The 72,089-nt window shown below is 39.2% G+C and overlaps 2 protein-coding genes and 1 long non-coding RNA gene across 5 annotated transcripts; 2 read left to right on the top strand and 1 right to left on the bottom strand.

Moving 5' to 3' along the window:
- The first annotated feature begins 2,083 nt into the window (after window positions 1-2,083).
- Window positions 2,084-6,585, top strand: LOC134333531 (uncharacterized). Its single transcript, XR_010015391.1, has 5 exons — window positions 2,084-2,215; window positions 2,560-2,709; window positions 5,037-5,105; window positions 5,323-5,395; window positions 6,502-6,585. It is a non-coding gene; the product is annotated as an uncharacterized LOC134333531 (long non-coding RNA).
- Window positions 6,586-38,365: 31,780 nt separating this feature from the next.
- On the top strand, window positions 38,366-53,641 carry LOC134333513 (adhesion G protein-coupled receptor E2). 3 transcript variants are annotated; one of them, XM_063015526.1, is made up of 7 exons: window positions 38,366-38,431; window positions 45,534-45,617; window positions 46,700-46,840; window positions 46,931-47,083; window positions 48,397-48,546; window positions 49,934-50,083; window positions 53,508-53,641. In XM_063015526.1, the coding sequence occupies exons 1-7, from the start codon at window positions 38,404-38,406 to the stop codon at window positions 53,546-53,548; spliced, it is 747 nt and encodes a 248-aa protein (XP_062871596.1). In that variant the 5' UTR covers window positions 38,366-38,403; the 3' UTR covers window positions 53,549-53,641. The 3 variants fall into 3 exon arrangements, with proteins under 3 accessions (XP_062871596.1, XP_062871604.1, XP_062871587.1); XM_063015534.1 differs by lacking the exon at window positions 53,508-53,641 and having other exon boundaries at window positions 46,931-47,079; window positions 49,934-50,306; XM_063015517.1 differs by lacking the exon at window positions 53,508-53,641 and having other exon boundaries at window positions 49,934-50,306.
- Window positions 53,642-57,740: 4,099 nt separating this feature from the next.
- Window positions 57,741-71,858, bottom strand: LOC134301589 (uncharacterized). Its single transcript, XM_062986373.1, has 12 exons — window positions 71,747-71,858; window positions 71,323-71,473; window positions 70,989-71,187; window positions 70,809-70,877; window positions 69,742-69,810; window positions 69,145-69,213; window positions 66,830-66,898; window positions 66,215-66,320; window positions 66,012-66,082; window positions 60,164-60,229; window positions 59,775-59,852; window positions 57,741-59,141 (listed from the first exon to the last, which is right to left on the bottom strand). The coding sequence occupies exons 1-11, from the start codon at window positions 71,856-71,858 to the stop codon at window positions 59,778-59,780; spliced, it is 1,056 nt and encodes a 351-aa protein (XP_062842443.1). The 3' UTR covers window positions 57,741-59,141; window positions 59,775-59,777.
- Between the last annotated feature and the right edge of the window lie 231 nt (window positions 71,859-72,089).

Raw genomic sequence — 72,089 nt, 5'->3', positions numbered from 1 at the left:
CATAAGTGAGTACACCCCACAGTGAACATGTCCAAATTGTGCCCAAAGTGTCAATATTTTGTGTGACCACCATTATTATCCAGCACTGCCTTAACCCTCCTGGGCATGGAATTCACCAGAGCTGCACAGGTTGCTACTGGAATCCTCTTCCACTCCTCCATGATGACATCACGGAGCTGGTGGATGTTAGACACCTTGAACTGCTCCACCTTCCACTTGAGGATGTGCCACAGGTGCTCAATTGAGTTTAGTCCATCACCTTTACCTTCAGCTTCCTCAGCAAGGCAGTTGTCATCTTGGAGGTTGTGTTTGGGGTCGTTATCCTGTTGGAAAACTGCCATGAGGCCCAATTTTTCGAAGGGAGGTGATCATGCTCTGTTTCAGAATGTCACAGTACATGTTGGAATTCATGTTTCCTTCAATGAACTGCAGCTCCCCAGTGCCAGCAACACTCATGCAGCCCAAGACCATGATGCTACCACCACCATGCTTGACTGTAGGCAAGATACAGTTGTCTTGGTACTTCTCACCAGGGCAGTAAATCTACACTGCTATACAAGCTGTACACTGACTACTCTAAGTTATATCCAAGTTTCATGTCTATAGTGTTGTCCCATGAAAAGATATAATGAAATATTTGCAGAAATGTGAGGGGTGTACTCACTTTTGTGATACACTGTACATGCACAGGTGAGGAGTGAATTACATGTGGGAAAGAAACAAAGTTTAGTTCAGTGTTTGCTGTCACACTTAAAGCCAAAATATTGATTTTAATGTACAGTCCAAAATTATTGACTCTCCTGGTAAAGATAAGTATAGGAAAATCACGTCTCTTTTATCAAAACCACATATTCCACAATTTTTGTCAGCCTTTTTTTAAGTTCATCAGTGTCTTCAAGCACTAAGCCATAAGTTCTTGTTTGTGGTCTATACATGAGAAAAAGACAGAGATGTTTAATTTTCTCACTAATTCTCCAACATGGGAAAGATGAGAACACAATAAACAATAAATAGAGAAAACGTGTGTTCACCTTCATAAGTGAGGGAATAAATATAATGAAAATTAAACACATGAAAATGCCCATATCTACAATTTGGACATTATTAAAAAAAATTTAGTTAACTTGAACTGTGACAAACTTGCCCAGACAAGGACCCAAGTCTCCAAAACTACTCTCAGATACCACCTTCATGCCAACAGATTATCTGGTATGCTTTTCTGTGATCTAACCACAAATGTAAGTGTGTGGAGTTTGCTAAACCCTACTAGAACTTTGACTGATATCAGGTTCTATGTTGGATAAGATGGCCTGGCTCAGAATTAAGTTTTAGCTTATCCCAAAGCTGTTCAGTAGGGTTAAGGTCAGGGCTCTGTTCTGGCCACTGGAGTTCCTTCAATCCAAACTGGTCAAGCCATGTCTTTATGACTTTGCTTTGGGTGCAGGGACACAGTCATGCTGGAACTGAAAATGACATTTCCCAAACTGTTGACACAAAGTATATAAATTATTGTATTGTATTTTATTCACCTGTTAGCAATGTTGGTGGCATGGTGGCTTGGTGGATAGCACTGTCACCACACAGCAAGAAGGTCCTAGGTTTGATTCCCAGGTGGAATGTTCTGGGTCCTTTCTGCATGGGTTTTCTCCAAGAGCTCTAGTTTCCTCCCACAGTTCAAAGACATGCAGTTAGGTTAATTGAAGCTATAAAATTGCCCCTAGATTTGTGTGTATGTGTGTTTGGACTGGTAACCTGCCCAAGGTGTTTCCTACCTCTCGCCCAGTGAATTGTACCCACCAAGACCTTGAATTGGATAAAGCAGTCACAAAACAGACAATGAATGAATGTTAACAGTGTGTGTGACTAAAACAGCTAGACTTACGTTTACCCATAACGTAAATATTCAGAATGCTTTTTAATAGAAATTCTGGGGTTATTTTTGTGACATTACATTAAGTGCACTGCCATGACCTTGAAGCTAATCATTTTACACAGCCACTTCAATAGTTAATGCATGCTTCAATATCTCATATGTCTTCTATCTTGTCTTCTTCTTTTATGGCAGACATCGATGAGTGTTTGGAAGATAATATCTGTGGTCATAATGCTAAGTGCCATAACACCCCTGGTTCCAGTTACTGCACTTGTAATTTGGGTTTTAGGCCAAGCAATGGACAGAAGCAGTTTGATGTATTTGAAAGTGTTACATGTGAAGGTGAGGTGTGTGTAAGCTTTTACACATTTAAAACTGATGTTATAGAGTTTGTTTTTAGTGTTAATTATAACTATAACTATACAGCATATACACTATATTGCCACCTGAATGTGGACACCCCTCCCAACTGTTGAGTTCTGTTTTGTTTTTTTGCCTTACCCATTGCTAAAAGGCATTTAATATTAATTATATAAATACATTTTATGCTTTCCTTTACATTATTGGCATTGAAAATATGCTGTTATCAAAGAATTTCCACAAATAGAAGGGTAAATGAGATGTATGTAGTATTCATAAGGAGAAAATGAACATATAATTTTACTGGTGTTTTTATTTTATTGTAGACATCAATGAGTGTAAGAACCAAAGCCTCTGTGGAAACAATTCTGAGTGTAATAACACCCCTGGTTCTTATTTCTGCATGTGCACTTCTGGTTTTGTGCCCAGCAACAAAGAGGACATTTTAAATGCAAGACAAGGAGTTACATGCACAGGTGAGGAGTGAATTACAGTAATTTAGGACAAAAACAAAGTTTAGACCATGTGTTTACTGTCACACTTGTGTCTGTTTAGGTCAAAACATTTATTTTAAGGGACATGTACAGTCCACAATTATTGACACCCCTGGTAAAGATGAGTATAAGAAAATCACTTCTCTTTTATCAAAACCACATGTTCCACAATTATTGTCAGCCCTTCTTTAATTTCATCAGTGTCTTCAAGCACTAAGTCATAAGTTCCTGTTTGTGGTCTATAAATAAGAAGACACAGATGTTTAATTTTCTCACTAATTCTTTAGCATGGGAAAGACTAGAACACAATATAAATATGAAAACATGTTTCATTTCCCCAAGTGACATAGTGCACGGAAGGTCACTGAAAAGAAGAACCAAGAAAACACAGTTTGCCATGGTGAATATATGATTAAATACAACTAGTCCAGGTCTAAATTCATATATATGAATAAATAAAATGTGTCCTAGTGACGGTTCTAGTGCACTAGATCTCTAATAGTATACTGTGAGATTCACAATGATTGGCTTGGCCACGGGTTGGATTGCCATCAGGGATTCCTCATAACTGCTCAAATGACGATCTCTGCTGGCTGTTCGATGGCGCCTGCACAGAGATGAGGAATAATGGAGATCAGTGTATGAGTACATGACACTGATGCCCATAGGAACTTGCTGTGTGCAGGTGAAAAAAGAAGCTACTGCACATGTATTGGAGGTGTGTGTTAGTCACGGCTCTCCTAAGTCAGGAATGGAGATCGGCAGCAGTGGTGAAAGCAAAATGCCATAAGGTGATTGGATATAACTAACTTGTAAGGAAAAATGGGAGGAACATGCTTTAAAAAAACGTATTTACAAAGTACAAAACAGCAGCCTAAAGTAAGCATCGTACCAAGCATTCTATATAGATATATACCTTTATAATAGGGGATGAAAAGTAAATTGTTAATGCATACCGGAAGGACAGTTTCACTGCAGTTTTGTTTTTGCTTAAATGTATAAATTAACAGGCATGTCCCACTGACACAGCTGTGCTTTTTGCTAAGGGAAGAACAGGTTGCTTAAACAGCTTGCAATAATGTTGAATAGGCTAGGTATTATAAAAGACCTAAAAAACAGTTCAAGCAGAAATTTGGAGTTAAACACTAAATCTTGTTATGTTCAATGGGTAAATTAAAGCTTAAATAATGAACATCTTAACATCAGTCAGTTTGCCCTCACAAATAACTTTAAACATGGAGAGAGATCAGCTTTACCATTAATAATAAAATTAAGTATAGCCTTCACAGTAACAATTTAATTCAGTCTTCATCAGATAGCATTTTACTGCGTTGCTTTGGGGAGCAGTGAGAAAATCTTTCGCCCTAAGCCGGATTCGAACCTAGGGTGGAAAAATACTCACGATATGCTCTGCCCACCCATTTTTTTGTATTTTTTATCATTAATACATTTAGTATAGCTATGTTTGGCTCGTTAAATTAACTTAATAAACGGATAGTTCTGGTCTTAAAATCTGATTGGCTGAGCCGCGTTCGAAGCCGTTGTAAAATTCCCGATATAAGCGCACCTATGACCACCTCACATCATTCCATATTAATACGCCACTGTAAAGAAAAAGTACAAACTTGGTTGAACACTATTTTAACTCATGTACTATACATGGAAATGTCCAGATTAATATAAACAGTAATCCTAACCATTAGTCCAAGAAATAGTTTAAAAGTGTTTGTGGAGGAATGTTTATTGCGAATGTTATGTTCGCCCTCATGTTGCCGCTTTGTGTCGTGCCGAAACATCCTTCCCTGTAATAAAATCGCAGTAACGCACAGTCTCGCACAGTAACGCAGTCTCTCGTGGCGTATTGCTTTAATCTAGCCAGCTATATATAAATATGGTAGCAAAAAGCTATCAAAAATAATTTTAAATATACATCTAAAGGTAACTTACACTGATATTATGAATACGATATAAACCATCGAACAATATAGCCAAGTTATATTACAAACATAATATTTTAGAACGATTACATGTAGTTACCTATGCCTACAGCTGTATGGAGCTAGTGGTCCATCTTGTTTGAGTAAGGGGAGTGATGTATCTAAAAGGTTACATTTAGTGCCCTCTTCCTGGCAGTTGACAATATTATAAAAAATGTTTACAGTCATTGGCCGGCATAAATTAATCCTGAAAACATGTTTACAAAGACAAAGCACATTATCATGCCTAAAGCACATATTTACATATTTACAAGTCTTTATGGATTTCCTTGATTGAATGATTGAACTAATTAAGTATTTACATTTCTGCAGTGACTTTTTGTGCACTCACGAGTCCAGCTAACTCAGCCACCCTCTGTTATTTGGCCTACACTGATCTTGGTAAGATTTGGTTTGCAAAAGCTGCTTTTATCAACATACAGTTTGAAAGACATTTTCAAGATTTTCAAGATTAATTAGGGATAATGTATGCAAGCACTGTACACTCACTGTAAAATGTTATCATCGAAAAAAGCACATTATCATGTCTAAAGCACACATTTCCAAGTATGTGCTTATGTTCTTTAGCCTACTAAAGGCACTGTTTCTTCTGCTCTAGCACTGTTCTGGATTGTGCTTGTAGTGATGCCACTCCTGCTGCCAGAGTAAACCAATGAGCCATTAATCACCAGGTAAACATATTTAAACCAAAGTTCCTTTTTTTCTTATTCACAGACATCCCAAGTTGCAAAAACTCATTTCAGGGAGGTACCCCCAGACCCGGACCTCGAGCCCGACCCCCCAAGCACAAAAAAAAAAAAAAAGCTAAAAAACCTCTCGCACACACCAAAGGATATGGGTGATAACAGAACTTTTAGGAGCTGCTAACTGAGCTACTAAGCTAACTGTTTGCGTCACAAACACATTAATGTGTACTACATAGTGCACTAGATAATGTGAAAGATAATAGATTTATGTTCCTTACTTAGTGCACTAGATAGTGTACTAGATAATAGACTTATGTTTCTTACATAATGGTTTAGGTAGTGTATTAGTTAACGGATTTAGGTTCCCTCATAGTGCACTAAATTGTATATCAAATAATGGATTTATGTTCCCTGCACTAGATAGTATTTTAGATATGAATTTATGTTCACTACATAGTGCACTAGATAGTGAATTAGACAATTGGGTTATGTTCCCTACACAGTGCACTAGATTGTATATCAGATCACAGATTTATGTTCCCTACATAGTGCACTAGATAGTGTATTAGATAACGCATTCATGTTCACTGCATAGTGCACTAGAAAGTATACCTAGATGATGATTTGTGTTCCTTACATAGTGCACTAGATAGTGTATTACATAATTAATTATGTTCCCTAAATAGTGCACTAAATTGTATATCAGATAACAGATTTATGTTCCCTACATAGTGCACTAGACAGTATATTAGACAATTGATTTATGTTCCCTACACAGTGCGCTAGATTGTATATCAAATAACGGATTTAATACACGATTGGTAAAAAATGTCTGTGTCACCTGCGTGCACGCGTGTGTGTGCGCTCTTGGCCGCTCGTTCTAGATTCCGGGAGATTTTATCTGATTTGCGGGCATCAGGGAGCCGCTATGTATATGCGGGAGACTCCCGGAACTTCCGGGAGACTTGGGACGTCTATATTCAACATTTCTTTCCCATCATTAAGTGGAACTGAAAAAACTGAATAAAATGAATAAGATTCACATTGATAAGTAAAAATAGCGTTAAATTCGGTTTTTGTTTTCATTCCAGAATTACAGTCCAGTGTCAGGAGACAAGAGGCAGGAGATCAGCAGTAAATTATGGCAAGACAAAACATTTTTTTTTTGGCAAACTTATAATAAATAAAAATACTTGAAAAAATATTAAAAAATTTGTTTTGGTGTACATTTTTTTTCTGTTACTGTTTTAATTGTACAACTACTAATAATAATGTAGCAGGTGGTTAAGTGCTGGTTTATTGCTGGCAGTCATGGCTGGGATCCAGGTAGCCGTATACATTCATTTTGACACCAGGCCAGATCCAGCTGCCGGATGTGGGCCGACACAAAAAGTTCTGGCATGACGGATATGGCCCAGAACTGGGCCATACATTTTTTGCTAGCTGGGCAGTGACATTATGTTATTTTTTCTCAATATTATTCTCTACACAGTCAATACCTTACCCTCTTTTGTACAACGGTGTAGGCCACTGTAAAAAATATTTTCAAGTTTTGATTAAGAGAATAAAGTCGTATTAGTTTTGATTTCGAGATTAAAGTAAAAATATTATGAGAATAAATTCGAAATTATTTTGAGATTAAAGTCGAAATGATTATAAGGATATTATGGGAATAAAAATGAAATGATTATAAGAATAAAGTCGAAATATTATGGCCAAAGAGTGTGCAGCCATCACAGGCTTTTAAGTTCAGAGATGCACGGGTCTCAGTACCTGGATCGGCACCCAAGCACCGAGGGCAGCCTATAATGAGTGTTATTGTGATTATCCAATAACCCATGATTATATTTGGGTGGCTGTTTGTATTGTACGCTTCATTCCACATGACATGATGACTAAAGCCGTCAATGCAACAATTTATAGCAATGCCATATGGCTTTAGTTTATCGTACAAGTCCATAAGGCTCGGTTGAAGTACTGCTGACGACGCAGATGCTGAGCGCTCTGGTGGCGCACGTTCTTCTAAGTAAATCCAGTTTATTGCAAAGCCATTTCATTGTCTTTATACTAATAACAAACTGGTGTTGATGTGCAGGAGATTGGTGATTTCTTTATTTTTGAAACTGATAATAAAGTATAACAAATCATTTAACACAAAGAGGTTGCTATGGCCATAATATTTGGACTTTAATCTCGTAATTATTTTGACTTTAATCTCGTTATCATTTCGACTTTATTCTCAAAATCAAATCTCATACGACTTTACTCTTGTAATTATTTCAACTTTATTTTCAAAATCAAAACTTATATGACTTTATTCTCAAAATTCGAAACGTAAAAAAATATTTTTCTTCAGAGTGGCCCTAATATGCCGTTGTACTTTTGGGTGAACATGTTTTAACCGTATGCAGATTAATGCTGTCTGCTCAAAAAAAGGGAAGTTTTTTTTCTTTTTGAAAGGGTATTTACATAAATAAGATAAAATAATATATTTTAGATTCTGTGTGATAAATATGTGCTAACATTTGGAAGTAGCGGAATGTAACACTGCTTTGCCAATAATGTCTGTGTAGACACCTGACTGGCTGATTTGAGTTCTGTTTTGGGCTAGGGTAACACACCACTGCCACCGAGCACCTTAAAATGATTTACAATTACAACAGATGAAAAATACATTGGATACTTCATTTATGCTGTGTATGCTGAAAAGTATTTATTTTTATCTATAACAAAATAAGATAACACTTTATTGATCCCGAAGGAAATTGCAGTGTCACAGTACTTTACAAAGTACGCAAGGGAAGACAGACATTATTTCCTTCTGAAATACTGGGTAAAATGGGTTGTTCCAGACATTGTTCTGATAAACAGCGTACTTTAATTAAAAAGTTGATTGTAGAGGGAAAAAACATACAGAGAAGTGCAGCAAATTATTGGCTGCTCAGCTAAAATGATCTTAAATGCCTTGAAGTGACAACCAAAACCTGAAAGACGCAGAAGGAAGCGTGGAACTACTGTTCGAATGAATCGAAGAATAGCCAGAATGGCAAATACTCAGCCAATAATCACCTCCAGAAAGATCAAGGAACATCTAAAGTTACCAGTGAGTACAGAAGATGATTAAGTGAAGCCAGTTTACCAGTAAGAACTCCTTGCAAAATCCCGTTGTTAAGAAAAAGACGTGTCCTGAATGGGTTAACATTTACCAAGGAACACATTGACTGGTCCAAAGAGAAATGGCTCAACATTTTGTGGACTGGTGAAAGCAAAATTGTTCTTTTTGGGTCTAGTGGCCGTAGACAGTATGTCAGATGCCCCTGAGCACTAAATTTAAGCCAAAGTTCACTGTAAAGCATGGTGGTACAAAATGATGATATGGGGATGTTTTTTATACCATGGTGTTATGCCTATTTATCACATACGAGGGGTCATGGATCAGTTTGAATCAAAATGCTTTAGAAGATCATGTTGCCCTATGTTGAAGAAGAAATGTCCTTAAAATGGGTGTTTCAACATGACAATGACCCAAAACATCTTGATTACAGACAAACAAGATTAAGGTAATAGAGTGACCAGCCCAATCCCCTGACCTCAATCCCAGAGAGAACTGGTGGGCTGATATCTGAAATGTGTTTTTTTGAGGCAAAACCCAAAATTGCAGAAGAACTGTGGAATGTCGTCTAATCATCCTGGACTGGAATACCTGTTCAGAGGTGCCAGAAGTTGGTCGACTCCATGCAACACAGATCTCGGAAACAATTGTTATGCCACTAAATATTAGTTCAGTAATTTAAAGTAAAGTGAAACCTTAAACATTTTTTTTCAGTTTATAGATAATTTTTATGACTGCTATTTTTTTGAACAGCCTAATATTCATTTTTCTTAACTTTCTGTAAAGGATTAACACAAACTGGCTAAATGTTGTTAATGTTTTGAATTAGAATTGAAAGTGTAGTATTTTCATTGCATTTGCATTTATGGAAAAAAAAGTTATAATGATTTTGTGTTTCATTCACTTTTTGAAAATCACTGCTATTTTTTTTAACACTACTGTATATACAGTATATATATATATATATATATATATATATATATACAGTGTATCACGAAAGTGAGTACACCCCTCACATTTTTGCAAATATTTTATTATATCTTTTCATGGGACAACACTATAGACATGAAACTTGGATATAACTTAGAGTAGTCAGTGTACAGCTTGTATAGCAGTGTAGATTTACTGTCTTCTGAAAATAACTCAGCACACAGCCATTAATGTCTAAATGGCTGGCAACATAAGTGAGTACACCCCACAGTGAACATGTCCAAATTGTGCCCAAAGTGTCAATATTTTGTGTGACCACCATTATTATCCAGCACTGCCTTAACCCTCCTGGGCATGGAATTCACCAGAGCTGCACAGGTTGCTACTGGAATCCTCTTCCACTCCTCCATGATGACATCACGGAGCTGGTGGATGTTAGACACCTTGAACTCCTCCACCTTCCACTTGAGGATGCGCCACAGGTGCTCAATTGGGTTTAGTCCATCACCTTTACCTTCAGCTTCCTCAGCAAGGCAGTTGTCATCTTGGAGGTTGTGTTTGGGGTCGTTATCCTGTTGGAAAACTGCCATGAGGCCCAGTTTTCGAAGGGAGGGGATCATGCTCTATTTCAGAATGTCACAGTACGTGTTGGAATTCATGTTTCCCTCAATGAACTGCAGCTCCCCAGTGCCAGCAACACTCATGCAGCCCAAGACCATGATGCTACCACCACCATGCTTGACTGTAGGCAAGATACAGTTGTCTTGGTACTTCTCACCAGGGCGCCGCCACACATGCTGGACACCACCTGAGCCAAACAAGTTTATCTTGGTCTCGTCAGACCACAGGGCATTCCAGTAATCCATGTTCTTGGACTGCTTGTCTTCAGCAAACTGTTTGCGGGCTTTCTTGTGCGTCAGCTTCCTTCTGGGATGACGACCATGCAGACCGAGTTGATGCAGTGTGCGGCGTATGGTCTGAGCACTGACAGGCTGACCTCCCACGTCTTCAACCTCTGCAGCAATGCTGGCAGCACTCATATGTCTATTTTTTAAAGCCAACCTCTGGATATGACGCCGAACACGTGGACTCAACTTCTTTGGTCGACCCTGGTGAAGCCTGTTCCGAGTGGAACCTGTCCTGGAAAACCGCTGTATGACCTTGGCCACCATGCTGTAGCTCAGTTTCAGGGTGTTAGCAATCTTCTTATAGCCCAGGCCATCTTTGTGGAGAGCAACAATTCTATTTCTCACATCCTCAGAGAGTTCTTTGCCATGAGGTGCCATGTTGAATATCCAGTGGCCAGTATGAGAGAATTGTACCCAAAACACCAAATTTAACAGCCCTGCTCCCCATTTACACCTGGGACCTTGACACATGACACTAGGGAGGGACAACGACACATTTGGGCACAATTTGGACATGTTCACTGTGGGGTGTACTCACTTATGTTGCCAGCTATTTAGACATTAATGGCTGTGTGTTGAGTTATTTTCAGAAGACAGTAAATCTACACTGCTATACAAGCTGTACACTGACTACTCTAAGTTATATCCAAGTTTCATGTCTATAGTGTTGTCCCATGAAAAGATATAATGAAATATTTGCAAAAATGTGAGGGGTGTACTCACTTTTGTGATACACTGTATATATATATGTATATATATACCGTATATATATATGTTATTTCACAAAAGTATATTGCACTAAAAGAGAAAAAAATACATTGCACAGAAAAAAAGAAAAAAATCAATCAACACTGTTTGGCCGGCAGGAGATTCGTAGTGTTCCTGGAATAGGGAGAATCATTGTAAAGTCTTACTGCAGGGGTGATCATAAAGGCAAGAAGCTTATTGAGTGTCCGTTTTTTTGCCACTTCTTCCAGAGTATCCAATTTGACTCCTACAACAGAGCCAGCCTTCTTAATTAGTTTGTTTATTTTGTTCGTGCTGTTGCCCCAGCACACAACAGCATAGGATATGGCACTAGCAACAACAGACTGGTAGAATATCCATAGGAGTTTAGTAACTGTTAATATTAATATAAGTATTAATTTTGAGTATACAAATATGTAATTAAGCCTGGCCTGCAGGGTAGGGTAGGGTAGGGTAGGTCTCCCTTACATTTTTAGGGTATTTACTTCACACATGCAGTACCAAATTTGTACAAAAGATGTCAAACATTACTACAGAAAAGGTTAAAATAAGATATATACTGCACACATGCAGTACCAAATTTGTACAAAAGATGTCAAACATTACTACAGAAAAGATTAATAGAAGATATACAGGGGTTGGACAAAATAACTGAAACACCTGTCATTTTAGTGTGGGAGGTTTCATGGCTAAATTGGACCAGTCTGGTGGCCAATCTTCATTAATTGCACATTGCACCAGTAAGAGCAGAGTGTGAAGGTTCAATTAGCAGGGTAAGAGCACAGTTTTGCTCAAAATATTGCAATGCACACAACAGTATGGGTGACATACCAGAGTTCAAAAGAGGACAAATTGTTGGTGCACGTCTTGCTGGCGCATCTGTGACCAAGACAGCAAGTCTTTGTGATGTATCAAGAGCCACGGTATCCAGGGTAATGTCAGCATACCACCAAGAAGGACAAACCACATCCAACAGGATTAACTGTGAACGCAAGAGGAAGCTGTCTGAAAGGGATGTTCGGGTGCTAACCCGGATTGTATCCAAAAAACATAAAACCACGGCTGCCCAAATCACGGCAGAATTAAATGTGCACCTCAACTCTCCTGTTTCCACCAGAACTGTCCGTCGGGAGCTCCACAGGGTCAATATACACGGCCGGGCTGCTATAGCCAAACCTTTGGTCACTCGTGCCAATGCCAAACGTCGGTTTCAATGGTGCAAGGAGCGCAAATCTTGGGCTGTGGACAATGTGAAACATGTATTGTTCTCTGATGAGTCCACCTTTACTGTTTTCCCCACATCCGGGAGAGTTACGGTGTGGAGAAGCCCCAAAGAAGCGTACCACCCAGACTGTTGCATGCCCAGAGTGAAGCATGGGGGTGGATCAGTGATGGTTTGGGCTGCCATATCATGGCATTCCCTTGGCCCAATACTTGTGCTAGATGGGCGCGTCACTGCCATGGACTACCGAACCATTCTGGAGGACCATGTGCATCCAATGGCGGTGCCGTGTATCAGGATGACAATGCACCAATACACACAGCAAGACTGGTGAAAGATTGGTTTGATGAACATGAAAGTGAAGTTGAACATCTCCCATGGCCTGCACAGTCACCAGATCTAAATATTATTGAGCCACTTTGGGGTGTTTTGGAGAAGCGAGTCAGGAAACGTTTTCCTCCACCAGCATCACGTAGTGACCTGGCCACTATCCTGCAAGAAGAATGGCTTAAAATCCCTCTGACCACTGTGCAGGACTTGTATATGTCATTTCCAAGACGAATTGATGCTGTATTGGCCGCAAAAGGAGGCCCTACACCATACTAATAAATTATTGTGGTCTAAAACCAGGTGTTTCAGTTATTTTGTCCAACCCCTGTATATCATGGAATACCAGGAAGATTAGGCCATTTCTCTCCAGGGAAGCTACCCAGATTCTGGTCCAATCACTTGTAATCTCACGGTTGGACTACTGCAACTCCCTTCTGGCAGGAGCTCCCATGTCCACCATTAAACCCTTGCAGCTCATTCAAAATGCAGCTGCCCGTCTGGTTTTTAACCAGCCCAAACACTGCCACATCACCCCACTGCTGCGTTCTCTTCACTGGCTTCCTGTAGCTGCACGCATTCAGTTTAAAACACTGATGCTCGCCTACAAAGCCAAAAATGGACCAGCCCCAAGCTACCTTCGTGGTTTAATCAAACCCCGCTCTGTACCACGCAACCTCCGAGCCTCTAGTCTCGCTCGACTTGAGCCTCCACCCAGGACTAAAGGAAGACAAGCATCAAGGCTCTTCTCTGTTCTAGCACCCAAGTGGTGGAATGAACTTCCTCTGTCTGTCCGAACATCCGAGTCTCTTGCTGTCTTTAAAAAACGATTAAAAACCCACCTTTTTACTAAACACTTAAGCTGACTTGTACCTATTTACTAACATTCTTTTCCATTTCCAAAAAAAAACAAAAAAAAAAACACTCGTTCTAACAGGTTTCAGCAGATTTGTGTTCTTTGACTGTTGTTTACTAAAACTTGAGAAATGAAATGTTTACTATGGAAGCACTTCTGTAAGTCGCTCTGGATAAGAGTGTCTGCTAAATGCAGAAAATGAAAATGTAAATGTAAATATATACTGTACACATGCAGTACCAGATTTGTACAAAAGATGTCAAACATTACTACAGAAAACATTAATATAAGATATACAGTATATACTGCACACATGCAGTACCAGATTTGTACAAAAGATGTCAAACATTACTACAGAAAACATTAATATAAGATATATACTGTACACATGCAGTACCAGATTTGTACAAAAGATGTCAAACATTACCAAAGAAAAGATTAATATAAGATATATATACTGCACACATGCAGTACCAGATTTGTTCGTAAGATGTTAAACATTACTACAGAAAAGATTCATATAAGATATATACTGCACACATGCAGTACCAGATTTGTACAAAAGATGTCAAACATTACTACAGAAAAGATTAATATAAGATATATACTGCACACATGCAGTACCAGATTTGTACAAAAGATGTCAAACATTACCAAAGAAAAGATTAATATAAGATATATATATACTGCACACATGCAGTACCAGATTTGTACTGTACAAAAGATGTCAAACATTACTACAGAAAAGATTAATATAAGATAGATACTGCACACATGCAGTACCAGATTTGTACATAAGATGACGAACGCTACTACAGAAAGGATTTACATTTTCAGCATATGCTTTTATCTAAAGCGACTTACACAATTAGCTGAACATGATGAGCAATTGCTGGTTAAGGGCCTTGCTCAGGAACCCAACAGTGGCAACTTGGTGGTGGTGGGGCTTGAACCAGCAACCTTCTGTTTACTAGTCCAGTTTACCTTAACCACTGAGCTATCACTGAGCTATTAATAATGAGAAATCAAACGTATGTGGCCACCTTTTCTTATGAAAGTCTATTGAATACATTATGTGCTGCCTACTTTAGGGCAACAGTTTCAGAAAACCCCTGTTCCTGTTTCAGCATGACCTGTGCACAAAGCAACTAACCTTGTTGTTGACTGTTGGAGTAGCTGGACGTATCTTTATTTCCTTTCTTGCAGATATGTGGGGATTGCACTACGCATTTGTAGCAAGGCACATCCTGCCCTGTTACAAAAATAATAAAGAAGGAAAATAAAGTGTATGAATAAGTAATATACTGTAGAATAAGAATAAATGGGAGAATAAAGTGTCTGGTCCTGGGAGCAATGTCAGAGCGGTATCGGACAGAAGAGTTATTGGCCCTAACTGTGTGTAGGGGTGTGGGAATGAATAACAATGATATATGTTACAGAGTTACAGTCAGTAAAAAAATGTTATTGCACTGATATAAAACAGTCACAGTGTTGGAACGTTGCAGTCAAGTGCAAATCAATTGCATGTAAGATAGCACAGGCAGATGTCACGTGTAAATGAAATCTGTACAGAGTGAGTGAACCCTTTGTGTTCAGTAGTGAAACAGCCCCGGGGTAAAGTGTTTTTTTTTTCAGTCTTATCTTTTAAGTGTACAGGACTGTGTAGCTTTTCACATGGCAAAAGTGTGAAGATGTAGTGTCTGGGTTGGGTCAGACACCTCTCTGTGGATGTTTGTGGCTTTGCGGTTGCCTAATGTTCTATAAAATGACTTCCAAGTGTTGTGAGCTGGTCTGTGTGAACTGTGAGCTGGTCTGTGGAAGGAGTCTATATGCCCTTGTCAGGAACAGAGAAATGTGATCAGATCAGCCAATGTGGAGGAGAGGCCGATGTCAATAGACATGGTCAAACATGATGTTTCCTCTGGTTGGAAAATCAACAAACTGACAGAAATTAGGGAGTACAGCTTCAAAAATGGTATGATTAAAATCCCTAGCTCTAATAAACACACCATCTGAGTAGGAACTTCAATAGCAGGTCATTTGTAGCATTGTGCAGTGTACGAAAAAATATAGATGGCATTTTCAATTAACAATACCTGTAAAAGAAAGCTTTCCATTTTTATTTGCATTTTACCTGCTGTCCCAACTTCTTTGTAATTGTGTTCCATATTTAAAAGATGCTCTATGGTATTCCTATTTGATGATTCTAGCACACTGAAGTCACGGCTATGTTCAAGGACCTAGTTTTAGATTACTTTACCTTTGTGATATCTTGGGTCTTTTAAACAAGCTGGGATTTGCAGAGAAAAATAATTTTACTGTAATTTTATTACTGTACATGTGTGTATATATAAATGGCAAATAAAAGCATTCTATTTATTGTTGACAAAGTTTAATTCATTGTTTCATGCTGTTTCCATCCAGTCCTGGCCCTTCCATCTTTGTGTTGCAGAAAATGTCAAGATTAACCAAACCAGTCGGTGTTTTCCAGTCTTCATCTGCCCAGTTTAGTTTAAATTCTTGTTTCTGACTGACAAAAGTAAAAATTCTAACTATATAGGACAAGCAACAAGATTGTGGTGTAGCGGAGTACAAACAGCATATATATACGTATATACCACCTCCTTGTTTCCACACATATTGCCCATTTTATCAGCTCCACTTACCATATAGAAGCACTTTGTAGTTTTACAATTACGGACTGTAGTCCATCTGTTTCTCCACATGCTTTGTTAGCCCCCTTTCATGCTGTTCTTCAATGGTCAGGACCCCCACAGGACCACTACAGAGCAGGTATTATTTGGGTGGTGGATCATTCTCAGCACTGCAGTGACACTGACTAACTGACTGTGTTAGTGTGTGCTGGTATGAGTGGATCAGACACAGCAGCGCTGCTGGAGGTTTGAAATACCGTGTCCACTCACTGTTCACACTATTAGACACTCCTACCTAGTTGGTCCACCTTGTAGATGTAAAGTCAGAGATGATCGCTCATCGATTGCTGCTGTTTCAGTTGGTCATCTTCTAGACCTTCATCAGTGGTCACAGGACGCTGCCCACAGGGCGCTGTTGGCTGGATATTTATGGTTGGTGGACTATTCTCAGTCCAGCAGTGACAGTGAGGTGTTTAAAAACTCCAGTCGCGCTGCTGTGTCTGATCCACTCATACCAGCACAACACACACTAACACACCACTGTAATGTATTGTAATTACACAACGCGATTCGTTGTATGTCGCAGTAAGGCTTCGGTACAAAAACAGAGTAGCATGAGAAGTGTATGTAAAAACAGTACCAGAATAAAGCACGTTGATGTTCTATCATACTGTTTACCGTGTCTATGATTTTACATGGTGTCAGAAGTCTGTCAAGAACAGAACCCTAAGGAATTATGTCTTCTCCGCAATTCGAGCACCCAAAAATAGACTGGGATTCAGCCGATTTATTTCAGGAGTTCGAAAGGTTTCGAAGCCATGTGACGCTCGTATTTGACAGTCCGCTTTCTGAATTATCAGCTAAACAGCGAGCAGGTTGGCTTGGCACATGGATTGGTAAGCAAGGCAGAGAAATATATAAAACACTCAAATGTACGGTGGCCGAGAAGTGCAAAACAAATTTACATTTCAGAAAACAAAATTACAAAAAAACAAAAACAAATTTACAACAAAAGCAAAAACAAATTTACAAGTGCTCGGGTACCCAGTGTTTGTAAATTTGTTTTGGCATATGTAAAAGTGTTTCAGCACTTGTAAATTTATTTTCGGCATATGTAATTTTGTTTTCTAAAATGTATATTTGTTTTGCACTTCCCGGCCGCACATATTTGACGGAAAAGGCAGGGACAATAAACCGGAAGTGCGTGTTGCTTACCTGCTGTCAATCAAACTGTTTCTCAGCGATAAAGTGAACGGAGTTTGTGATGGTGACGATAAACAAGGTTTTGTCTAGTTTGTGGAAATCATTTTATCCAGTTGACCCGCTATTGTTTTTCTTGTGGAAAGTTTTGTGCAGATGTTTAGACGTGGCGTGTGCATCTCTATTTACCGTCCGCTCTTCTAAACATCTAAGGAATTCCCACAAGAACAACAAAAGCGAAATAATGAAAATAATTAACACAAAATGGACAAAACATTGTTTATTAGGGACGGAACATTTGATACCGAGGCTTTAAAACTTGTTTCACTTTTGTAACAGTGGACTCAGTGTATCGGAGCTTATATTAAAGCAGAATGTGCGGGACTGATGAAGCTTTGTGCTGAGTTTTATCTCACTCACTATATAAGAGACAATCAAACCAGGGTTACCCACCGTCCTGTAACATACACAATCCTTCTTTATCTGGAGACTAAACACCGCGTTCAGTACTGAACTGATACAGGACGCTTTGTTCCGTATTTTTATCAGTGGGAGACGGTGTGGTGTATGAAACAGAAGGAAACTGCTGCTTAATTCATTATATTAAATAGTGTTCACTTTTATTCTTAGTAACGTGACATAACCTGTTTAATAAACCGCTGTATGTGTAGCACAGTGGGCGGAGTGCGTTGTTTTGCCTAAAATATGGTTCTGACTTATTATTATAAAGAATGAAAATAATAAATGTTAAACACCATAAATAAAACCTTTGTTCTCATGACTGTGTAAGGTCCCCCCCTGCTGCTATAACCAGCACACACACACCGTTACTAAGAATAAAAGTGAACACTACTTAATATAATTCCCTCAGTCTCCCATTGATAAAAATACGGAACAAAGCGTCCTGTATCAGTTCAGTACTGAACGCGGTGTTTAGTCTCCAGATAAAGAAGGATTGTGTATGTTACAGGACGGTGGGAAACCCTGGTTTGATTGTCTCTTATATAGTGAGTGAGATAAAACACAGCACAAAGCTTCATCAGTCCCGCACATGCTGCTTTAATATAAGCTCCGATACACTGAGTCCACTGTTACAAAAGTGAAACAAGTTTTAAAGCCTCGGTATCAAATGTTCCGTCCCTAATAAACAATGTTTTGTCCATTTTGTGTTAATTATTTTCATTATTTCGCTTTTGTTGTTCTTGTGGGAATTCCTTAGATGTTTAGAAGAGCGGACGGTAAATAGAGATGCACACGCCACGTCTAAACATCTGCACAAAACTTTCCACAAGAAAAACAATAGCGGGTCAACTGGATAAAATGATTTCCACAAACTAGACAAAACCTTGTTTATCGTCACCATCACAAACTCCGTTCACTTTATCGCTGAGAAACAGTTTGATTGACAGCAGGTAAGCAACACGCACTTCCGGTTTATTGTCCCTGCCTTTTCCGTCAAATATGTGCGGCCGGGAAGTGCAAAACAAATATACATTTTAGAAAACAAAATTACATATGCCGAAAATAAATTTACAAGTGCTGAAACACTTTTACATATGCCAAAACAAATTTACAAACACTGGGTACCCGAGCACTTGTAAATTTGTTTTTGCTTTTGTTGTAAATTTGTTTTTGTTTTTTTGTAATTTTGTTTTCTGAAATGTAAATTTGTTTTGCACTTCTCGGCCACCGTACAAATGGGGAGACGGAGAAAAAGAAGACCCGTTTAAGGTGCTCGACAAGTTCGCAAACTACATAAGACCGCGAAAAAACAAGAGAATAGCCAGACATCGGTTCAAGCAGAGAAAAAAAAGTGCAAGTGAGAGTTTTGACCACTTCGTAAAGGATTTGCAGCTCCTACTCATGGATTGTGAGTATACTGACCCAGATGACATGTTTGTAGATGCCATTATAGCAGGAGTCAGGGAACAGCGTGTGCAAGAAAGGCTGTTAGATAAAGGTGAAGACCTAACATTAGCCAAAGCAGTAGAAATCCCTCAGCAGTTTGAAATGTCCCAAAAACAGATGAAGATTGTCAGGGAGGAAGATGCACAAGTATGCACAGTTACTACAAAAACGAAGCACATATTTAATAAACATGCATATGCGCAGAAACAGCCACAAACAACATTTAAGAGTGGGCTTTCAACAAATAAGCAAAAAAATTGCCAAAAGTGTGGAAAGCACCCACAACACAAGTGGAACCAAGGAAAATTTCCTGCTAAAGGCTCAGTATGTTCATACTGTCAAAAGCCAAATCACTGGGCAGCAGTTTGTTGTAAACGTTCAGTCAGCACGCTGGGTGTAGAAACAGTAGAATGTTCTCTAGCCAATGATGATATTCTGGACATAAATGTGACACAAACAGATGAAGTGGTAGCAGTAAAAGACAAACGGACAGTTAATGTTAAAATTCTATCAAAAGAAGTAAAATTCATGATAGATACTGGTGCAAAGTGTAATACACTAACTTTAAGCCATTACCAGCTTCTAATGCACACTGGTGAGTTAAAGCATTCGTCCAAAGTGCTCCGCACGTATTCTAATCACAGGCTCAAACCAGTGGGGGCAGTGGACCTCAAGGTTTGATACAAGGACCGCAAAACAGTTGCTGAATTTGAAGTTGTGAACATTGCACAAGAGATTGTGCTAAGTGGCAATACAGCAGAGGATTTAGGCCTAATCCTTCGTATTGATGCATTACAGAAATTCACAGAAAAAGGCAAGACAGTTTGTAATAATACAAGCTCATCAGCTCAAATGGTACCAGTAGGACTGGATGATTTTCCGGAGCTGGCGCAGACTGCTGGAACACTGCCAGGCAAGTACACAATTAAAATGGATCCAGATGCCAAAGGAGTAGTTCATCCTGTACGTCACCAACCAGCTGCACTTAAAGCAAAAATAGTTCAAAAACTTAACGAGATGGCAGAGAACGGCTACATCACCAAGGTGGATCAGCCAACTGAGTGGGTCAGTTCGATGGTAGCAGTCGTGCGCAATGGAAGTGTCAGGATTTGCATAGACCCAAGTGACTTAAATAAGGTCATCAAAAGGGAGCATTATCCCATGCGTACTATAGAAGAAGTGGTCTCCACTATCCCAGGTGCAAAAGTCTTTTCAGTCCTAGATGCTAAGTCAGGATTTCTCCAAATAGAACTAGATGAAGCATCATCTTATCTAACAACATTTATCACTCCTATTGGAAGATTTAGGTGGTTAAGACTACCATTTGGAGTGAAATGTGCCCCAGAAATTTTTCAACGCATCATGGACACAATGCTGGAAGGCATTGAGGGTGCAACAGGAATTATGGATGACATCCTAATAGCAGCACCTACGGTGGAGCAGCATGACAAAATTATTCGTCAAGTGGTTGAGAGAGCCACAAGCTACAATCTAAAGCTTAATTTTAGCAAGTGCCACATTCGTCTGTCATCAGTACCATATGTGGGACATCTCATAACAGCAGATGGTCTAAAATCAGACCCATCAAAAGTTGAAGCGGTGCAGTGCATGCGACCTCCAACTGATAAAGATGGAGTTCGTCGCTTTCTGGGCTTCGTGACTTACTTGTCAAAGTTCATTCCGAATCTCAGTGAGGTGAGCGACCCGCTGCGGCAGTTGCCAAGAAATGACGTCGAATTTACGTGGCAACCAGCACAACAAAAAGCTTTCGACATGCTAAAGACCCTGTGCTCTAGACCACCAGTGCTGAAGTTTTATAATCCATCACAGCCAGCGGAAATTTTCTGTGACGCAAGCAGTTTTGGTCTTGGTGCTGTGCTCTTGCAAAATGACCAGCCCATCGCGTTCTCGTCCAGGTCACTAACAGACACAGAGACTAGATACGCACAGATAGAGAAGGAAATGCTCTCTATTGTTCATGCTTGTACTAAGTTTCACCACTACATACTGGGTAAACATGTTACAGTCTGTAATGATCATAAGCCGCTTGAAGACATTTTCAAAAAAATGCTGCTTTCAACTCCTATGCGCATCCAGCGAATGCGTCTGCGACTGCAGTGGTATGACATTACAGTCAAGTACAGGAGAGGGAAGGACATGGAATTGCCTGACACTCTGTCGAGAGCACAACTCACACAGTGCACACCAGAACTGAATGACTTAGAGTGTGTTTCAATTCTCAGTTTTATTTCCATTAATGAACAAAAGTACACAGAGTTACAAAAGTGCACAAAGGAAGAGCTGAGTACTCTACAACAAACAATTCAGCAAGGTTGGCCAGACCACCGAATTCAGTTCAATCATATTGGGACTCCAGAAGTCAGTTAGCCGTGTCGGATGGCATAGTGTACAAAGGACTATGTATTGTAGTACCACCCTCAATGCGAAATCGCATGTTAGAGCTCATACATCAGACGCACCTAGGAATGGTAAAGAGCAAACAGTGTGCCCGTGAGGTGTTGTATTGGCCAGGTATGAGTGCTGATATCGAAACAATAATTCGAAATTGTTCCAAGTGTGCTGAATTTCAGAACAGGTTGCCCAAACTACCACTTAAGCCGACAATGACACCAGAGTTGCCATTTGAAAAAGTTGCTTCTGACCTATTTGAGTTTGAGGGCAAGAACTACATTTTGCTAGTGGACTACTACTCAAAGTTTGTAGAAGTAGACGAGCTTAAGGACATGCGCAGCCGCACCATTATAGAGGCTCTAAAGACTCAATTTGGTAGACACGGCATACCAAACACTTTGAGGACGGACAACGGTCCACAATATGCTTGTGAGGAATTTAAACAGTTCTGCAGTGCATATGAAATCGCGCATAATCACCACATACTCCGCACTCAAATGGTGAAGCAGAACGTGCTGTACAAACAGTCAAAAAGCTGTGGAGTAAATTACCGGACAAACATCTCGCACTGTTTAACTACCGGACAACTCCTCTTGAGCAGGTAGGTCTCTCACCAGCTCAACTGCTAATGGGCAGAAGGCCTCGCAATAAATTGCCAACAGCCAGAGCACTACTAATGCCTACAGCCTATAACCCATCCCAAGTCAAGCGTCTGCTGGACAAAAGCAAGTTTTAACAGAAGTTCTACTATGACCGTAGCAGACAGCAGGCCCAAGAGCTTCCCTACAGAGAGGAGATGAGGTCAGAATAGCTCCATATCCAGGCTGTCATAAATGGTCTCCAGGCGTCGTAGTGAAACCACACAGTGCCCCACGCTCATACATTGTTGAAACTGCTGGAAAGTTGCTCAGACGAAATATCTTTGATCGAGTAAAAGAGTCACAACCTACTCCAGAACTGTCTCAGACACACACAAGGACTCCAGATCCAGGCCAGACACAGTCAAAGACACTGTATACCACCAGGCATGGTAGAGTTATCAATTTTCCAGAGACTGAATCTGTGATGGTTACGTCTAAAGGACTTAGATGGTGTAGTTAGGGACAGGTGTGGTAAAGACACCTTGTGGAAGTGAAGTGCTGGCAACCTCTCCTTCCAAGTTAGTTTGCTGTTTGGAGTTTATTATTGTTAATATTGTTCTAATTGCCAAAAGTACACCTGGTAGATTTAATAAGAGTGGTAGTATTTGTTATTCACTCTGGGTTTGTTTTGCACATTGTGTATGTGTTCATTGAAATTACCAAGTGCTAAGAAATAGGCAAGTTACTCAGGTGTATTTCTGTAGCTTAAGAAGGGGAGATGTAATGTATTGTAATTACACAACGCGATTCGTTGTATGTCGCAGTAAGGCTTCCGTACAGAGTAGCATGAGAAGTGTATGTAAAAACAGTACCGGAATAAAGCACGTTGTTGTTCTATCACACTGTTTACCGTGTCTATGATTTTACAACCACCACCATCACTGCAGTGCTAAGAATGATCCACCACCTAAATAATACCTGCTCTGTAGTGGTCCTCTTGGGGTCCTGACCATTGAAGAACAGGGTGAAAGCAGGTTAAAAATTTATGTAGAGAAATAGACAGACTACAGTCAGTAATTGTAGAACTTTAAAGTGCTTCTATATGGTAAGTGGAGCTAATAAAATCGACAGTAAGTGTGGTTTTAATATTATGGCTGATCAGTGTATATTTGTGTGCTGTGTGTAACATATGTTATGATATAGTGTATATGTTACAATCAAAGCGGCAATCTTTCAGTCACAGAGGAAAAATAAAAGAAATAAAAGAAAAGAAAAAACAAGAGTGACCAAGATGGTTGCATATTTGAATTTTTCATAATCTTAAGAGCAGTTTAGAAACCTACAATTTGAGACATACTGGTAGAGAGAGGGAACGACCACCGAGCAGACAGTCAAGAGACACACCAGTCAATAATAGGCGCCTGGCAGGGGCACAGGAAATGAGGACCATTGTAGGAATGAAGTGTGAAGATGTAACTAGACAATGAAAATGATGTGTGATTAGATTACTACTTTTTTTTAAACAAGGTGAGAGACATGGTGGGTTTGTGCTGTTGAACTACTGTGACCTTTCTCTACATTTCAAGGCCCTAAGAGTGTCAAAAGGGGCTTTTTACTTTTGTTTAACATGTTTGTCATCATTCTGCAATTCAAGCAAACAGAATGAGGCGATAGACAATAGACCATTTAAATCCATCATCATGCCTTCCTGAGCTGGTGTGTGTGTGTGTGTGTGTGCATGTGCATGAGTGCATGTGGGGAGGAAGGCAAGAAGCAAAGAGGCCGTATAGTGTATATATAGTAGCCTCCATGTACGTGGCTTGCTTGCTTGACTTTGTATTGTCATTATGTTCCAGGAGATTATGATTCGATTTATAGCAGACCTGTTTTTGATGGTTCCTGCATTACATCTGAACATTCAAAAAAACACAAAAAAGTGACTGGAGACGACTGTTCTATGTACTTTTTAAATGGGTGTAGTCAAACTAGCCCAATTTATACAGACACAGAGAGGTCACCATATGAAATCAATCATTGACAACAAATTAGGAGGTCATGCCACAAAGTAAAATGAATATATATATATATATATTATGGCAAGCCAAACAGGAAATATATAGCAAACACTGATATATATGGAATGAAAACCGATATATATCAAATGAATCTGATATACAGTGTATCACAAAAGTGAGTACACCCCTCACATTTCTGCAAATATTTCATTATATCTTTTCATGGGACAACACTATAGAAATAAAACTTGGATATAACTTAGAGTAGTCAGTGTACAGCTTGTATAGCAGTGTAGATTTACTGTCTTCTGAAAATAACTCAACACACAGCCATTAATGTCTAAATGGCTGGCAACATAAGTGAGTACACCCCACAGTGAACATGTCCAAATTGTGCCCAAAGTGTCAATATTTTGTGTGACCACCATTATTATCCAGCACTGCCTTAACCCTCCTGGGCATGGAATTCACCAGAGCTGCACAGGTTGCTACTGGAATCCTCTTCCAGTTACATTTACATTTTCAGCATTTAGCAGACGCTTTTAACCAAAGCGACTTACACAATGAGCTGAACACAATGAGCAATTGAGGGTTAAGGGCCTTGCTCAAGGACCCAACAGTGGCGGGGCTTGAACCGGCAACCTTGTGTTTACTAGTCCAGTACCTTAACCACTGAGCTACCACTGGCCCTCTTCCACTCCTCCATGATGACATCACGGAGCTGGTGGATGTTAGACACCTTGAACTCCTCCACCTTCCACTTGAGGATGCGCCACAGGTGCTCAATTGGGTTTAGTCCATCACCTTTACCTTCAGCTTCCTCAGCAAGGCAGTTGTCATCTTGGAGGTTGTGTCTGGGGTCGTTATCCTGTTGGAAAACTGCCATGAGGTTTTCGAAGGGAGGGGATCATGCTCTGTTTCAGAATGTCACAGTACATGTTGGAATTCATGTTTCCCCTCAATGAACTGCAGCTCCCCAGTGCCAGCAACACTCATGCAGCCCAAGACCATGATGCTACCACCACCATGCTTGACTGTAGGCAAGATACAGTTGTCTTGGTACTTCTCACCAGGGCGCCGCCACACATGCTGGACACCATCTGAGCCAAACAAGTTTATCTTGATCTCGTCAGACCACAGGGCATTCCAGTAATCCATGTTCTTGGACTGCTTGTCTTCAGGAAACTGTTTGCGGGCTTTCTTGTGCGTCAGCTTCCTTCTGGGATGACGACCATGCAGACCGAGTTGATGCAGTGTGCGGCGTATGGTCTGAGCACTGACAGGCTGACCTCCCACGTCTTCAACCTCTGCAGCAATGCTGGCAGCACTCATGTGTCTATTTTTTAAAGCCAACCTCTGGATATGACGCCGAACACGTGGACTCAACTTCTTTGGTCGACCCTGGCGAAGCCTGTTCCGAGTGGAACCTATCCTGGAAAACCGCTGTATGACCTTGGCCACCATGCTGTAGCTCAGTTTCAGGGTGTTAGCAATCTTCTTATAGCCCAGGCAATCTTTGTGGAGAGCAACAATTCTATTTCTCACATCCTCAGAGAGTTTGCCATGAGGTGCCATGTTGAATATCCAGTGGCCAGTATGAGAGAATTGTACCCAAAACACCAAATTTAACAGCCCTGCTCCCCATTTACACCTGGGACCTTGACACATGACACCAGGGAGGGACAACGACACATTTGGGCACAATTTGGACATGTTCACTGTGGGGTGTACTCACTTATGTTGCCAGCTATTTAGACATTAATGGCTGTGTGTTGAGTTATTTTCAGAAGACAGTAAATCTACACTGCTATACAAGCTGTACACTGACTACTCTAAGTTATATCCAAGTTTCATGTCTATAGTGTTGTCCCATGAAAAGATATAATGAAATATTTGCAGAAATGTGAGGGGTGTACTCACTTTTGTGATACACTGTATATAGAAAGAAAACAGATATATATGGAATGAAAACAGTTTCATTATATATATATATATATATATATACTGTATATATATATATACTGTATATACTGTATATATGTATGTATATAAATGTGGCGGTCGCCCCTCTATATCACGATACAAACCCGACAACGCCACCCCTTGGTTTAGGCCTAGAGCAAAGGGGAGCTCTGACTTAATGAATGCACAGACACCGATTGAAAGTACATACAAAATTTCCTTTATTACAGTTTAGAATTTTACAAGTCACTGTCAGTTTATTCCTTTAAAAGAAATAGCTAAAACTTTCAAATGTCTGTGGGTTGGTCAGGCATCAACGAAGTTGGGGGACTAACCCAAAACACTGGGCTTAACACACGTGTATAAGAGCAAATCAAAGAAATAAAATCTATTTGGCACTTCCAAATCACTGCAAGCGTTACACAACAATATTAATCACTCTGTGAACACAGCACACAAATTAATAAGGTAGTTTCCCCACACTATAATCCTGACGAAGACCAATTATAATTAAATATTCTAATATTAAAATAACTAATTTGTTGGAGCAGAAAAGAAAACGAAAAAAAAGAAAAGAAACCCCAGAGAGAACAGCAGCTAGCACTCAATGTACTGCCACCTTCCAGTCCTCCGTGTTCCTGGTCGGCAACCGGCAGATGCGACCGTCCCCCTGGACTCGTCCGTAAACACGCACCCCAACGCCGTGCCGCGTGGCTCACAAACTGTGCCGTCTTCTCGAGCACGCTACTCCTAGCTGCCTTAGCTTAGCAGCCAGCCGGTACAAAACACTCCATGGACCCCAAAGGCGCCCGCCTAAATGCCTTCCCTGAATCATTAGGGTGGCTACCTAATTGCCTGTTCCGCCCCGCAATAATCGGAAATGCATTACACCTGCTACATATATATATATATATTATTATATTTATATCACTTTTTATTTTGTATATATATCGAGGTTCATTTCATATATATCAGTGTTTGCTATATATTTTCTGTTTAGCTTGCCATAATACAGTGGGGCCAAAAAGTATTTAGTCAGCCACTGATTGTGCAAGTTCTCCTACTTAGAAAGATGAGAGAGGTCTGTAATTTTCATCACAGGTACACTTCAACTATGAGAGACAAAATGAGAAATAAAAATCCAGGAAATCACATTGTAGGATTTTTAAAGAATTTATTTGTAAATTATGGTGGAAAATAAGTATTTGGTCACCCACAATCAAGCAAGATTTCTGGCTCTCACAGACCTGTAACTTCTTCTTTAAGAAGCTCTTCTGTCCTCCACACGTTACCTGTATTAATGGCACCTGTTTGACCTCGTTATCTGTATAAAAGACACCTGTCCACAGCCTCAAACAGTCAGACTCCAAACTCAACCATGGACAAGACCAAAGAGCTGTCGAAGGACACCAGGAAGAAAATTGTAGACCTGCACCAGGCTGGGAAGAGTGAATCTACAATAGGCAAGCAGGTTGGTGTGAATAAATCAACTGTGGGAGCAATTGTAAGAAAATGGAAGACATACAAGACCATTGATAATCTCCCTTGGGGTCAAGATCTCAACCCGTGGGGTCAAAATGATCATGAGAACGGTGAGCAAAAATCCCAGAACTACACGGAGGGACCTGATGAATGACCTGCAGAGAGCTGGGGCCAAAGTAACAAAGGCTACCATCAGTAACACACTACGCCGAGAGGGACTCAAATCCTGCAGTGCCAGGCGTGTCCCCCTGCTTAAGCCAGTACATGTCCAGGCCCGTCTGAAGTTTGCCAGAGAGCATATGGATGATCCAGAAGAGGATTGGGAGAATATCATGTGGTCAGATGAAACCAAAATGGAACTTTTTGGTAAAAACTCAACTCGTCGTGTTTGGAGGAAGAAGAATGCTGAGTTGCATCCCAAGAACACCATACCTACTGTGAAGCATGGGGGTGGAAACATCATGCTTTGGGGCTGTTTTTCTGCAAAGGGGACAGGACGATTGATCCGTGTTAAGGGAAGAATGAACGGGGCCATGTATCGTGAGATTTTAAGCCAAAACCTCCTTCCATCAGTGAGAGCATTGAAGATGGAACGTGGCTGGGTCTTCCAGCATGACAATGATCCCAAACACACCGCTCGGGCAACGAAGGAGTGGCTCCGTAAAAAGCATTTCAAGGTCCTGGAGTGGCCTAGCCAGTCTCCAGACCTCAACCCCATAGAAAATTTGTGGAGGGAGTTGAAAGTCCATGTTGCCCAGCGACAGCCCCAAAACATCACTGCTCTAGAGGAAATCTGCATGGAGGAATGGGCCAAAATACCAGCTACAGTGTGTGCAAACCTGGTGAAGACTTACAGGAAACGTTTGACCTCTGTCATTGCCAACAAAGGTTATGTTACAAAGTATTGAGTTGAACTTTTGTTATTGACCAAATACTTATTTTCCACCATAATTTACAAATAAATTCTTTAAAAATCCTACAATGTGATTTCCTGGATTTTTTTTTCTCATTTTGTCTCTCATAGTTGAAGTGCACCTATGATGAAAATTACAGACCTCTCTCATCTTTCTAAGTAGGAGAACTTGCACAATCAGTGGCTGACTAAATACTTTTTGACCCCACTGTATATATATATCTATGAACACTGACCACCCATAACACTAAAACCACCTCCATGTTTCTTACTGTCCATTTTATCAGCTCCACTTACCATAAAGAAACACTTTGTAGTTCTACAATTACTGACTGCAGTCCATCTGTTTCTCTGCATGCTTTGTTAGCCCCCTTTCATGCTGTTTTCAATGGTCAGAACCCCCACAGGACCACCACAGCATAGGTATTATATGGGTGGTGGATGATTCTCAGCACTGCAGTGACACTGACATGGTGGTGGTGTGTTAGTGTGTGTTGTACTGGTATGAGTGGATGAGACACAGCAATGCTTCTGGAGTTTTTAAATACCACTCCACTCACTGTCCACTCTATTAGACACTCCTACCTAGTTGGTCCACCTTGTAGATGTAAAGTCAGAGACAATCGGGGTACTGTTGGCTGGATATTTTTGGTTGTTGGACTCGGTCCAGCAATGACAGTGGGGTGTTTAAAAACTCCAGCAGTGCTGCTGTGTCTAATCCACTCATACCAGCACAACACACACTAACACACCACCACCATGTCAGTGTCACTGCAGTGCTGAGAATCATCACCTAAATAATACCTGCTCTGTGGTGGTCCTGACAATTGAAGAACAGGGTGAAAGCAGGTTAAAAAAGCTTGTAGAGCAAAAGATGGACTACAGTCAGTAATTGTAGAACTACAAAGTGCTTCTATATGGTAAGTGCAGCTGATAAAATATACAGTGAGTGTAGAAACAAGGAGGTGGTTTTAATGTTATGGCTGATCGGAGTATATGTTTAATGTCACTGTGCTTTTTTTTTAACCTTGATCAGCCACACTTCAGCCAATTTTACCTTGATCAGCCACACTCACTTAATGTGCCAATTCTTTTAGCTGAATGGTGAAAAACAACATTGTTCTCTAATGAGCCTAATCACATGGCTCTGAAAAACTTCAGAAAACCCTTGTCAGTAAACACAGTTCACTGATGCATCTACAAATGCAAGTCTAGGCTCTACTGTTTTATACACAAACCTTATGTCAACAACATCCAGAAAAGCCACCAGACATCTTAGATGGACTGATACAAAGTGTAAACATGATGTCTTGCGAGTCTACCTGTTTTTTTAAATAATGAACATCATGTTTGCTGAGCCATAGAGGAAAAGGGAATCAAAAGACATTGTGTTAATCTGAAGTGAATGCAAACAGTGTTATAACTAAAGACACAGACTTCAATGAAAAGGTTTAATATAAGTAGAATTTATGTTTAAAATCTGTAATTAACCTTGTTCAGTTAGATCAAATGGCTTACCAATGAGCAAACTGGCTGATGGAAAAGTTCCCATGAGAAAGTTCCTTTTTTGCAAGGGTTTTCAATTTTAATGACACATATGCAGATGCAACACATGCAATCAGAAACTTGACATAACAACCCTTTTACACCACTGTATTTGCGTCGTTGTCATGATCTTGTGGTTTGAGTTTGGGAGGAGGTGGCTGTGACGTGGTTCCTGGTTAAATTTAACTGCTTTATAAAGCCTGAAACCAAAGGGCGAGAGTCAGAAAAAAGAAGTAAAATTAGACGTTAGAATGACAGCAAGTTAAAGTAAGAAAATAAAATACACTTATCAGCCATAACATTAAAACCACCTCCTTGTTTCTACACTCACTGTCCATTTTATCAGCTCCACTTACCATAAAGAAGCATTTTATAATTCTACAATTACTGACTGTAGACTATCTGTTTCTCTGCATACTTTGTTAGCCCCCTTTCATGCTGTTCGTCAATGGTCAGGAGTCTCTCAGGACCACTACAGAGCAGGTATTATTTGGATGGTGAGTCATTCTCAGCACTGCAGTGACACAGTGGTGGTGTGTTAGTGTGTGTTGTGCTGGTATGAATGGATAAGACACAGCAATGCTGACGGAGTTTTTAAATACCTCACTGTCACTGCTGTGACAGCGCCCCATTGGGCAGCGTCCTGTGACCACTGATGAAGGTCACAAAGATGACCAACTCAAAGAGCAGCAATAGATGAGCGATCGTCTCTGACTTTATATCGACAAGGTGGACCAACTAGATAGGAGTGTCTAATACAGTGGACAGTGAGTGGACACGGAATTAAAAAACTCCAGCAGTGCTGCTGTGTCTGATCCACTCATACCAGCACAACACACACTAACACACCACCACCATGTCATTGTCACTGCAGTGCTGAGAATGATCCACCACCTAAATAATACCTGCTCTGTGGTGGTCCTGTGGGGGCCTGACCATTGTAGATGGTAAGTGGTAAGTGGAGCTGATAAAATAGACAGTGTGTGTAGAAACCAGGAGATGGTTTTAATGTTATGGCTGATCGATGTATATACTATTAAATAAACATCAGTTAGCATAAACGCATAAAGGGTTATAAAGGAGACATGAAATCAGTAGTGTTACTAATAATTACATTAGCACAACTAAGCAGATGCTTTTATCCATAACTGAATACAATTGAGCCAATTAAGGGCTAAGGGGACCCACAGTGGCAGCTTGGCAGTGAAAGGCCAGGAACTAGTAACCTTCAGATTACTAGTCCATTTTAACCACTGAGCTACCACTGCACTAATAAGGTGATTTAATCCCACACCTGGACAAACACATGTGTGTTCTTCATATGGAGCACTGTTAACTGTTGCTTGTACAGTGTGTCGAGTTATAGGAGTAAAACTTATGACACTGATGATCAATAATACACTCTAGAGGCTGGCATTACCACAGGACACAGCATATCATCTTGTGGCAGAAAATTCACCAGCCAGTACAGACAGGATCTGGATATAAAAACATGAACAAAAGTAAAAAAAAAATAAAAAAAAATAAAAAAAAAGATGATTTCATGGCATTGTTATCAGCTTCCTTTACGTCTTGCTATTCTTGAAATAGTAACAGTAATAGTATGACATTTTTAGAAAGTGGGCAGGCACAGGATTTGAAAAACAAAATCTTGCTTAAAAACACTATTTAGCCAAAAGAATGAAAACACATGGACATTAGAATACTTTATATCTCGTCCAAAAACCTTGGGCATTAATATGAAGCCAGCTTAACCTTTGTTTCTATAGTTTCAGTCCTCCTAGGAAGGTTTTCTACAAAACTTTAAAGCATGTCGATTTTTTTTGGCATATTTATTTGCAAGTTTTTTGTAAGTTCAGGCACTGATGTTGTCTGTCTCTGTGCATGCCACTTTTAAACTACCTTATATACAGTAACTGGTTTCATACACTAGCAGCAATGAATGTGGCTGAAACAACCTAGCTCTAATTAGAAACTAAGCCCAGATACTTTTAGCCACAAGTTGTGTATAGAGTAAAACACATCATGATCTTTTCTCCTGCAGTTGGTTGTCTTAATGTGGTAAACCAAAAGAGATTTTATCCATTGTACTGCAGCGCAGGTTAACATAAGGAAAAATAAAAGTGAATCTACATTTATATACACCGATCAGCCATAACATTAAAACCACCTCCTTGTTTCTACACTTACTGTCCATTTTATCAGCTCCACTTACCATATAGAAGCACTTTGTAGTTTTACAATTACTGACTATAGTCCATCTGTTTCTCTGCATGCTTTGTTAGTTCCCTTTCATGCTGTTTTTCAGTGGTCAGGACCCCCACAGGACCACCACAGAGCAGGTATTATTTAGGTGGTGGATCATTCTCAGCACTGCAGTAACAGTGACATGGTGGTGGTGTGTTAGTGTGTGTTGTGCTGGTATGAGTGGATCAGACACAGCAGCGCTGCTGGAGTTTTTAAACACCTCACTGTCACTGCTGGACTGAGAATAGTCCACCAACCAAAAATATCCAGCCAACAGTGCCCCATGGGCAGCTAATGAAGGTCTCGAAGATGACCAACTCAAACAGCAGCAATAGATGAGCGATCGTCTCTGACTTTACATCTACAAGGTGGACCAACTAGTTAGGAGTGTCTAATAGAGTGGACAGTGAGTGGACACAGTATTTAAAACCTCCAGCAGCGCTGCTGTGTCTGATCTACTCATACCAGCACAACACACACTAACACACCACCAACATGTCATTGTCACTGCAGTGCTGAGAATGATCCACCACCTAAATAATACCTACTCTGTAGTGGTCCTGGGAGAGTCTTGACCATTGAAGAACAGCATGAAAGGGAACTAACAAAGCATGCAGAGAAACAGATGGACTACAGTCAGTAATTGTAGAATTACAAAGTGCTCCTATATGGTAAGTTGTTTGTTTGTTTGTTTATTAGGATTTGAATGTCATGTTTTTACACTTTGGTTACATTCATGACAGGAACGGTAGTTATTCATTACACAAAGTTTATCAGTTCACAAGGTTATATCAAACACAGTCTTGGACAATTTAGTATCTTCAATTCACCTCACTTGCATGTCTTTGGACTGTGGGAGGAAACCGGAGCACCCGGAGTAAACCCACGCAGACACAGGGAGAACATGTAAACTCCACACAGAATGGACCCGGACCACCCTACCTGGGGTTCGAACCCAGGACCTTCTTGCTGTGAGGCGACAGTGCTACCCACTTAGCCACCGGCCCATATGGTAAGTGGAGCTGATAAAATGGACAGTGAGTGTAGAAAAAAGGAGGTGGTTTTAATGTTATGGCTGATGTATACTGTAGCTAGGCTATACACATACACAGCACAATGAAATTATTTGCTTTAAATAAACATTCTCTGGGTCAGCCTACATATAGAACCTTTGGAACAGAGACTGTCAAGGTTCTTGTTCAAGGGCAAAACAGTAGCTGCTTGCTGAACCCTCAACTTCTGTTTATGTAGGATTGGTTGACCACTAACCACTGAGCAACCACTACCCAACCCAATAAAAAAAAAAGTTGTTACAATAGAAAACTTGTAAATAAAAACTAGAAAGTGTTATCTACAGACTATTTTAAAATGCCAATTGAAAACAGGACAAAGACCAGATTATGTTTAACTAATTAACCTTCTTTTTGATATTTGAGAGAATTTGAGAAAAGACCATGTTTACAACGCTGTTGAAGTATCATGACCAATAACCCTGTTTTGTAATGAATTGGGAACTGATGTTTGATAATACTGAATAATACAGAGCAGAAAATCTGAAAACACATAATAATGAAATCTCTTCAGATACATGTGGTTGGTCCTCTCTTTTAAACCTTCCTCATCAGCATACCACACAACTTACCAACAGTGTGTAGGTTAGAGCACTGAGATGGTAATGGAAAACCATGATGCTGTTCTAATCAAACCATATAGTGGGGATTTGGATGTATGTATTCGATGTTTTTGGGCTGTGGGAGGAAACAGGGAGAACATGGACCACTTCACCTGGGAATCAAACCCAGGACATTCTTGCTGTGAGGCGACAGTGCTACCCACCATGCCTATAACAGTTCATTTCACACCAAACTCACAGTTAGTGGCAAAGGCTCTATGTCTTTCTTCTGTCATGTCTTCCATAAAATCTTTTGGCAATGAGGGGACATCTAGTTGATCATTTGAAAACTTGGTGACCCCAGAATACTACCATATTTTGCAGGCACTAGCTGTGATTCTTGTATTACTTATGTGTGGTGACAAAATACACTAATCTTTATTACAGCATGTTTATTTACACTAATCAGCCATAACATTAAAACCACCTCCTTGTTTCTACACTCACTTTTTTTAGCCGGTATCACCCTGTTTTTTAGTGGTCAGGGCCACTACAAAGCAGGTATTAATTAGGTGGTGGATCATTCTTAGCACTGCAGTGACACTGACATGGTGGTGTTTAATACCGTGTCCACTCACTGTCCACTCTATTAGACACTCCTACCTAGTTGGTCCACCTTGTAGATTTAAAGTCAGAGACGATTGCTCATCTATTGCTGCTGATTGAGTTAGTCATCTTCTAGACCTTCATCAGTGGTCACAGGACGCTGCCCACGTGGTGCAGTGCTGAGAATGATCCACCACCTAAATAATACCTACTCTGTAGTGGTCCTGTGGGGGTCCTGACCATTGAAGAACAGAGTAAAAGGAGATTAAAAAGTATGTAGAGAAACAGATTGACTACACTCAGTAAATGTAGAACTACAAAGTGCTTCTATATGGTAAGTGGAGCTGATAAAATAGAGAATGAGTGTAGAAACAAGGAGGTGGTTTTAATGTTATGGCTGATTAGTGTATACTAAACCTCTAAAAGAAGAATTTAGACAAAAAAGAAGGAAAGATGAACCATGTTAATGCCAAACATGGCTGAATTAAGAAACTTTATTTTCAGCCCTCTGGTTTTTACTGCAGTACAGACTATTGAGGAACTCGCACCATCCCACAGCTGTGCCCCCTCCTTTCAGAGTCCCCCCTCCTCTAGAGGGGCAGGTCTGGCTGTTTCTAAATCATAGTAGAGCATAGGACTGAAATCCAAGCTAGAATTTGTGACTCACACATCAGATAACTGCAGTGACAGTGAGGTGTTTAAAAACTCTATTAGCGCTGCTGTGTCTTATCCACTCATACCAGCACAACACACACTAACACACCACCACTATGTCGGTGTCATTGTGTTACATAAAATCACAAAACTATAAACTGTATTTAAAAAATCATATCCCACTTAGCTATTTTAATCTTTTAAAGAGAAAAGGAAGTTCCATTTTGTTTCATTTCTCTTCACATGTACTGTTCGAAACAACACTGACATTTCTTTTCATTTACAGCATTGAAAAATGATTTGAACAATTTACGTGTTATTCTTGGCACCCACAGGCATTCACATGAGTGGTGTTGAATAGCATTACCTATAATGAACTTTGTGTCCTCGGTGGAAGCAGGATTTATTAATGGTCACACCATTGTTTCAGTGTAAAAGGAATTATTTTTTGTTGCACAACTTCAGTATAATAGTCAGTTACCAATCAACAGGACAGTATATCAAGCCACACTACGTACCCATTTCCCATATGGGCTTTATACCCCTATTGTTTAACGGTCTGTGTCCTTTCTCTTATTTTTAGGCTTAAAAACTGTATTACAACATTTATTCTAAAATGAATTGCAGTAATCAAGTAAGTATTTAGATTTTTTCCTGTACATATACAGTCTATTCACTTATTTTTTTCTGATACTAGTTTTGCATCTTTACCTACACTCTTGTCAACACCAATCAACCACAGTTGCACATTCTAGAAGAACAAAGAACATTCTGTCCCCACGGCAATGTGTGACACTAAAAAAAGTTTAAGATTGCAATAAGTCATACTTCCTCTGTTCTGTGCATTTAGTTAAGCAGGGTAAAGTACAAGGTGGTTTTTCTGCTTTGGTAGACAAATAACTGAGACAATCATTTTATCTTGTGGGGGGAATTTGGATTTAATTAAAGTATTAAAATAAAGTGTTAAAATATTCAATTCAACATCTGTATAATCTGTTTAATAAAAAAGTATCTCCTCTATTTCTTCATCTTATTTAGCTGCTTAAATGCACGTTTGTATAAAGAAGCTTTATTACTCTTTGCTGAAAGTGCTTCTTTGTGGGCGGCACGGTGGCTAAGTGGGTAGCACAGTCGCCTCACAGCAAGAAGGGCCTGGATTCGATCCCCAGGTGGGGTGGTCTGGGTCCTTTCGGTGTGGAGTTTGTATGGTGTCCGCGTGGGTTTCCTTTGGGTGCTCCGGTTTCCTCCCACAGTCCAAAGACATGCAAGTGAGGTGAATTGGAGACACTAAATTGTCCATGACTGTGTTTGATATAACCTTGTGTAACCTGATGAACCTTGTGTAATGAGTAACTACCGTTCCTGTCATGAATGTAACCAAAGTGTAAAACATGAAGTTAAAATCTTAATAAACAAACAAACAGCTCCTTTGTTTATATCCGTCCACCATTTGAATGTAAAAATCCACTGCACCAGATGGGTGTTGAGACTTGGTTGACATATTGTTGGAAACACTTACCCTATCAGTCAGTTTGGTTTCATCATGAAATCATTGTGTATATTTACTTTATTTAATTGTGTAGTTTATTGTCTCTTATTTTGTATTGTTGTTGTTAACTTTTCCTTTAAATTACCTTAACATGTCAGACAAAATTAAGAATTAATATTGTATGGAGAATTATTATTACATAAATTTGGTTGATGTTAAGGTAACAATTTAAAGTAAGGAACAGTAAAATAAAATCTTTATGGAGTTTTAATTATGGTAAATAGATTTAAATATCTACAGTTAGATTTTAATTGCTGCTTCATTTTGACTCAAATACTCTTCTACACGATCAAAATCAACCATCATAGAGGACATAACAATTAAAATCTTATTTACAAAGTACAAAATGGTTTGTTAATGAAGTACTAAATATCAAATTACAAAATGTTCAGATCAGCCATAACATTAAAACCACCTCCTTGTTTCTACACTCACTGTCCATTTTATCAGCTCCACTTACCATACAGAAGCACTTTGTAGTTCTACAATTACTGACTGTAGTCCATCTGTTTCTCTACATACTTTTTAACACCTTTCACCCTGTTCTTCAATGGTCAGGACCACCACAGAGCAGGTATTATTTAGGTGGTGGATAATTCTCAGCACTGCAGTGACATTGACATGGTGGAGGTGTGTTAGTGTGTGTTGTGCTGGTATGAGTGGATCAGACACAGCAGTGCTGCTGGAGTTTTTAAATTCCATGTCCACTCACTGTCCACTCTATTAGACACTCCTACCTAGTTGATCCACCTTGTAGATGTAAAGTCAGAGACGATTGCTCAACTATTGCTGCTGTTTGAGTTGGTCATCTTCTAGACCTTCATCAGTGGTCACTGGACACTGCCCACTGGGCGCAGTGCTGAGAATGATCCACCACCTAAATAATACCTGCTCTGTAGTGACCATTGAAGAACAGAGCAAAAGGAGGTTAAAAAGGTATGTAGAGACACAGATGGACTACAGTCAGTAATTGTAGAACTACAAAGTGTTTCTATATGGTAAGTGGAGCTGATTAAATGGACAGTGAGTGTAGAAACAAGGAGGTAGTTTTATTGTTATGGCTGATTAGTGTATACTAAACCTCTAAAAGAAGAATTTAGACAAAAAAAGAAGGAAAGATGAACCATGGTAATGCCAAACATGGCTGAATTAAGAAACTTTCTTTTCGGCCCTCTGGTTTTTATTGCAGTACAGGCTATTGAGGAACTCGCACCATCCCACAGCTGTGCCCCCTCCTTTCAGAGTCCCCCCTCCTCTAGAGGGGCAGGTCTGGCTGTTTCTAAATCATAGTAGAGCATAGGACTGAAATCCAAGCTAGAGTTTGTGACTCACACATCAGATAGTGCAAGATTAGAGAGAATTAGGGAGTCTTGTGCTGAATGAACACCCACTTTTCTTTTATGAGACTGTGACACTGGTAGAGCATTAGTAGATAGATACACTGGTTCCAAAACCCTCTTTATTTAATGATTGTAGTAAATTAGGTTTGGGAATAGAGCTTAATCTGTGGTCAGTATTTCCATTGTGGATCTGTTTTTTTCTCTGCTCACCATGAGACGCTTGTATCCCCTGATTCTAGGTGAGTCACATCCTTTTAAATTCTGTCCTGTTTTGCCATTATGTATGAAGCTCACATATACAAGTTTAACATTTAATATCAGATTGATAAAAAATGTGATCTGATTGACTTTGACCATAGACTGATTGTTGCTGTAATACAGGCTTGTTTTATTTTGTTAGAAACTGATTATCTCCTGGGACTCACACACAGATGTTTCACAGAATAGTGCAAAAATTGCGAGCAGCATTTCCACAGAGGAAGAGATCTTGTAAAAAAACAGAAAGTTCAGGGGTACGATTGGGTACAACTTTTAAACTGCACATCATCTTTTACTCATGTCAGTTTTACTCAAGATCAGAAATCTGAGGCTACAATGAGCATAGACTTACAGAAACAGACATTACCTGGTCTGATAAATCATATTTTCTTGTTACATACAGCTGTTGGGATCAGCATTCAGCATTTTTGACATCAGTGCTCTTGTCTGACAGGAGTAGAACCTGAAGTCTTCTGCTCTTGTAGCCTATCTGTCTCATTGCTCAATATGTTGTCAGGTCTGAAATGCTTTTCTGCGTATCACAGAGTAAATATTTAAGTAGCTTACCCTATAACTCAAACCAGACCAATCTTCTCTGTCCTTTCTCATTAATGAGGTGTTTCCACTTGCAGAACTAACTGTTGCTCACCGGATGTTCTGGATTGTCTGCGTTCTGTGTAAACTTAAGTTCTTGATGCGTGTTTGTATTATTTCATGCATGGCGCTTCTGCCACATGAGTGACTGATTGGATAATTACATAAATAAGCAGTTGTACAGGGGTTCCTAATAAATTGACCACTGAGTTGTATATTATCACATTGTTTCTTTATCAGCTTCATTTACCATATTGAAGCACTTTGTAGTTCTGCAATTACTGACTGTAGTCTATCTGTTACTCTGCATACTTTTTTTTTGCCTGCTTTCACCCTGTTCTTCAATGGTCAGGACCCCCAGTTAGTAATTGTAGAACTACAAAGTGCTTCTATATGGTAAGTGGAGCTGATAAAATAGAAACAAGTGTAGAGTGTAGAAACAAGAAGTTGGTTTTAATGTTATGGCTGATCAGTGTATATATGTGTGTATTGTAGTTTATGTTACAGTATACAGATTCATAGATTGTGTAATATATGCACAAATGGTTGGTTTTAAAACAATACAGAACAAAGTAATGATGTTTCTTAAGTATACACATTTGTGAAAGGAATTTGGTTTTCATGGTGTATTTTATAAAACTTTATATTATTATTTTGTTACATTTGATAATAAATATCTAGATTTAAAAAATGTGCTTAAGGAGTATTGAAATAGAAGCATGCCTGAAAAACAAATCCTAATTTTCTTTGACAAAGCTTAAATTATTCCAGGGTGCTCCAGTATTTTTCACACCTTAAAACATGACAGTCCATGTTGCTGCTATATGTGTGTTAGTGTCAGTATGGTCTGGACACTATGTGTATAAATATATTTGCCACATGCCACACTGCAGTTGAGGAAGTTGTCATAGGTGTTGTAGTGGTTACCATTTTAATAATAAAGTGGTCAAAATATTATTATAACAAGTTCACTTATTATATGTGAAGTGTGACTAAAAAAAATCTAATCAGAATCAGAAGAAAAAAATGGGCCGCTCAGGTGGCACAGCGGTAAAAACACACGCTGGAACCAGAACTGGATCTTGAATACATCGTATTGAATCTTAGCTCTGCCTACCAGCTAAGGCTGAGCAGCCACATGAACAACGATTGGCCTGTTGTTCAGATGGGCGGGACTAAGCCGGATGGGGTCTCTCTCATGACTGGTGCAATTACGACCTCTGCTGGCTGATTGGTGGCGCCTTCACAGAGACGAGAAAAGAGTGCTCTTAGGGTGTGTCTCTCCGTACACAATGCTAAGCTGCACTGCAGTGCAAAGTGTAGGTGATAAGATGCATACGGCATGCTGCCCACGTGTCAGAGCAGAGATCGGCATTGGTGTAGAGGAAGCATGACGCAATCGGGCAATTGGACGCGCTATAAAAAGGGAGAAAAAGGGGAGAAAATGCATAAAGAAAATATATACTGTAGATAAAATCATTTCAAACAAGCATTTGAAAAGGCTGAAGTAAGATTTGATATTGCTATTTTTAGTGACTTGACAAACTAGGGGACCAAGTTTAACCACAATATTGATCTAATTATCATTATTAAAATGACTAAATTACATTTCAGCATAATATTCCTCATTTGTTGCTCATTGTTTCATTGGTGGTGAATTTCCCCATCCCCCACATCCATCTCTTTTCTACACTTTTTGTAGCATACTTTTACCTTAGGAATTAAAGAGCATGAAACTCAAATAGTGTTACTAAACAGATGTTCTTTTTGGACATACTCCTACGTTTCTGTGCCACAATCTGTAAATTTCCAGACAGCTTCAAAAGCTGGGCAACCACACTAAAGCTCTCTGTGGGAAAATACCAGACGGAAAAGGAAAATCTGATGAAAGAGAAGCTTCTGGGCAGAAATCGTTCCCTTTCGATAATGCACTGTGTGCCCTAATAACAAAGAAAACAGTAGATGCTTCTCAAAGTGTAATAGAATGATCTATATATCATTAGATTAGGTTTATGTTTATGTTATGTAAAAATCCACCCACACATGGAAATAGAATGATGTCATGTGATAAACCAAGATAAAGCAAACATGACCTTTTTACTGGGAAATTTACCAGAGCAGTACTTAGTAAAATATGTAAGGCAAAAACCAACTTTCTGACTGGGGTGTAGGAAACAGGAAATCAACGCTGCGCTCATCTGTCTGTACTGTATGGTGTAATTGTGACACGAGCTCAGGAAGTAAAAAAAAAAAAAGCCAGAGCAAGCAATGCAGTAGAGGCCAGAAAAGATGCAAAAAGTGTACTACAGTACAAATAATCTACAAAAGGTAAAATAACATTTTAACCCCATAAACAAATATAATATTTAATCCTAATCAGACAAGAAAATGCATCTAAAAGTCCTAAAAGTAATCTATAATGTTAGAAAAATTATTTTTAAGAAATATTTTTTTGTAACTTGGTATAACTGGGTCCCTCACTCTGTAAGTAAAAGATAAGATGATAAGATAAGATAAGGTATGGTAAGATAAAATAAGAACCAGAGCTGGATCTCGAATACATTGCGTAGAATCTCAGCTCTGCCTGCCGTCTAAGGCTGAGCAGCCACATGAAAAACGATTGGCCTGTTGATCAGATGGGCGGGACTAAGCTGGATGGGGTCTCTTTCTCATGACAGGTGCAATTACGACCTCTGCTGGCTGACTGATGGCGCCTGCACAGAGATGAGAAAAGAGTGCTCTCAGGGTGTGTCTCTCCATTCACAACACTGAGCTGCACTGCACTCGTCAAAGTATAGGTGATAAGATGCATACGGCATGCTGCCTACATGTCGGAGGGGGCGTGGTGGGTTAGCTTCGTTCTCCTCAATCAGAGCAGGGATCGGCATTGGTGGAAAGGAATCATGACGCAATCAGGCAATTGGACGTGCTAAAAAGGGAGAAAAAGAGGAGAAAATGCATAAAGAAAATATATATATAAAAAAACTACAAGGCGTATATAAAAAGATATAAAAAAATACAAATTACATAATAAACAGTCTTTGAAAAGCAGAAGAAATATATTGCACTGTTTTATAAAGTGAACTGCACATAGTCTGACAAGTATTACACATGATTAGAAAATTATTGCATATCGAATAGTACAGAGTATGACAAGTATTGCACATAATTCAAATGTATTGCACGCTGTTTAGGTTTAATTAAAATTAGTGCAAATATAAAACCATATGAGTTATTGTGATGGTGATTGTCTGCGTTTGGGGCGGTGCTGGTTATGTAGCCTTAAAGCAGAAGGAAGAAAGGAGCTGTGGTATCTCTCCTTCGAGCAACGCGGGTGAAGAAGCCTGTCGCTGAAGGAGCTGACCAGTGCTGCCACAGTCTCGTGCAGTGGGTGAGAGGTGTTCTCCATTAAGGATGAAAGCTTGGCCATCATCCTTCTCTCCCCAACTGCCTCCACTGGGTCCAGGGTGCAGCCCAGGACAGAACTCACCTTTCTGATCAGTTTATTCCTGTCTGCTGTAGTAATGCTGCTCCCCCAGCAGAAAAATCCATAGAAAATTGCTGATCCCACCACTGAGTCATAGAAAGAGTTTAGAAAGGCCCCCTGTATACCAAAAGACTGGAGCCTCCTCAACAAATGAAGTCTGCTCTGGTTCTTCTTGTACAAGGCCTGTGTGTTGCTAGTCCAGTCCAGTTCATTGTTAAGGTGAACACCAAGGTACCTATAGGAGTTGACGATCTCGATACTCTGTCCCTGGATGTTCACCGGCTTCAATGGATGTAGTTTAGTCCTTTGAAAGTCCACCACCAGCCACAAGTGGTCGATTTTCACCCTGCAGCACTAAATCCTCATACCCAGCTGAGTGTAAGTTAATGACACACCTCTGACACCTGCCCTTCACTTCCTTAATATTTGCAAACTAAATATTTATACTGTAAAACATTTATACTCAGCGGTCATTTTATAAAAAACACCTGTACACCTACTGGAGGAAGCGGTCTGGGTCCTTTCTGTGTGAAGTTCCTCACACAGTCCAAAAACATGCAGTCAAGTTAATTGGCGATACTAGGTGCCCCTAGGTATAAGTGTGTGTGAATGTGTGTATGTGTGTTTGCCATTCAATGGACTGGTGACCTGTCCGGAGTGTTTCCTGCCTTTCGCTTAGTGAATCTGACCCACCGTGACCCTGAATAGGATAAAGCAGTGGTGAAACAGACAATGAATGAAAAAACTTTATGTGTGTATATTTATAGTGGCTATATTCACTGGCTGGAATTATTCATTCATTCATGGTCTGTTTTACCACCACTTTGTTTTGGTCAGACACAGTGGGTCTGATTTATTGGGCGAAAAGCAGGAAACACCCCGGAAAGGTCACCAGTCCATCTAAGAGCATTGATGCTTTGGAGTGGTTAACGTCCTGACTAAAACCTAATAGAGACACTGTGATGAGACCTGAAACAAACAATCCATACAATCATTTTATATGATTTTTAAAAAGGGGCTAAAATACCTCCACAGCAATGTAAAAAGACATACACTGATCAGCCATAACATTAAAACCACCTCCTTGTTTCTACACTCACTGTCCATTTTATCAGCTCCACTTACCATATAGAAGCACTTTGTAGTTCTACAATTACTGACTGTAGTCCATCTGTTTCTCTACATACTTTTTAACCTGCTTTTACTCTGTTCTTAAATGGTCAGGACCCCCACTGGACCATCACAGAGCAAGTATTATTTAGGTGGTGGATGATTCTCAGCACTGTGACAGTAAGGTGTTTAAAAACTCCATCAGCATTGCTGTGTCTTATCCACACATACCAGCACAACACACACTAACACACCACCACCATGTCAGTGTCACTGCAGTGCTGAGAATGATCCACCACCCAAATAATACCAACTCTGTAGTGGTCCTGGGGGAGTCCTGACCATTGAAGAACAGCATGAAAGGGGGCTAACAAAGCATGCAGAGAAACAGATGGACTACAGTCAGTTTTTAGGTTGAGGGGGAACATGTTTTTTACAATGATTATATAGAAGTTGGGTACATTTGTCCTTGAATAAATACATAATGTGTTGCGGAATACTGTAAGCCTAGATAAGTTCAATCTACTTAAAAAATCTGAGGAAAAAATTTTGCCTTAAAAAAGTTAAGCAATGTATAATGAAAACTTGAGTTAGCATAACTTAAAACATTAAGTTATTACACCTAAAAGGCAAGTTGATTAAACTTTCTTTTTTTTGTTATACCAACTGCTTTTCTCAGTAATTCTACTTATTATCTTGAGCTCAATGGGAAAAAAAATATAGATTTCTTCTTAGTTTTCATGTTAATTACATTTTAAATATAAATTACAAATGTTTATAGAAAAACAGACAGAATTATAAAATTATTTTTCTTTATTTCACTTCAGAAGTATTTACTTAAAATACAACATGTCAAGAAAACATCTTAAAAACTGTACAAACTGTATATAAAGTTCTGATGAAACAAGCTCTTCACAGTAACCATGAACCTGTACTCAGTTTCACACAGCAAGCTGATTTCTTAATGTTTGGCTGGCAGCTCTCTAAAAGAAAACAAAGAAACAGAATTATTAATATCAACATTAATACCATTGATTTAAGTATTAAAATAAAGCAGGCCAGCACACTCTTTTCTTCGTATAAAGGCTAGCATGCTAGCATGTAGCCTAAATACGGCAAATAAAGCAGTGCTGTTTGATTATTTATTTAGTGTCAACCTTAAGATCATTTATTTTAAACAAAATTGTTAAGTAAAGTACAACACTTACCAAAATTAGACGAAAGATGAAAAAGCCCTGTCAGACTGGTGTACATGCTACTCAAAAATAGCATAATGAGTAAGAAAATGTTCATCCACTTCACAAAAGACATTTGAGAAAGACTAGTTTACTTTTACAAAAAGCCTTAAATGAAAAATAAAAAGTAATTTGCAACAACAGGTTACAAAAGTTAAAACAAATGGCTACTCAAACACAAGAAAATCATTTTTGCCTGATTCACCAACAGCAAGTTGAAAAAAGGCGGACTTACACATAAATGGGTTTTTCTGATTAATTACCTTAACTTAACTTTTTTAAGTTAATCTGATAGAAAAGTATTTTTTTTGTTTAGTAAAATTAAATCTTTTAGCACATTTAAATGTGTACTCAAATGAGTACAATGTACTCTGCATTTTATAGTAGAGCAAAAAAACTTAAATAATTTATGTATGTTGTACTAAAAATTTTTGATTAGATATAAAGTCCAGGCTTACAGTGAATGTGTTGTGATTTTACTTCGTAAGTTTCCTTTGTGTAATATCATGTTTTGTTTATTAATTTTTAATTTGATGTGATGAAAATGCAATAAAAGTTAACAAACGTTAAATGTAAAATGACCTTTAAACCCTTCTGTAGCTACTAGTGAAGAAATAATTTATATAATATAATTAACCAAATATATTTTTGCTGCAGTTCTTTTGTATTTCAAGCTGAATGAAGGAGCAAAACCTGAAGATTGTCTAACAGGAACCAAAGCAACAACAAATGGATGTGAAGGTACAGATGTGCATCTACATACTTTTTTAATATAAATGTATACACATCCTAAAAATACAATAGCCTTCATGTTATCTGCTGCCTAAATAATATATTATATTTCTCCAGTAAACACCAGTGATTAGAAACAGTGGTATGTGTACGCTATATGACCAAAAGCAGCAGTGTTTAAACAGCAGACCATGAGCTTGTTAGGCATCCTGTTTCAAAACCATCACTATTTATATTAAGTTGTCTCTACGTTTCTACAACATTCTGTATTGTGTTTGTGAGAATCTGGGGGGAGACCAAATTCATTGGAGGGGAGTGTCTGGCCATCCTAAAACATTCCTACCAACTGATGGATTTATTTCAAAGCTAATGAGTGTAACGTGTTTGTTTATAATTGTACATCAGTATATTGTGGGGGTACATTTTAAGCATATCTGAAAATTGGAGAGATGGGATGGAAACAGCCTTGCTGTGAGGTCAGGCATTGGTGTTGTCCAAGTAGGCCTGGCTTGCAAGTGATGTTCCAGTTCATTCCATAGGTTTTGAGTTTCTTCATACCAATCACATCAAATTGCATCTTAACAGACCTTGCTTGTGTGCAGGGGTGTAGTTATACTGGAACAGAAAAGGCTCTACCCCAAACTATTGCCACAATGTTTACATTACAATTTTAGCATTTAGCAGACACTTTTATCCAAAGTGACTTACAGTAATGTGACAGTATACAGTCTAAGCAATTGAAAGTTATGGGCCTTGCTCAAAAGCGGCAACCTGGAGTAATGGAGTTTTAACCAGCGACCTTTCAAATACTAGTCCAGCATCTTAACCACTAGGCCACTAGATTCATTTTATCTGATTGATTTTATCTACCTGTTAGTTGCACTAGTGTAACTGAAACAAAAACTGAATTACTAGGAGGGGTCTTTAATTTATTTTCAACTTAAACCTATACATATTTTACAGGTTGAACACAATCTTGTAGTAAATAGTAGATGTTTATTGGATCCTAGCGATTTTAAAGGAAAAATCTTATCAGTGTGGTATTTAAAGACTATATCAATATTTTATAAGTGTTTTGTGTTTTTAAACAGATGAGAATGAGTGTGAATTTGGTAACAGATGTGGTCCTAATGCAAACTGCTACAACACAAATGGTAGCTTCTATTGTCTGTGTGAACCGGGGCACAGAACAAGATCAAAGAAGGTTAATTTTACAGAAGGGCAATGCAAAGGTCAGTGTATTCATTAGATAGAATTTTAAATGATTTTAAATTTTACCTTTCAATTAATTTTAAATTAATACTCTTTTTTTTTTCTCACAGATATCAACGAGTGTTTGGGGGACCATCAAATCTGTGGTGAAAACACTGTGTGCAATAACACCCTAGGTTCCTTTAACTGCTCCTGTGCTGCAGGGTTTGTTTCCAGCAATGGACAGAAGTGGTTAGATGTATCCCAAAATGTAACATGTGTAGGTAAGGTGTGAATGATAAAATGGTAACCAGTTTCATTTGAGTTCACATGTGTTATATACTCTTATAGTCTTAACCAGATCTTGTAAAAGAGACCAGTCTATGGTTATAATTGCTGTGAGGTTGCTTACAAGTGATTAATCTGCATTATCTGATATACATAGCATGTAACTAAATCATTCAAATTAGAGCTTAATTCTATCGAGTCACTGTTGCCACCCCAATCTCTAATTAAGGAGGGTCTTGCGTGCAGCTGCCGATTGCTTCTTTTCAGCTGCCAGGGGCGGGGTCTTACAGAGTGCGATATTGTGCCATATTGCTTGCGGAGAGCCCTGCTCTGCCATCCGTAATTAGCCACCCCATGTTGGTGCTTCAGTTGGTACCTCCAGCTGTACCTCCTCCTTCAGAGACTCAACCAATGTTGTGTCTATGTAGGTGCCTGTCTGGATAGCAGAGCTGAGATTTGAACTTGTGCCACACTGGGCCAGTGTGGTTTTTGCCGCTTTATCACAAAATAATCGCTGTGTCACAAAATAATAATATTTTAAATAGTGCCTTTTAACATGTATTTTGGATTTAATAGTATTACATATATCACATGGCCAAATGTGTTAAACATCCTTTAGTTCTCTGGAAATCTTTTGTCGAGATTTTGGAGTGTGTCTGGAAATTCTTTGCATATTCAGACAGTAGAGGTAAGGTCAGACACTGTTGTTAAAAAAGATGGCCTGGCTTGCTTTCCATTCCAGTTCAAAGGTATTAATTTGGGCACATGAGCACAGACACGCTGGAACAGTAAAGTGCTTCCTGAAAAGCACTGGTTGAGCATTAAATTTTTTATATTTGTATACACCTGTTAGCAATGGGTGTGGCTAAAACACCTGGACACCTTGCTGTGTTAGTTAATGCATAATTAATGCTAATTCACTCACTTTCTTAACCGCTTATACAATCAGGGTTGTGGGGGTGGGGGTTCGGGGTGCTGGAGCACAGTAACACCCTGGACGGGGTGCCAGTCCATTGCAGGGCAGACACACATACACACACACACACACACCAATTTCCTATAGGAAAATTTTGACTAAATTTCAACAAATGTCAACAGACACACTTTAGTATATTGTGGAAAGCCTTTCCAGAATAGTAGATCCTCTCACAGCCTGTTATAACTTATTCCTAACGCTACTGATTCTGAAAGCAATCTTCAAACTGTGTTGTGTTATGTGATTTTGAGTTCAGAGGTAAATGAGATGTTTACAGTATTCATAAGGAGAAAATGAACCAAGAATTTTACTGCTGTTTTTATTTTCTTGTAGACATCGATGAGTGTAAGAACCGAAGCCTCTGTGGAAACAATTCTGAGTGTAATAACACCCCTGGTTCTTATTTCTGCACTTGTGATCCCGGTTTTTTGCCCAGAAACAAAAAAGAGACCTTTAATGCAAGCCAAGGAGTTACATGCACAGGTGAGGAGTGAATTACATGTGGGAAAGAAACAAAGTTTAGTTCAGTGTTTGCTGTCACACTTGTGTCTGTTAAAGCCAAAATATTTATTTTAATGTACAGTCCACAATTATTGACACTCCTGGTAAAGATAAGTATAGGAAAATCCCGCCTCTTTTATCAAAACCACATATTCCACAATTATTGTCAGCCCCTTTTTAAGTTCATCAGTGTCTTCAAGCACTAAGCCATAAGTTCTTGTTTGTGGTCTATACATGAGAAAAAGACAGAGATTTTTAATTTTCTCACTTATTCTCCAACATGGGAAAGATGAGAACACAATAAACAATAAATAGGGAAAACGTGTGTTCACCTTCATAAGTGAGGGAATAAATATAAAAATGAAAATTAAACACATGAAAATGCCCATATCTACAATTCGGACATTATTAAAAAAAATTTAGTTAACTTGAACTGTGACAAACTTGCCCAGACAAGGACCCAAGTCTCCAAAACTACTCTCAGATACCACCTTCATGCCAACAGATTATCTGGTATGCTTTTCTGTGATCTAACCACAAATGTAAGTGTGTGGAGTTTGCTAAACCCTACTAGAACTTTGACTGATATCAGGTTATATGTTGGATAAGATGGTCTGGCTCAGAATTAAGTTTTAGCTTATCCCAAAGCTGTTCAGTAGGGTTAAGGTCAGGGCTCTGTTCTGGCCACTGGAGTTCCTTCAATCCAAACTGGTCAAGCCATGTCTTTATGACTTTGCTTTGGGTGCAGGGACACAGTCATGCTGGAACTGAAAATGACATTTCCCAAAATGTTGACACAAAGTATATAAATTATTGTATTGTATTTTATTCACCTGTTAGCAATGTTGGTGGCATGGTGGCTTGGTGGATAGCACTGTCACCACACAGCAAGAAGGTCCTAGGTTTGATCCCCAGGTGGAATGTTCTGGGTCCTTTCTGCATGGGTTTTCTCCAAGAGCTCTAGTTTCCTCCCACAGTCCAAAGACATGCAGTTAGGTTAATTGAAGCTATAAAATTGCTCCTAGATTTTTGTGTATGTGTGTTTGGATTGGTAATCTGTCCAAGGTGTTTCCTACCTCTCGCCAAGTGAACTGTACCCACCAAGACCCTGAATTGGATAAAGCAGTCACAAAACAGACAATGAATGAATGTTAACAATGTGTGTGACTAAAACAGCTAGACTTACGTTTACCCATAATGTAAATATTCAGAATGCTTTTTAATAGAAATTCTGGGGTTATTTTTGTGACATTACATTAAGTGCACTGCCATGACCTTGAAGCTAATCATTTTACACAGCCACTTCAATAGTTAATGCATGCTTCAATATCTCATATGTCTTCTATCTTGTCTTCTTCTTTTATGGCAGACATCGATGAGTGTTTGGAAGATAAAATCTGTGGTCATAATGCTAAGTGCCATAACACCCCTGGTTCCAGTTACTGCACTTGTAATTTGGGTTTTAGGCCCAGCAATGGACAGAAGCAGTTTGATGTATTTAAAAGTGTTACATGTGAAGGTGAGGTGTGTGTAAGCTTTTACACATTTAAAACTTATGTTATTAAGTTTTTAGTGTTAATTATAATTATTTTAGCCACACCCATTGCTAAAAGACATTTATTATTAATTATATAAATATATTTTGTGCTTTCCTTTACATTAATGGCATTGAAAATATGCTTTTATCCAAAATGACATACACTGATCAGCCATAACATTAAAACCACCTCCTTGTTTCTACACTCACTGTCCATTTTATCAGCTTTACTTACCATATAGAAGCACTTTGTAGTTCCACAATTACTGACTGTAGTCCATCTGTTTCTCGACATGCTTTGTTAGCCCCCCTTTCATGTTGTTCGCTCATCTATTGCTGCTGTTTGAGTTGGTCATCTTTCTCAACCGGGGTGCTGCGGCACTGGGGTGGCGTCTGGCTTCGTCAGGGGTGCCGTCAAAAATATTCTGATAGTGATGAGTCGTTCGCGAACGATCCGATTCTATTAAACGGCTCTTTAAAATGAACAAAAGGAACCGAGTCGCGCCTCTGGGAGCCGCTATACTAATAATAATAATAATAATACATTTTATTTATATAGCGCTTTTCAAGATACTCAAAGACGCTTTACATAAGACAAATAATCAAAACAAATACGTACATACACCATACAAATCATAGTACAAAATCAAAATAGTACATCAACATCAAGAATAATTAAGATAAAAACAAAGAGAGCAGCATAAGACAGTTCATTAAAAATTAGCTAAATTATGAGAGAGAACAACAAATATAGAACAATTTCTTAAAATTAGACAGAAGCAGGACAGATTCACATGCAATCAGGAAACTGAAAACTTTACAAGTTTTAGGATCTAGGACTTCACATTTCTGTCGTGATCTAAGTATAAAAACTATTAAAAAGAATAGCAAAAATAAAAGCATTTATTTTGTGTTGTTACAAGTTAAATGCCACTCTGAATAGATGAGTTTTGAGAAGTGACTTGAATTTGGACAGGTCAGGACAATCTCGTAGGTGTTTGGGGAGAGCATTCCATAAAGATGGAGCAGCTATGGAAAAGGCCCTGTCACCCCAGGTCCGGTGCTTGGTCCTAGAGGGTATGGACAGTAGGTTAGCCTCAGAAGAGCGAAGGCTACGGGAGGGAATGTGCTGATGGAGCAGGTCGGTGAGGTAGGATGGGGCCTGATTATGGAGAGCTTTGTGAGTGAATAGAAGAATTTTGAATTGAATGCGTTGAGCAACGGGAAGCCAATGAAGTTTTTGTAGAACAGGTGTAATATGATCACGGGAGCGAGTATGAGTAAGGAGGCGAGCAGCTGAATTCTGGATATACTGAAGTTTTTTTAGGATTTTGTTAGATGTACCATAAAGGATGCTATTGCAATAATCAATTCTGGATGTAATAAAAGCATGAATCAAGGTTTCGGCGGCAGAAAAGGAGAGTGATGGACGTAGACGTGCTATGTTTTTTAGATGAAAGAAAGCAGTTTTGGTGATGTGATTTACATGGCGGTCAAAAGAGAGGTTGCTATCAAAAATTACACCAAGATTTCGGATGTTAGAAGACGGAGACAAAGTGTCATTATCAATGGTAATTTGAAAATTTTTTGTGGTTTTTGCCAGGGTTGTAGGACCTACGATGATCATATCTGATTTTTCACAGTTTAATTTGAGGAAATTAGCTTTCATCCACAATTTCATTTCAGTGATGCAATTTGTCAGAGTGGAGTGAAGTTCAGTATTAATGGATTTGGAGGAGATGTAAAGCTGAATATCATCAGCATAGCAGTGGAAATGTAAACCATGCCGACGTATGATGTCACCAAGGGGGAGCATATAAAGAATAAACAAAAGGGGACCTAACACTGAGCCTTGGGGAACGCCTTGGGACAGTGGAGCAATGGCAGAACTACAATTGTTGATATTAACAAACTGTTGTCTGTTTATGAGATATGACCTTAACCACAAAAGGGCAGTACCAGTGATGTTGACAGAGGATTCAAGGCGGGACAGAAGAATGGAGTGATTAATGGTGTCAAAAGCTGCAGTAAGATCAAGGAGGACGAGAATATTAATTTGTCCAGAGTCTGAGGAAAGAAGAAGGTCATTTGTGACTTTGAGGAGGGCTGACTCAGTGCTGTGCTGGGGGCGGAAACCAGACTGAAATGATTCAAATAGATTATTGGAATTTAGGTGATCTTTGAGCTGTGAGGCAACAACACGTTCCAGTATTTTCGACAGAAATGGAAGATTGGAAATGGGCCGAAAGTTACTCATAATGTTAGAGTCAAGTCCAGGTTTTTTAAGTATGGGAGTAACAGCAGCCAATTTGAGTGATTGAGGGACTGAGCCAGAACTAAGAGAGGAATTGATTATCTCTGTGATAAGTGATGAGATAACTGGAAAACAACCCTTAACAAGTTTTGATGGAGCAGGATCCAAAACACAAGTGGAGCTTCGCATCCCTGTTAAGATCTCAGATAGGTCCAAAAGAGACACAGGTGAGAACTGAGACAGAGGCTGGGTAATAAATTGAGATGAGATAGGCGGAGAAACAGAGATGACAGGGGAAACTGTCAGAAAATTGTGGATATTCTCAACTTTTGTTTGAAAAAATGAGAGGTAAGAGTTACACTTGTCAACTGTAAAGGAATTGGTAGTATTGTCAACTGGTTTGAGAAGTTTATTTATTGTGGAAAAGAGAGTCTTAGGATTTGTTGATCCAGCATGTATGAGTTCGGAATAGTAAGTGGATCGGGCTGCCGTAAGAGCGTCTTTGTAATGTTGAAGATAATCAGAATAAATCTGATAATGTACTGTTAGACCGGTTTTCTTATAAAGTCTTTCAAGCTGGCGTTTACTATATATATTTTTATTTCAGCGCAGTTCGGCTGTAATCCACCCATTCCACTTCCATCAGTAGAGGGAATCAATCAGTCATAATGAGAGCTGTTAATTATCGAAATTCAAATCCGAAAACGGAGAGCGGGGAGCGAGCGAGACACACACACACACACACATACTGGTAATTATGGTATATGAGGACACCTGACTCAGTACCTACTTTATAGGGACACCACTTTCCACGTATGCTATCAATGTGCAAGTAACTCCCAAAAATGTATTTAAACCTGCTAAAGATACATCCAAATTAGAATCATCTTTTTATTTTAAAATCATGGAAATATCATATACCTGACATTTTACAGCCTTAAAGAGACATGACCTGAAGAGTGTTAATAAGGACACGCATGGTTTACCAGCACACACCACATACACAAACACAAACATGAGCAGATACTGTCTTAAGAGGACAATATTGTCTTAAGAGGACAAAAGCATAAAAGGACAAGTAATCTGCCTGTCTTTTCAATCACATGTAACCAATATTTTGAGGAAATTCAAGACCATTGTTACCCTCTCCAGGAGTGGTCGACCATCAAAGATCACCATCAGGAGAACACTGAACAACAACGGTGTGCATGGCAGGGTTGCAAGGAGAAAGCCACTGCTCTCCAAAAAGAACATTGCTGCTCGTCTGCAGTTTGCTACAGATCACATGGACAAGCCAGAAGGCTACTGTAAGAATGTTTTGTGGACGGATGAGACCAAAATAGAACTTTTTGGTTTAAATGAAAAGTGTTATGTTTGGAAAAAGAAAAACACTGCATTCCAGCATAAGAACCTTATCCCATCTGTGAAACATGGTGGTGGTAGTATCATGGTTTGGGCCTGTTTTGCTGCATCTGGGCCAGGACGGCTTGCCATCATTGATGAAACAATGAATTCTGAATTACAGTGCCTTGCAAAAGTATTCAGCCCCCTTGAACTTTTCAACCTTTTGCCACATTTCAGGCTTCAAACATAACGATATGAAATTGTAATTTTTTGTGAAGAATCAACAACAAGTGCGACACAATCGTGAAGTAGAACGAAATTTATTGGATATTTAAAACTTTTTTTAGAAATAAAAAACTAAAAAGTGGGGCGTGCAATATTATTCAGCCCCTTTACTTTCAGTGCAGCAAACTCACTCCAGAAGTTCAGTGAGGATCTCTGAATGATCCAATGTTGACCTAAATGACTGATGGTGATAAATAGAATCCACCTGTGTGTAATCAAGTCTCCGTATAAATGCACCTGCTCTGTGACAGTCTCAGAGTTTTGTTTAAAGCGCAGAGAGCATCATGAAGACCAAGGAACACACCAGGCAGGTCCGAGATACTGTTGTGGAGAAGTTTAAAGCCGGATTTGGATACAAAAAGATTTCCCAAGCTTTAAACATCTCAAGGAGCACTGTGCAAGCGATCATATTGAAATGGAAGGAGTATCAGACCACTGCAAATCTACCAAGACCCGGCCGTCCCTCTAAACTTTCAGCTCAAACAAGGAGAAGACTGATCAGAGATGCAGCCAAGAGGCCCATGATCACTCTGAATGAACTGCAGAGATCTACAGCTGAGGTGGGAGACTCTGTCCATAGGACACAATCAGTCGTACACTGCACAAATCTGGCCTTTATGGAAGAGTGGCAAGAAGAAAGCCATTTCTCAAAGATATCTATAAAAAGTCACCTGGGACACACACCAAACATGTGGAAGAAGGTGCTCTGGTCAGATGAAACCAAAATCGAACTTTTTGGCCACAATGCAAAACGTTATGTTTGGCGTAAAAGCAACACAGCTCATCACCCTGAACACACCATCCCCACTGTCAAACATGGTGGTGGCAGCATCATGGTTTGGGCCTGCTTTTCTTCAGCAGGGACAGGGAAGATGGTTAAAATTGATGGGAAGATGGATGGAGCCAAATACAGGACCATTCTGGAAGAAAACCTGTTGCAGTCTGCAAAAGACCTGAGACTGGGACGGAGATTTATCTTCCAACAAGACAATGATCCAAAACATAAAGCAAAATCTACAATGGAATGGTTCACAAATAAACGTATCCAGGTGTTAGAATGGCCAAGTCAAAGTCCAGACCTGAATCCCATCGAGAATCTGTGGAAAGAGCTGAAAACTGCTGTTCACAAACGCTCTCCATCCAACCTCACTGAGCTCGAGCTGTTTTGCAAGGAAGAATGGGCAAAAATTTCTGTCTCTCGATGTGCAAAACTGATAGAGACATACCCCAAGCGACTTGCAGCTGTAATCGCAGCAAAAGGTGGCGCTACAAAGTATTAACGCAAGGGGGCTGAATAATATTGCACGCCCCCCTTTTCAGTTTTTTATTTCTAAAAAAAGTTTAAAATATCCAATAAATTTCGTTCCACTTCACGATTGTGTCCCACTTGTTGTTGATTCTTCACAAAAAATTACAATTTCATATCGTTATGTTTGAAGCCTGAAATGTGGCAAAAGGTTGAAAAGTTCAAGGGGGCTAAATACTTTTGCAAGGCACTGTATATCAGAGAATTCTTAAAGAAAATGTCAGGACATCTGTCCATGAACTGAATCTTAAGAGAAGGTGGGTCATGCAGCAAGACAACGACCCTACACACAAGTCATTCTACAAAGAATGGTTAAAGAAGAATAAAGTTCATGTTTTGGAATGGCCAAGTCAAAGACCTGACATTAATCCAATGGAAATGTTGTGGAAGGACCTGAAGCGAGCAGTTAATGTGAGGAAACCCACCAACATCCCAGAGTTGAAGGTGTTCTGTACGGGGGGGTGTCACACCAGATACTGAAAGCAAAGGTTCACATACTTTTGCCACTCACAAATATGTAATATTGGATCATTTCCCTCAATAAATAAATGACCAAGTATAATATTTTTGTCTCATTTGTTTAACTGGGTTCTCTTTATCTACTTCCAGGATCTGATAATGTTTTAGGTCATATTTATGCAGAAATATAGAAAATTCTAAAGGGTTCACAAACTTTCAAGCACCAATATATATATTGGTGCTTGAAAGTTTGTGAACCCTTTAGAATTTTCTATATTTCTGTATATATATATATATATATACACAGTGGGTACGGAAAGTATTCAGACCCCTTTAAATTTTTCACTCTGTTTCATTGCAGCCAAATGGTAAGATCAAAAAAGTTCTTTTTTTTGCTCATTAATGTACACTCTGCACCCCATCTTGACAGAAAAAAAACAGAAATGTAGATATTTTTGCTAATTTATTAAACAAGAACAAATGAAATATCACATGGTCATAAGTATTCAGACCCTTTGCTGTGACACTCATATTTAACTCACATGCTGTCCATTTCCTTCTGATCCTCCTTGAGATGGTTCTACTCCTTCATTGGAGTCCAGCTGTGTTTAATTAAACTGATTGGACTTGATTAGGAAAGGCACACACCTGTCTATATAAGACCACACAGCTCACAGTGCATGTCAGAGCACATGAGAATCATGAGGTCTAAGGAACTGCCCAAGGAGCTCGGAGACATAATTGTGGCAAGGCACAGATCTGGCCAAGGTTACAAAAGAATTTCTGCAGCACTAAAGGTTCCTAAGAGCACAGTGGCCTCCATAATCCTTAAATGGAAGAAGTTTGGGACGACCACAACTCTTCCTCGACCTGGCTGTCCAGCCAAACTAAGCAATCGTGGGAGAAGAGCCTTGGTGAGAGAGGTAAAGAAGAACCCCAAGATCACTGTGGCTGAGCTCCAGAGATGCAGTAGGGAGATGGGAGAAAGTTCCACAAAGTCAACTATCACTGCAGCCCTCCACCAGTCGGGGCTTTATGGCAGAGTGTGCCGACGAAAGCCTCTCCTCAGTGCAAGAACACATGAAGGACACATGAAGGACTCCCAGACTATGAGAAAGAAGATTCTATGGTCTGATGAGACGAAGATTGAACATTTTGGTGTTAATTCTAAGCGGTATGTGTGGAGAAAACCAGGCACTGCTCATCACCTGCCAAATACAATCCCAACAGTGAAACATGGTGGTGGCAGCATCATGCTATGGGGGTGTTATTCAGCTGCAGGGACGACTGGTTGCAATTGAAGGAAAACCTCTTCCAGAGTGCTCTGGACCTCAGACTGGGCCGAAGGTTCACCTTCCAACAAGACAATGACCCTAAGCACACAGCTAAAATAACAAAGCATTGGCTTCAGAACAACTCTGTGACCATTCTTGACTGGCCCAGCCAGAGCACCGACCTAAACCCAATTGAGCATCTCTGGAGAGACTTGAAAATGGCTGTCCACCAACGTTCACCATCCAACCTGAGGGAACTGGAGAGGATCTGCAAGGAAGAATGGCAGAGGATCCCCAAATCCAGGTGTGAAAAACTTGTTGCATCATTCCCAAGAAGACTCATGGCTGTACTAGCTCAAAAGGGTGCCTCTACTCAATACTGAGCAAAGGGTCTGAATACTTATGACCATGTGATATTTCAGTTTTTCTTAATTAATAAATTAGCAAAAATATCTACATTTCTGTTTTTTTTTTTATGTCAGGATGGGGTGCAGAGTGTACATTAATGAGCAAAAAAAAAGAACTTTTTTGATCTTACCAATTGGCTGCAATGAAACAAAGTGAAAAATTTAAAGGGGTCTGAATACTTTCCGTACCCACTGTATATATATCATACCTACAACACATGACCTACAAAAGTACTATTTTGTGAAGGCAACTCAAGTCAGCATTACCACTGCCTTGTGAAACTCTTTACTGGAAGCATTACAGCATGACAGCTTTTTAAATTTTATTAAAATTTATTTAATGGCTATGTAAAGCTATTGTTGAACTGTAAAACTGCACTCACAGTACAGAAAATATTTTGTCTAAAAACATTGAGCTGAGAGAGAGAGAAGTCTTGCATACCTAAATTCATCAGCAAACTGTTGTGCAATAAATAAAAAGATTACTCAATACATTCACAAAATACAGTATAAGAATGTGATGCATGGGTTTGAGAAGCATACCTGCAATAGCAACAACAGAAACTAAACAATTAAACATTACTCAAATAGTGCATACTTCGGTAACAAACATTAAACACAGTGCATACTTTAACAAACATTCTGCCAAGTCACAAATGTAAACAAATTATAATAATAATTGAGGTTATACTCTTACACACTGAAGTTTTTTTATCTGACCAGAACATATTTTTCTTAAAGATTTTGGATCTTAAAACCAGGTGATAAATAATTATAAACATGGATGAAATTGTCTTCTATTATAGGACTGAAAAAAAAAATTACATTTCATATTCTGGAAAGTGTTTTGGGATTTTCTATTAAGTAATAGAAATAAATATTGCACAGTAATAAAAGAGGACTCATTACACAAAATTCATCAGTTCACACACAGTTATATCAAACACACTCGTGGACAATTTTGTATCTCCAATTCATGTCACAGTAAGTAATATAAGTAAATATTGCACAGTAATAAAAGAGGACTCATTACACAAAATTCATCAGTTCACACACAGTTATATCAAACACTCATGGACAATTTTGTATCTCCAATTCACTTCACTTGCATGTCTTTGGACTGTGGGAGGAAACCAGAGAACCCAGAGGAAACCCATGCAGACACGGGGAGAACATGCAAACTCCACACAGAAAGGACCCGGGACCGCCCCACCTGGGGATCGAACCCAGGACCTTCTTGCTGTGAGGCAACAGTGCTACCCACCAAGCCACCGTGCTGCCCCCAAAGAGTGGTGTAAATTAAAATTTCTAAATGAATTAAGTTAAAAAGTAGCATTTAAAATCTTGTCACTGTACATTCAAAAAGACCAGCAAGGAATTAAATTAGAGACACTAAACCTGCATTGGATTTCTTGCAATAAAATTGCAGAATTATCACAATAGCACAGCTGTTTTTGTTAGCCACTTTACAATTCAGCGTGCTTTTGCAAACTGCTTCCTTTGTTCCTAACAAAGTCACGAATGTTTTGAATAGTTCGCCCTTCTAAAATGGGATATTCTGCTTTCTTGCATTTCTCGCACTCCAATTTTGAAGCCAAACGACCCTTCAATATATGTGGTTTGAAATGCCTCATTACAGCAAGGACCTCCTTTGTTGTCCATGGCCTCCGAACCACTTTCCTTCTTGTCAGTGTGGTATCAGGTACACCATCTACCAATGAGAAAGTCAAAAAGAATATAGACTCAACAGACACCTGTAATACCCAATGCTTAAACCAAATAACATTATCCTATAGCTTTAGTTATTCCATAACTAAAATAAACTGTTATCTACTGTGTAGACAAGTTCAAAAATATGGCAAATAACATCCTAGTCATCAGGTTAAAAAATAAGGTAACAGTGCAATGCACCTTTTAAGTGAGTATCATGATGCATAAATCTTGTTTGTTTGTTTGTTTGTTTATTAGGATTTTAACGTCATGTTTTACACTTTGGTTACATTCATGACAGGAACGGTAGTTACTCATTACACAAGATATCATGGCTATATCAAACCCAGGACCTTCTTGTTGTGAGGCAACAGTGCTACCCACTAAGCCACAGTGCCATCCATGCATAAATCTTAATACCAAATTGCATACAACTAAGAGGCACACATATCATCATGGTGGAAACATTAAAGTCATTTCTCAAAATAAAATTTTAACTGATCTGGTATCATAAAATTGTGATTTAATAATATAAATGTAATTTAATATAAAATTACAGTCAATAATATTTGGGTACATTATACCAACTTTTTTTTATTGGATAAAAAACAAACAGCAGTCAGATCTGTCTTACCTTCTAGTGAAGATTTCTTTGGACTGGCAGCTTTAGAGTGGTGGCTAATTTCATTGCTGCAGGATACATTAATTCCACCTAAAAATAAGTAGTAAAAGAAAGTGACCAACAACTGCCATTGAATAAGCACACTGTGTGTTTAAATATACACCTCAGGGCCTTGTTTGTAAAACTGGTATAGAAGGATCCAAATTCTTGGATTTCAGATTATGAGATTACCAATTAGCCCCAAGCAGTGGGTAGTTATCAAAATACTTGTATGCATATCAGTAGGAAAAAAAACTATAAAAAAGTCATAAATTAAGTGAGGTAACACTCTGTAACCTAACTGTAAAGACACCCATTATAAATTATCCTACATATAAATCTTCCATTGTTTAGTAAACTACCTGAAGATTTGCCTGAAGATCTGTTTTCGCAATCCTCATCACTATCACTGTCTGTGACACTGAAATCTGGGAATAAAAAAAACAAACAAAAAAAAACAAACAATGAATGGGACATATCCTCATAGCTGAAAAGGCATTATTTGACTATTACTTTAGTTCAGAAGTAATCCTAAGTACATAAGATCTACTCTCTCTCTCTCTCTCTCTCTCTCGCTCTCTCTCCTCTCTCTCTCTCTCTCTCTCTCTCTCTCTCTCTCTATATATATATATATATATATATATATATATATATATATATATATATATATACAGTGTATCACAAAAGTGAGTACACCCCTCACATTTCTGCAGATATTTAAGTATATCTTTTCATGGGACAACACTGACAAAATGACACTTTGACACAATGAAAAGTAGTCTGTGTGCAGCTTATATAACAGTGTAAATTTATTCTTCCCTCAAAATAACTCAATATACAGCCATTAATGTCTAAACCACCGGCAACAAAAGTGAGTACACCCCTAAGAGACTGCACCCCTAAATGTCCAAATTGAGCACTGCTTGTCATTTTCCCTCCAAAATGTCATGTGATTTGTTAGTGTTACTAGGTCTCAGGTGTGCATAGGGAGCAGTTGTGTTCAATTTAGTAGTACAGCTCTCACACTCTCTCATACTGGTCACTGAAAGTTCCAACATGGCACCTCATGGCAAAGAACTCTCTGAGGATCTTAAAAGACGAATTGTTGCGCTACATGAAGATGGCCAAGGCTACAAGAAGATTGCCAACACCCTGAAACTGAGCTGCAGCACAGTGGCCAAGATCATCCAGCGTTTTAAAAGAGCAGGTTCCACTCAGAACAGACCTTGCGTTGGTCGTCCAAAGAAGCTGAGTGCACGTGCTCAGCGTCACATCCAACTGCTGTCTTTGAAAGCTAGGCGCAGGAGTGCTGTCAGCATTGCTGCAGAGATTGAAAAGGTGGGGGGTCAGCCTGTCAGTGCTCAGACCATACGCCGCACACTACATCAAATCGGTCTGCATGGCTGTCACCCCAGAAGGAAGCCTCTTCTGAAGTCTCTACACAAGAAAGCCCGCAAACAGTTTGCTGAAGACATGTCAACAAAGGACATGGATTACTGGAACCATGTCCTATGGTCTGATGAGACCAAGATTAATTTGTTTGGTTCAGATGGTCTCAAGCATGTGTGGCGGCAATCAGGTGAGGAGTACAAAGATAAGTGTGTCATGCCTACAGTCAAGCATGGTGGTGGGAATGCCATGGTCTGGGACTGCATGAGTGCAGCAGGTGTTGGGGAGTTACATTTCATTGAGGGACACCAACTCCAATATGTACTGTGAAATACTGAAGCAGAGCATGATCCCCTCCCTCCGGAAACTGGGTCGCAGGGCAGTGTTCCAGCATGATAATGACCCCAAACACACCTCTAAGACGACCACTGCTTTATTGAAGAGGCTGAGGGTAAAGGTGATGGACTGGCCAAGCATGTCTCCAGACCTAAACCCAATAGAACATCTTTGGGGCATCCTCAAGCGGAAGGTGGAGGAGAGCAAAGTCTCGAATATCCGCCAGCTCCGTGATGTCGTCATGGAGGAGTGAAAAAGCATTCCAGTGGCAACCTGTGAAGCTCTGGTAAACTCCATGCCCAGGAGAGTTAAGGCAGTTCTGGGAAATAATGGTAGCCACACAAAATATTGACACTTCAGGAACTTTCACTAAGGGGTGTACTCACTTTTGTTGCCAGTGGTTTAGACATTAATGGCTGTATATTGAGTTATTTTGAGGGAAGAATAAATTTACACTGTTATATAAGCTGCACAAAGACTACTTTTCATTGTGTCAAAGTGTCATTTTGTCAGTGTTGTCCCATGAAAAGATATACTTAAATATCTGCAGAAATGTGAGGGGTGTACTCACTTTTGTGATACACTGTATATATATATATATATATATATATATATATATATATATATATACACTGCTCAAAACAATAAAGGGAACACTAAAAAAACACATCCTAGATCTCGATGAATGAAATATTCCAGTTGAAAATCTTTATTCATTACATAGTGAAATGCGTTGAGAACAAAACAACATAAAAATGATCAATGTAAATCAAAATTATTATCCCATGGAGGTCTGGATTTGGAATCATACTCAAAATCAAAGTGGAAAATCCAATTACAGGCTGATCCAACTTCAGTGGAAATTCCTCAAGACAAGTTAAAATGAGGCTCAGTAGTGTGTGTGGCCTCCACGTACTTGTATGACCTCCCTACAACGCCTGGGCATGCTCCTGATGAGGCAGCGGATGTTCTTCTGAGGGATCTCCTCCCAGACCTGGATTAAAGCATCAGTCAACTCCTGGACAGTCTGTGGTGCAACTTGGCATTGGTGGATGATGTCCCAGATTAAATTGGATGGTGCTCGATTGGATTCAGGTCTGGGGAACGGGCAGGCCAGTACATAGCTTCAATGCCTTCATCATGTAGGAACTGCTGACACACTTCAGCCACATGAGGCCTTGCATTGTCATGCATCAGAAGGAACCCAGGTCCCACTGCACCAGCATATGGTCTCACAGTGGGTCTGAGGAACTCATCCCGGTACCTAATGGCAGTTAGGGTACCCCTGGTTAGCCCATGGAGGGCTGTGCGGCCCTCCAGTGAAATGCCTCCCCACACCATTACTGACCCACTGCCAAACCGGTCATGCTGGAGGATGTTGCAGGCAGCAGAACGTTCTCCACGGCGTCTCCAGACTCTTCAAAGTCTGTCATGTGCTCACTGTGAACCTGCTCTCATCCGTGAAAAGCACAGGGCGCCAATGGCGAATCTGCCAATCTTGGTGTTCTGTGGCAAATGCCAATCGCCCTGCACGGTGTTGGGCTGTAAGCACAAGCCCCACTTGTAGACGTCAGGCCCTCATACCACCCTCATGGAGTCTGTTTTTGACAGTTTGAGCAGAAACATCAATATTAGTGGCCTGCTAGAGGGCATTTTGCAGGGCTCTGACACTGCTCCTCCTGTTGGTAGCGGTCTTGCTGCTGGGTTGTTGCCCTCCTACGGCCCCCTCCACGTCTCCTGATGTACTGGCCTGTCTCCTGGTATCTGCTCCATGCTCTGGACACTGTGCTGACAGACACAGCAAACCTTCTTGCCATAGCTCGCATTGATGTGCCATCTTGGATGAGCTGCACTACCTGAGCAACTTCTGAGCATGCCCAGGCATTGTAGGGAGGTCATACAGGCACGTGGAGGCCACACACACTACTGAGCCTCATTTTAACTGGTCTTGAGGAATTTCCACTGGAGTTGGATCAGCCTGTCATTTGATTTCCCACTTTGATTTTGAGTATGATTCCAAATCCAGACCTCCATGGGATAATAATTTTGATGTACATTGATCATTTTAATGTTATTGTGTTCTCAACGCATTTCACTATGTAATGAATAAAGATTTTCAACTGAAATATTTCATTCATCGAGATCTAGGATGTGTTATTTTAGTGTTCCCTTTATTTTTTTGAGCAGTGTATATATATATATATATATATATTTTTTTTTTTTTTTTTTTTTTTTTTTCACTATTAAATACCTGAGATTTCATCTAGAGATTTCCCTCTGAGTTTTGGAAGCTGCCCTTTTTCCATTGCAATCAATAGCTTGGAAATTTTGGCCACTTGCACTGTGGATTCTGGAAGGCGGTAATATTGTCTGTGAATCCTGATATCATGACCCATGAAGTCAGCCAGCTGGTCAAGTTCATTGTTTTTTAAATTCAGGACCTGTGAAACTGTAGCCACTTGTTTCCTCAGCTGAGTTGATCTAAGGTGTTCAGGATTTTTTGCACCACAGCCACCAGCAAAATGTCGAAGGCAGTCTTGTCCTCTATAATGACTGGAGCATTTGGGAATCCCAAAAAGGAAAATATTTTCTCTAGGAACATGACACTCCTGTCTTTTTTCAGCAATCATTGTGAGTGCTTGCACCATATCTGGGGTAAGGAGAACAGCGACCCTGCGTCCTCGTTTGCCCTTCAACTCAACTCTGCTAAAATGCTGGCAGAGCTTCTGTTCCAATTCCGTAAGCCCCTGAGCAACATCATCATGAACTTTTGCGTGATCACGGCTTAAAAAATTCGCAAGCGTCATTTTGGACACCTCTCCAGCACGCCTTCTGTTAAATAAGATCACCTGTGTTAACGTGATCTTGGCTAGCTCAGCATATGCAGCTGGTGATGGAATCTTCCTGAATTCACTGATTGCATCTTGTGCCTTGTACTCAAGATGTTTGTGCAATTTCTGCACATCCTCGGTCAAAGGAATTGTTGAGGGTTTATTAAATTTGCTTTCCTGCAAAGTTGTCAGGGCACGGGCAGAAACGTTTTCAGACCATTTTGATTCGAGAAGCTTCTCAAATGCTTTGGCCGATTTCTTTAGCTCATCATCATCTGACATCAGTGCTCTGCAGTGAACTATATCACAGACTTTGTGCAAGGAGTGCCCAAGTTTTAGTGCAAGACTTGGTGACTTATAGGTGTTCCTCTCCTGATTATATCCTGCTGTTTCCTTGACACACAAGATCACCTTATCAAAATTGGCTGGTTTTATTGCTTCTTCCAAGTTATGAATTGATGCTTTGTTGCGAAGGGTAATTAGTAGTCTTCCTAGTTCACGGAGTTTTTGTCTGACATATTCATGTTTAGTAGTATCATGGCCATGTTTGCTAAACAAGGACTGGGCCAACTGTAAAATGCAGTAGTCATTTCTCACACTTGCTGTCACCTCATCCTGATTCATGTTTCTCAACATTCTCCAAACTCCTTCTGATATGTTCTGCACCAATGAAGAGCATGCTGCACCTAATCCAAGGATTCGCCTCTTACCATGAGGTTCTTCATCTGAGTCAGGCCTGTGATGACATCTCCTTGCGTGCCTCCATAGTTCCTTCCTGACAAACATGCCACTACAATATATGCAGAATTCATATTTAGTTGAATCACGCTTGGTTCGGGACTTCCGTTTCACTTTTAAAGATCCCAATCCCTGCGATAAAATGTCACTATTATGTTGAAAATTGCCCTTGTTTCTAAGCTTTTCCAGCATTATTTTTCGTTTTTTTGAACCTTTGGGAAGGGAAAGGACTTTAGCAACGTCTGCCTCTTCGTGTTCATGTACTTTAAAATGCCGAGCAAGTTTGGACTGTGGCTTTTTGCAGACAAAACAGAAATTTCTTGCATGACCTTGTGCTGCTTTTAATTCTGCACATGCTGCCTTGCAATGCATCTTTTCAGGAATTTTGTTTAAGGAGCAATGGAACATTTCACCCCAGTCCACAGAGTTTTCTTTGCTTAGGTCCTGAGTTGTTTTGTCTGGTGTGGTCTTTTCAAGAACAAGCATCTGATGCTCCACATCTGATGACACTGCATTTTTTTCATGCTCCAACTCAGAAGAATCAGTAGCATCCTCAGAGTCTGGTACAAACTCATCTCCAGAAGAAAGAGAGTCATCACTAGATGCAGGTGCATCCTGGCGAATTACAAGTCCAAGAAAGATTAAGATTGAAAAGTGCAGGTTTAGTTCTCTCTTTTTTTTTAACCCTATTAACCCATAACCTTAGTACTATCATACTACACAACTGAAGCTACAGAAGTACATTGCTTTTCACTGTTGTGATATTATACAAAGAATACAAATGAATAGTGTCTACAGCTGGAGCACCACTTGTGTAATTTTGCACCACACAACTGTCTGTAGATAAATTTAAAGCTTAACTTTTAAGCTTTGTTTGGTAAATTTGGAGCCTAGCTTAGAATTAAATTGGACCTACCCATGATTCTAGTCTCTGCTCATCAGAAGTGGTTTTGACCAGGCAAGCTTTATGCCAGACAGAAGAACAGACTAAACAAGAAAAAAAAATGAAGATAATATAAGAAGGTTGAATTCACAAATATCAAATGGGGTACATATAAACACCTGAAGGCAGTGAATGGCACATATGAATTATATAGTGAAACATGCAGCATAACTTACGTTTACATCTAAGTCCAGTCCATCTAATAGGTGCAAACGGTCCAAAGCAAACTGAGCATTTGTCAAGGCCAGAAAAAAGTTCAACAACCATATTATGCTTCTGACACTGTTAAATACAGAGGAAAATGTGTATCAGAATTGGTCATTTAATATGAGAGAGGAAGGAAAAGAAATCTGCAAAAATGTGCAAATCTTTTGCTATGCTTTCTTTTAAATGCCAAATGCAGAGATAAATATAATGACAATGTTTACACATTTATGTAATGCATTTTAACGTCCGTGTTGTGCTAACCCCTTATAAACCAATCCCTGCTCTTATAATCCAGTAGGAAGTAATCCTTAATGAAACCATGCAAAACGTTAATGGTCACTAACTTTATCTACAAACACACTATAAACAAAGCCGTGTTCAGCCCTTACAAACCCAATCATGTCCTCACAAACCAGCCATTTGTCATGTCTACTCATACACAAACTACTTATAAAGCAGTCTTAAGTCAGGTATACAAACACATATCCCTCATAATTGCCCAAGTCGAGTACAGAATAGAACCACACACAATGTTGAGCTGATCTAGTTATGAATAGACTGCAATGTGTGAAATATTTATTTACCGGGATGTCTGACTCCAGATGGTCTTGAACTGTTAAGTTTCTTGAAGCAAACGCAGGGTCATCATTTATCTAGTGAGAAAAAGAACGTAACACAATTGTTATAGACCGTTTCAATGAGGGTAAACAATAACAACGCTACTGCGCATGTCTGTTCCTTTCGCCTTTCCGGTAGCGCCATTTTTAAACATCCATCCAGCTGTCAACATGACGAGATTGTACTTTGCGAGTCTCCCGAACACGAAACAAACGCGATATTAGCAGAAATGAATGATAGATCATCAAGTATCTTTACCAGCCCCCTTTTGAGGAGAATTTAAGAATTTAAGAAGTAAAAAAGTGTTTTTCCTCTGACCTAAAACGTTTGCCTGAGGTAACATACCCAGCCGTGTATCACTACCTTGTTGAAACGGAGTGTGTTTACACCAGAGAGGCAGTGAAAGCACACCGCAGTTTGAACGCATACAATTAATTATTAAAATCATTATTGAGTCATCTCCCCTTTTGTGTCTGTTGAGCTAAGAGCCATTATAATATGATAAAAATATGACAAACCACAGTGAATTATCATCTGAATTAGAACATATTAGCTAATGCTAAAACTATTTTTTATAGCCTAACTGGAAATACATGAAATATTTTACAGTAAGCACAATGTATTCATAAATAGAATGTTTACTTTTTGTATTACAAAAGTAGAACCATGTTTCTTTACAGGTCTGTGTGTCATTTAATAATTAAGCTAAGCTAATTATTACAGCTAATTAAGCTGTTAATATAATTCCATATAGTGACGTTTCCCCAAAATATAGTCCTATAAAGTTATGGTTTTTACATCGTATTGTAAGGAAAATGTAAACTTTTTAAGGCTTATGTTAGGTTTATGTTTATTCTGTTTTATTAATACAAATATTAAGCGCCTGAGTATTTTAATACACGTAAGCTAAACGTCAGGGACAAGACACCATGAGAGCAGCGTTCAACTGAGTACATTTGTTTACAATATTTTATTATGAAATAATATATATTACATTAATTATAAGAGTTGATGGTGGGTATCCAGCTGTCTCTATTTACAGCAGCAATCCAAGCGTTTCACTGTGCGTTCTTTTGGAAATCTGTTCACCTTAATCTCTGAAAGCAAGTTTGTACCCGGCCTGAGGGAACATCCGCCAACCGAACAACACGGTCCTAACTTTAATTTAGACATACTGTCAATAAATCACAACTGAACCAGCGCAAAAGAATTGAAGCAGTTGTGCTCAATCGCTGTTGTTCTGAGCGCTGTTTACCACCAAGCGGAAGCGTCTTAGGAACATTTACGTCACTTCCTGGACTCGTGAATATTCATTTGAAACGGTCTATAGAGTACACCAACTGTTGCAGAAAAATCAATTAGAAGTAATCCTAAATTAAACCATGCAAAATGTTAATGCTCACTCACTTTATCTACATGTACACTTAATGAACAATCTCTCGTTCAGCCCTTACAAACCAAATCATGTCCTCACAAACCAGCCATCAGTCACGTTCACTCATACACAAACTACTTGGCTGATTCAGACAACTACACAACACAATTATGCACGATGAATAACTTTTAGCTCATTAGGTGAGCTGCTAGATGTCTGTGATGTGCTAAGAGTTACATGTGAATGTGGATTAGAGAGCTTTTTAAAGAACAATGTTACATGAGGCTTTTCTACTGGCATCTACAGAGATGAACACAACACATATTTGTTCAATACGTAAAAGAGTTAAATTAACTTTAACCTTAACATGCATTATTTAAACCTACAGTCAGTATTTATTGATACACCAAGGCATATATTTATGTATTTGCTCTATATGAGTGGAATATGGAATATAAAATCAAATCCTCCATGTTCTTGTAATGGATGTTTGTCTATTTGTAGAGCACACCAGAACTGATTTATACCCAGTTCTTAAATACTGACAAAAATTCACTTATACCTCTACAGGTTCCCCATTAACCCCTTATAAACCAATCCCTGCTCTTACAGACCAGTAGGAAGTAATCCTTAATGAAACCATGCAAAACGTTAATGGTCACTAACTTTATCTACAAACACACTATAAACAAAGCCGTGTTCAGTCCTTACAAACCCAATCATGTCCTCACAAACCAGCCATCAGTCACGTTCACTCATACACAAACTACTTATAAAGCAGTCTTAAGTCAGGTATACAAACACACATCCCTCATAACTGCCCAAGTCGAGTACAGAATAGAACCACACACAATGTTGAGCTGATCTAGTTATGAATAGACTGCAATGTGTGAAATATTTATTTACCGGGATGTCTGACTCCAGATGGTCTTGAACTGTTAAGTTTCTTGAGCCAAACGCAGGGTCATCATTTATCTAGTGAGAAAAAGGAGATAACACAATTGTTATAGAGTACACCAACATGACTGTTGCAGAAATATCAGCTAGAAGTAATCCTTAATGAAACCATGCAAAACGTTAATGGTCACTAACTTTATCTACAAACACACTATAAACAAAGCCGTGTTCAGCCCTTACAAACCCAATCATGTCCTCACAAACCAGCCATTTGTCATGTCTACTCATACACAAACTACTTAGCCTACTGACTGTACATAAATCATACGAAGCACAATTTAAACATAATAAATATGAATATGAAATTACATCTAAATCACTCCTCAAATTGTTACAAGTACTATAATCATAACTGTTATTGTGCTTCGGGAAACTGTGCTGACTTTTGTACCAAGTCCTCACAAACCAAACTCTGTTCTTATAAAGCAGCCTTAAGTCAGGTATACAAACACACATCCCTCATAACTGCCCAAGTCAAGTACAGAATAGAACCACACACAATGTTGAGCTGATGAATAGACTGCAATGGGGGAAATATTTATTTACCGGGATGTCTGTCTCCAGATGGTCTTGAACAATTACGTTACTTGAAGCAAACGCAGGGTCATCATTTATCTAGTGAGAAAAAGGACGTTTGTTTATTAGGATTTTAACATAATGTTTTACACTTTTTGGTTACATTCATGACAGGAACAGTAGTTACTCATTACACAAGATTCATCAGTTCACAAGTGGGAGGAAACCAGAGCACCCGGAATAAACCCACGCAGACACGGGGAGAACATGCAAACTCCACACAGAAAAGAACCTGGACCGCCCCACCTGGGGTTCGAACCCAGGTCCTTCTTGCTGTGAGGTGACAGTGCTACCCACTTAGCCACCGTGCCGCCCCGAGAAAAAGGAGATAACACAATTGTTGTAGAGTACACCAACATGACTGTTGCAGAAATATCAATTAGAAGTAATCCTAAATAAAACCATGCAAAATGTTACGATCACTGACTATCTACATGTACACTTAATAAACAATCTCTCGTTCAGTCCTTACAAACCCAATCATGTCCTCACAAACCAGCCATCAGTCACGTTCACTCATACACAAACTACTTAGCCTACTGACTGTACATAGATCATACAGAGCACAATTTAAACATAATGAATGGACAGATGTAGCCTAGTGGTTAAGATACTGGACTAGTAATCAGAAGGTTGCTGGTTCAAGCCCCACCCCATGCCAGGTTGCCACTGTTGGGCCCATGAGCAAGGCCCTTAACCCTCAATCGCTTAGACAATATACTGTCACTTTACTGTAAGTCGCTTTAAATAAAAGCATCTGCTAAATGCTGAAAATGTAAATGAATACGAATATGAAATTACATCTAAATCACTCCTCAAATTGTTACAAGTACTATAATCATCAATGTTTTTTCGCTTCAGGAAACTGTGCTGACTTTTGTACCAAGTCCTTGCAAACCAAACTCTGTTCTTATAAAAGTCAGGTATACAAACACATATCCCTCATAACTGCCCAAGTCGAGTACAGAATAGAACCACACACAATGTTGAGCTGATCTAGTTATGAATAGACTGCAATGTGTGAAATATTTATTTACCGGGATGTCTGACTCCAGATGGTCTTGAACTGTTAAGTTTCTTGAAGCAAACGCAGGGTCATCATTTATCTAGTGAGAAAAAGAACGTAACACAATTGTTATAGAGTACACCAACTGTTGCAGAAAAATCAATTAGAAGTAATCCTAAATTAAACCATGCAAAGAAACCAGTGTTCTCACCGCGAGTTGAGTGGTGCGCCAGGTGAGGTTATTTCCTCCATAATCATAGGTTATCTCCTCATCTTTCCTTATATCTTTTATTGCAAACAAACATAGGTGGGGAGTATCATTTAGCACAATTTTTTTCATTTTTGAATTGGGATCAGCACTGTCATTGACCAAGCGTCCAAAAGATCCATCATCATCAGTGGCATCAATGCTGTTGAAAAAAAAAGTAGTAATTTAAAAAATAATAAATTTTTCCACCCTTTAAACTACAAATGATCTAACCTTCACATTTTCTGTGAAAGCAAGAAACAGAACCTTCATAAACCTACATTAAAAAAGTGCTCACCAAACAATTTTTCCATTGTGTTTGAAATAGTACACATATGTATTATCTTGTTCCCCAAAAGAGTCAGCATCTTTTCCTGTGATTAGCCGTCCTTTGTACTCTAAAATAAAACTTCCTTTCTCGATATTTACTTTCGCAAATACTCCACGACCTGAAAGAGGTCAGCAAAAAATAAATAAAATAAAAATTAGGTGACATTTTCTCAAGCAGATATTCTGACAATACTACTCTTACCTCATTCTGTTGTTAGTTAATTGACTTTTGCATAAAAAGCTAACCATCTTTATCTTAATTCCCAAATCCTTTTTAAGAACCCCTTTGAAATCAACTGGCCAAATATAATTTAAAGTGAAAGGTTTTGTATTGTTATTTACTACTTGGACATCCCAATTCAACATCCAAAAATGCACACCCATATTCTCACCTTTGTACTCGTTTATGTATCTTTGTTCAATTGTGTTGTGCTGATCAGTTCCCAATGAAATAATACTACATGCATGTTTCTTTGGGTTGAGTCTTCTCCGTCTTTCAGTCATGCTGCTGTAACAGGACAAAAAATATGGAAGAATAAATAGGACAAATCTAGCAGGCAAATCAATTTTATATATGTGTATACTGTAAATGATAATGTTATTCCTAATGCTGCAATTAGTGGAAAATGTTAATTTGTTCATAGCACATAAAATAGATATAAATGTAGGTATGTTGCAAATTAGCGACAACAGGCATAAATGGTAAAAAATATTAAGAATGTAGATATTAGAGAT

Source organism: Trichomycterus rosablanca, chromosome 2 (genome assembly GCF_030014385.1).
Source record: "Trichomycterus rosablanca isolate fTriRos1 chromosome 2, fTriRos1.hap1, whole genome shotgun sequence".
Taxonomy (NCBI): Eukaryota; Metazoa; Chordata; class Actinopteri; order Siluriformes; family Trichomycteridae; genus Trichomycterus; species Trichomycterus rosablanca.
The sequence above is the reverse complement of the archived record's forward strand: the minus strand, read 5'-3'. Positions and strand labels throughout refer to the sequence as shown.

Coding starts and splice junctions, on each gene's coding strand:
- LOC134301589 (XM_062986373.1), bottom strand. CDS start 71,858: ATGACTGAAAGACGGAGAAGACTCAACCCAAAGAAACATGCATGTAGT. Junction 69,214..69,741: donor ATCTGGAGACAGACATCCCG/GTAAATAAATAT, acceptor TTTTCTCACTAG/ATAAATGATGACCCTGCGTT. Junction 59,853..60,163: donor ATCTTCAGGCAAATCTTCAG/GTAGTTTACTAA, acceptor ACTTATTTTTAG/GTGGAATTAATGTATCCTGC.
- LOC134333513 (XM_063015517.1), top strand. CDS start 38,404: ATGAGACGCTTGTATCCCCTGATTCTAG. Junction 47,084..48,396: donor CCAAAATGTAACATGTGTAG/GTAAGGTGTGAA, acceptor ATTTTCTTGTAG/ACATCGATGAGTGTAAGAAC. Junction 48,547..49,933: donor CCAAGGAGTTACATGCACAG/GTGAGGAGTGAA, acceptor CTTTTATGGCAG/ACATCGATGAGTGTTTGGAA.